Here is a 72089-nt window from a genome sequence, read left to right on the forward strand (position 1 = left end):
GAGAACTGGAGCACAACAATATCTGGAGGATCAGAACCCCAACATCCATAGGACCACAGGGATTACAGAACCCTATTCAAAGCCTTTCAAAACATTTTCAAACCCAAGCATGTCTGAAGTTATCTTTACAGAACTGTAGTTTTGACAGTGAAAATGTTAACATGGCATGCTGAATCACTCCACAACTGTAGCATTTGCTTGTAATCCTGGGTAATGTCAAAAAACAGGCTTCTACTTTAATTTGTATTGTTAAAAATCAGGGTCAGTCAACCCAATGCCTTCAGGATGCAAGTTAATAGCTGAAGCTAACATGGTTCATCAAGAAGAGGAACTGATCATTGAAACTAAACAGGGTCAGCTATGGTTAATATTTTGATGAGAGACAGCCAAGGAATAAAGGCACCCTTTTTTGATGATTTAAAAAAATGTTTTGCTGTTTTAATTATCTAAATTATTGGCATGTTCTGCTCTTTTTACTTCTACTCTTTTGACCAATGTGGCTGCTTTTTTGGAACACTGGGGTTTTCCTCACATCAACTCAACACCATTTAGTGTTTAGTCTTGCATTTGCAGGATAAAAACAACTGGATTCCACTTTTCAACCAATACCATTTTCTGATAGCGGTTCAGTCCCTAACCCATCAGAAAAAAGTATGGACTACAAGTGCTGTAGGCTGTATTTCATAGGAAAAATTGGAAAGCCATCTCTGATGTATTCCTTGCCCATGAAAACCCAAATAAATGTATGGGTGGCCATAAGTCTAAAGCACATACAGGCACATAAAGAAGCAATTCATTGTTAGACTTTGGTACTACCTCCTGAGGTCTGCACCCTCTTATCCCCCTAGTGACACCATTGTTTGGGAGCTGTAGTCCAAAAGAGTAACTATTTCCAATATTTCACACTGATCCCCTTTCCAATAGGCCTATGCAGTGACAGTGCTTTTCTGACCGGCACTGATGAATGAGCAACTATTTTAGTTTTTATGTTGTTTGAATGTCGGAGCAGAGCAGTGCCACTGAACAGCCAGAGAAAACGACTGCACATGTAGATATTGACACTCTCCATGCACACTTTTTCACTTGCAATAACATCCTTTCAAAATTATTGCAATTGTTGAAATCAAACTCCAGTTATAGTCCAATACTCAAGAGGCATTGTGAGAAATGTGAAGGAAATATGAAGGAGCAGTGCTCACTACCAAAAAAAAAAAAGAAGATCTATTTTGAAAGATGGTCAGGGCAGATTGATTTCTAGGGCACTGCCTATCAGTTCCCGGTCCCAATTCAAGGTGCAGGTGATTACCTATAAAGTCCTAAATGGCTCAGGACTTGCCTATCTTCGTGAACACATCTTCCCCTTTGAACCCACATGGGCTCTAAGATCTGAAAACGTGGAAGTTCACAGGTGCCTTCTCGTAACTGATACTTAATTGTCCATGTGCTTTACTTAGACCTTGGCCATTCCATGCACTTTATTATCTTTAGTCGTCCTCATCCCTAGTCACCGAAGAATATGCATTTTCAGATTTCTATTCCCCTTAAAATGGCCCATGGCCTATGGTGCTTGACTATGGATTGGGATTACTGTCTACATTTTAATTTATTTTAACTTTTGTAATATGTGTTATTATATTGTGATTTTATTGTGTTACTGTTTTTATTGATGTAATACTGTTTTGGGCTTGTCCCAGTGTAAGCCACCCCGAGTCCTTCGGGAGATGGAGCGGGGTATAAATAAAGTTGTTTATTTTATTATGACACAGCAAACAAGATAGATATGCTGGATTTCATATCACAAAATCACAAGTCGAACACTTCCCAAGTGTCTAGGACTGTGTGATGTATTTTCGGATGATGGGCACAGATCCCAGCAGGGTGGCCTTTTGCAGTATTATTATTATTATTATTATTATTATTATTATTATTATTATTATTATTATTAGAAACACAACAAGATGAGTCCACAGCAGACACTCTTCTGGCTGTTGTATTGGATCACATGTCAGACACTACCCAAGTGTCTAGGACTATGTGATGTATCAGCAAATAATGCGTGCAGATTCCAACAAGGTGGACTTCTGCAGCTGGCAGATAGTAATTTTGTCAGCGCCAATTATGTTTAAGTGCAGGCCAAGGTCTTTAGGCACTGCACCTAGTGTGCCGATCACCACTGGGACCACCTTGACTGGCTTGTGCCAGAGTCTTTGTATTATTATTATTATTATTATTATTATTATTATTATTATTATTATTACTTAGGGATGCTGTGTTGTGAGATTTGGACTGGTCTGACCTTGTAATAAGGTATAATTCAGGTTTGATCCTACAGAAGAATGGGACAGACACAGTTCAGTGAATGATTCTAGAATTCTAATATATATTATATCAGTCCACAATAACCTGCTGCATCAAACAGGTAAAGCGCCAATTTTCTATGATCTCTTTTATCTGCAGAAAAAGTTATTCATCAACATAAGAAGTCCACCGTGTCACCAGAAGTGGTCCAACTGGCCTCGGAGAAGCAAATAATCCACTTCCTTCATGAGTTTTTTTGGCCAGACAGGCCATAAACGAGCTAGCAGGGGAACTCTAGGCTGAAGAAAAGAGTTTTTTTTCCTCCTCTCCTTGATCAGCCCCGTTGGAGAAATGGAGAGTAAGTCCAGTAGGTTTACACAGGCCCATTGGCCTGCTGTCTGTTTGAGTGCACCAGGGCTTGGTAAACAAGAGAGCGGAGGAATCGGGGGTACGAGTCCTTCTCCATCAGGCCAAAGATGCGCCTCTGGGCCTGTTCGAAGCAAGAGCGGGTGGGCAGCAAAATGTTCCGGTTGGTGATATCTCGGGTTTGGGAATCGAGGTTTACCTGCAAGAGGGGATACAACAAATGATTAGGTATGTTACAAAAAGGGAAGACTTTCTGCTATAATTTGTACAAAACCTGGAAATGTCTTTTCTTGTCATTCACTGCCCTGAATGGTGTGGAAGTTATGAGAGCTTCTGGGCTCCTTTGGAAAACTGATGTTGTTAATGTCCCTTCAAGCTAACTCTGACTGATGGTGAAATCATGAGGTTTTCTTGGGAAGGTTTATTCAGAGGAGTGTTTGCCACTGCCTTATTCTAGGCTGAGAGAGTGTGACTTGCCCAAAATTACCAAGGGCTCAAGGCCTCCAAGGCCCTTTCTAAACTGCCATATAACCCAGATTATCAAAGCAAATAATAATAATAATAATAATAATAATAATAATAATAATACACTTAATTTATATTCAACCTTTCTCCTCTAGGGGACTCAGAGCAGATTACAGCATTTACATAGATAGGCAAACATTTGATGCCTTTACAATCACATACATACAAACACAAACAAAGGCAAATGCTTCTCCTTTCATTTTGGAGGCGGTGCTCATTTCTGGCTTTGGGAGATGCTCTTTCTCCGTTTTCAAGCCAAGGAGCCAGCGATGTTACCTCCTGGCCATGTGGCCAGCAAGATTGCCTTTTTTCCACCAAAGCGGTACCTATTTAACTACTTACATTTGCAATGTTTTTGAATTGCTAGGTTGGCAAGGAGCTAGGGCTGACAGACAGGAGCTCATCCGCATCTCGCAGATTTGAACTGTTAACCTTCAGGTCAGCAGATTCAGCGGCACCATGGCCCCTCAGATAATAATAATCCACATCATTATCTAAATCTACACTGACATGTAATTCAGTTCAAAGCAGCTAATCTGGATGTATATGGCAGTGTAGGAGGAGCCAAAAATACATTTCAGAAGGCAGAACAACACTGATTTATGATCCTCCTCTCATTTAAATCCTCGATTATATTTTTTCAAATAAAGCTAATGGGATAATATGATATTTCGAAGTTATCATTTTCCCATTCTTTTCAGAAAAATATGGTTAAGATAAAATGTGAACAACATGGACAGCTTTTGGTGAATGCTTATAAAAGCATTCATTCAACGTGATGACTAATCAGGCTATCTGAATATGACCACTGCTAAACTCTCATAAATGCTTTATTCTCTGTCCACCACAATGACCAGATAAGAATAGATTTTATACAAAGCAACGGTAAGCCTAATGAGCTAATAAAATGAGCTTTTCTGGTTTTTTAATCTGAAAAAATTCTAATAACACGAGCACAATCAATTTCTCAGACAATGCTTGATTCAATACACAATCTTGCTAAATCGAGATTGGGACATGGCAGACTCTAAAAGCTTTTCTTATTGACTTGAGGTTGCTAAACGATTTTTCTGCTGAAGCTGGAATTGTCAACATTTTCAAATTAACAGTTACATTTGGGAATATCTCACCAAGTTTGCAGTCAGTCATTACATTTAGCAACTCCAAAGGTTTCCACTCTGGTTTTCTAAAATGTACTTTATATACACTCATGGTAACTCTTGCTTTTCTGTTGCATAATCTTCATCAATGAGGTCAATAGGTTATTACTGTGCTAATCCTTTCTCTTTTCTTTTTCTAGTTGACTTCCAGACACTGTGGGATACTTCTCCAGAGATCATTTTTTTCAACTAATTGTTTAACAGTAAACTCAGGGAACCGGAACTGCACGACTACAAAATGACATATAGATTTTTTTAACATGTCAGAAGCAACTTGAGAACATATTGCAAGTTGCTTCTGGTGTAGGAGAATTGGCCATCCACAGAGATGTTGCGCAGGGGACACCCGGGTGTGTTAGCATCCTGCTGGCCTGGGCTGTGGCACAGGCGGGAGAGCAAGCCAGCTGCAACCAGCTGCAATGAATCACTCTGACCAGGAGGTGATGAGTTTGAGGCCCGCTTGGAGCCTATGTTTGTCTTGTCTTTGTTCTATGTTAAAAGGCATTGAATGTTTGCCTATATGTGTAATGTGATCCACCCTGAGTCCCCTTCGGGGTGAGAAGGGTGGAATATAAATGCTGTAAATAAATAAATAAATAAATTCTCTCATGTCCCCACAAGCTAGAGCTGACAGACGGAAGCTCACCCCGTCTCGTGGATTTGAACCGGCAACCTTCATGTCAGCAACTCAACCTTTAGGTTAGCAGTTCAGCTGGCACAATGGTTTAACCCACTGCACTACTGCGGCTCCTGATGAACTGACGTACTGTACTGATGAAGACACGAAATGATAGATTCTCACAATAATGGCCAAATAGCAGAACAGCACAATTTTTCCAATTAAAAAAAAAGAGAGAAATGGGTTACGCGCGGCAAAGCATGGGTAAGGAGGAGCGAATGATCCCAGAGTTGAAAACAGAGAAACATTTCCAAAGCTCAGTCATCCAAACTGGAACAGAAGAAAATCTGTTTGGAAAGCCCTTTCCTTTGGGCCACTGTTTTAAGAGTCAAGCTGTGGGAAGTCAATAAGCAACTATTAAATCCAGATTAATAAATAACGGAACTATGATTATATAGAACGTGGATTTTAAAAAATGAGGAAAATGTAGCCTAGATCTGGCTGGACAAGCTCCACTTAACTCAGTCCCTTCCATCAGCCTCATTGGCTGAAGGCCAGCATTAGTTTAATTAGAGAGATGAAATCAGTATTAAATAGACATCACTGCATGTGGGGTATTACACTAATCTTACAGTGGTCTCTGCTATACAAGTCTGGTAGGATTTGTATTACCTACTGGGGAAAATACCTGCAGAACCTGTTTGATCAAAGGATACAACAAAACCAGATATACACACAGAGAGAATGACTAATAGTTTCTGTTGAATCACTTTCAATCCTCACCTATTCACTCTCTCTGCAAGAATTTTAAGTAAGAAAGCAAACTGTCAGAAATACAGTGCAACCTCCTATCTACATCCATCAAGACATGTCTTTGTCTGTGTCTGTCTGTCTGTCTAATGGCATTGAATGTTTGGCATGTATATGTACATTGTGATCCACTCTGAATCCCCTTCAGGGTGAGAAGGGCGGAATATAAATACTGTAAATAAATAAATAAAATAAATATGCCTCCTCTAGAAATAGATTAGGTCCCCCAAGCCATTCTATGTATGGCAAGCTTCTGCCCGAAGTTCCTATAGAATCATCCTGAAATACCTGACAAATTTCTACAGAGGATACCTCTCTATGAATTTTCTAGGTCCTCCAGGTCATTCTAGGCCAGGCCTGTAGCCAAGGGGAAGGGAGTTCGGGGGTTCAATCACCCCAAACATTTTCAGGTAAAAAAACCTGGTTTACTCCTGAATTTTAACTGGTTAACCAAATCCCCATGCCAAGTCTATGCGAAGCAAAAATTAGTATCCCTACAGAACTGCAAGCACTATCTCAACCAAATTTTGATTATTCACACTATCATTACCTACTTTTCTACCAATGTACATTGCAATAGCAGAAATAGCTGGCATAGTGGAAGCGACCAAGTTGGTCTACCTGCAGCCCGTAGGCAAAGCCTAAGGGGTGGGAAGGAGTGGAATTTTGCAGGTCAGAACTCAGAAAATTGTGGAACCTGAGGTGTCTGGTTCATATAATCCACTGGTCCCAACCTTTTTTTTTACCAGGGCCCACATGACTATGGACCACTTTGACCAAGGACTATTCTTCAACATTAGTTCCAAAATGGTTACAAATAAGTTTTTGGTCAGCTTTAGATTCAGTTTGGTTATTTGGGATGCTGATTCAGAAAATTGCATTGGATAGACCACAACAGCTGTAGTTTCTGATACAGAACATATGCCATCCAGTAGTTGTCGTCTGCTCGTCCATAGAAAACCATATTTAATAATCTAGAGCTGATGCGGTCTATCCAATGCAATGGTCAGCTCTGCAGAAATAAAATGAACAAAATAAATAAATAAATAAAGAGGAAGGAGGTTCACGGAAGGATTTTCATTCAGTAAGCATGGTACACAGGTTGAAAACCACTGATATAATCCAAGCCTTGCCAAAGGTCTGGAGAACAAGCCCTATGAGGAGTGGCTTAATGAACTGGGCATGTTTAGCCTGCAGAAGAGAAGGCTGAGAGGAGACATGATAGCCATGTACAAATATGTGAGGGGTAGTCAGAGGGAGGAGGGAGCAAGCTTGTTTTCTGCTGCCCCGGAGACTACGACGAGGAACAATGGCTTCAAACTACAGGAAAGGAGATTCCACCTGAACATTAGGAAGAACTTCTTCACAGTGAGGGCTGTTCGGCAGTGGAACTCTCTCCCCCGGGCTGTGGTGGAGGCTCCTTCTTTGGAGGCTTTTAAGCAGAGGCTGGATGGCTATCTGTCGGGGGTGCTTTGAATGCAATTTCCTGCTTCTTGGCAGGGGGTTGGACTGGATGGCCCATGAGGCCTCTTCCAACTCTACTATTCTATGATTCTATGAAATAAAGCATGGAACAGGAGCAAAGACAAGAAGCGGTGTCATTCTTAGTTATTGGATTCTATATGAACAAGACTGTTTCTGATGACCAAGTGAAAGCTCAGTTAGTGCAAAATCCACAGACTCCATTGCCAGGATATGTATTTCCTGTGGATAAAAAGAGACATCTAAATTGTTGACCCAAATGGTTCAGCAGATTTCCCTGGTTGGCCTACTCATTTCATGTACAAGATGCACTCTGTAAGTATGGTGTGGTGTTTGGAGCAGAAGTTGGGGGCAAAGGTGCATTGGTGCATTGGTTACTAAACCATTTGTGTGATGGAAAAATGCAATAGAAGTCTTCAATAGATACAAAAAAAACACTACCATCAGAACAATTTGTGCTTGGCTGAAAACTTCTTGCTGATTCACAGTGGAAAACATCCTGATATAACCTGTCGTCATGATAAAGGAAATAAGAAGAAAGCAGAAATAGAAAGAAACTCCTGCGAATTGTGGAAACTATTTGTCCTCTATGGCCAACAAGATCTGGCTGAAAGAGGGAACTATGATTCAGGACCTGTTACCTGTGAAGAACCTTAGCACAATGATGCTAATGTTGAGATCTCGTGCCAGATCAGGAGACACTGGCCTGAAAAGTCATCCTGGGGGAAAAAATGTTTCAACCCTTCCTGATTTTTTTTCTGGCTACAGGCCTGCTCTAGGGTAACATCCAGCTTGTTCATTTCAATAGTGTCCACTGTTTTCATGGTAAGTTCAGCAATGTGATTGGACATGGGGGGTCTTACCTTACCCACAAATATTCAAAGATTTCCATCCCACATCAAGAGAGACAGGATGAAATGTTTTAGAGTTTTCCAGCTCAGTTAGGCATCAGTATCCTGTTCGTGTCAGGAGAATGAAGCATCCCTCGGCCAGGCAATGTAGTTACGGGAAGGAACATGCAAAATGAGACCACTGCCTCTCTAAATAAGAATTCTGCCCCCTCAGTTGATTTTTGTTATGTCCCCATATATCTAGCATTGCTGAGACAACATACTGAAAATCAGGCACTTCTAGAACCCTTCTATTCCTAATATTTATATTTCCTTGTTCACTTTGCCTGCCGCTTTTCTTTGCAAGTCCAAACTACAGTACAATTCATATCTGTGCGGAAATTTTTTTGGACACATAGAAATGTTAAGTTGCAAATAGTGAACCTTGTGTTGTCGAAGGCTTTCATGGCCGGGATCACCGGGTTGTTGTTTGTTTTCTGGGCTGTATGGCCATGTTCCAGAAGTATCTCTCCTGACGTTTCGCCCACATCTATGGCAGGCATCCTCAGAGGTTGTGAGGTATGGACCTCTGAGGATGCCTGCCATGGATGTGGGTGAAACGTCAGGAGAAAATACAGCCCGAAAAACATACAACAACCCAAATAGTGAACCCTTTTGAAATGAATGGCTTCCAGAAGCAGCACACCATAGAATTGCATTGGAGGGCTTAGAAAATCCCTAGAGAGAACACCTCTCAATATTTCTAGATTCTTCATTGCCACTGGGGATCATGAAAATGCCTAGAGAGAATATATGTTTCCAGACATAGATAAGGGAAATCACAGGTCTTGTGGATATGGGGATTGCACTGCCTACGTATATCGTCAACTGATACTTTAAATAATTACAGTTCTACTTTATTGTACCCCTGCTAGTCCAATAGATACCCTCCAGTCTTTGCTCTTTTTGGACCAATGGGGTTAAAGTTTCCTTAAAAAAACATTTAGTCAGTTTTCCACTTTGTAAGGTCAGGAACATTTCTAAAACTTATTTCAGAAGTGAAGTGGAAAATTAAATTACTCTAGGAAATTCTCTGTATGTGTAGAAATTTCTAACATAGAAGCATGTACATCAGGCATGGGCAAACTTCAGCCCTCCAGATGTTTTGGACGTCAACTCCCTACCGGCTGTTAGAAATTGTGGGAGTTGAAGTACAAAACACCTGAAGGGCCAAAGTTTGCCCATGCCTGATTTACATGTTAAGTACCTTATGATATTACACGTATTTAAAACTTGCATCTCATGTTTGATTTTTTCCCTGTGTATTTTAATACTAATTTGGTAGAAATATGTTTTAGTATGTGTATTTTGTAGAACTTTTTAGATGATTTGTGTGTTTTTAATGATATTGTAACCCACCTTGAGCCACGAGGGGAAACAACAACAACAACAACAATAATAATAATAATAATAATAATAATAATAATAATAATAATAATAATAATAATATGTAAGTGGGCATGCACACATACACATGTACACACAACAGGGATGGGGAACATGTGACTCATAGCCCTCAACTGCTATCCCAAAAACTGGTCAGCTGAAATTTGGGGTCTATGGGACAAGCAGAAAAGATATGGAGCATTGACGAGTGTTCAGAAACTTCAGCTGGTCCAGAGAGTTGTGCCAGATTGTTAAGTGGGGTTGGGAACAGGAATCAAACAACTCCCATGTTGTTTCAGCTCCACTGGGTGCCAGTTTGTTTCTGGGCACAATTCAAAGTGTTGATGATTATAAAGCTCATGTGGCTCAGATCCAGGCTATTTAGCAAATTGTGTCTCCTTGTACCAACTTGCCTGAGCCCTAAGATCCTCAGGGGAAGCCCTTCTCTCAGTTCCATCTACATCGTAAGCTGAGTCGGTGGAGATGCAAGAAAGGACTCTTTTGGTGGCTGCCCAGGGCTCTTTGCAGGGAAGCCATTAATGTCTCCTTCCTTGTTGTCCTTCCGATGGCAAGCCAAGACCTTTTTTTTTTATCATCACAGGCTTTTAAAACACAAAGTGCTGCATCGTGCTGTGAACTGTCTTTAAGAGCTGTTCTGAAAACTTATTCATTTATCCATAACTGAATTGTTTTAATTATATTTAATTCTATGTTTAATACCTTTCTTTCATAGAATCACTAGCTGTGCCCGGCCACGCGTTGCTGTGGCATTGTCTGGTGGTGTTGGTGAGAAATTGTTGAGGTAGTGGTGGTATTGAATGTCTGTTGTATGGTTGTCTTTATGTTTAGTATGCACACTGAAGTGGATTATATGGCAGTGTGGAGTCAAGATAATCCAGTTCAAAGCAGATAATATAAGATTCTAAATGGGTTATATAGCTGTGTGGAAGGGCCTTGAGTCTACACTGCCATATAATCCAGTTCAAATCTGATAATCTGTGGAAGAGGCCTAAGTGAGGCCTAACTGTGCCTGTCCTCTGGGCTGAGTAGGTTGCTAGGAGACCAAGTGGGTGGAGCTTAGCCTTCAAACTGGCAGCAATTGGATAAAAGCTATTATTCCTCTCCCTGTAATTAGGACTTTATTTTTCTTTTCTTTTTGTTGTATCAACCTAGAGCTGTGAATGATGGGTTGTGTTGTCAAATTTCGAGGTTGGGGGGCCTGTAGTTTTGTTGTTTTGTCCGCTGCCCTGATGCCATCACTCTTTTATATATATAGATAGAGTTGGAAGAGACCTAACGGGCCATCCAGTCCAACCCCATGCTAAGAAGCAGGAAAATCACATTCAAAGCACCCCTGACAGATGGCCATCCAGCCTCTGCTTAAAAGCCTCCTCCACACTCCGGGACAGAGAGTTCCACTGCTGAACAGCTCTCACAATTAGGAAGCTCTTCCTAAGGTTCAGGTGGAATCTCTTTTCCTGAAGTTTGAAGCCATTGTTTTGCATCCTAGTCTCAAGGGCAGCAGAAAACAAGCTTGCTCCCTCCTCTCTATGACTTCCCCTCACATATTTATACATGGCTATCATGTCTCCTCTCAGCCTTCTCTTCTGCAGGCTAAACATGTCCAGCTCTTTAAGCCGCTCCTCATAGGGCTTGTTCTCCAGACGCTTGATCATTTTAGTTGCCCTCCTCTGGACACTTTCCAGCTTGTCAACATCTCTCTTTAATGTTTTTAATGGTATGTTTTTTAAAGTTGTGAGCTGCTTTGGATCACAGTCCTCTGGGGGAGGGGGATGAATAAATATAATAATAATCATAATGAATAATTGATGGGAAAGGAAAAGGATTTGTAATGTTGGCCTTAATATCTTTTAGTGTTTCGTTGCCAACATCTGGCAGCAGATTGGCAGGCTTCCAGAATGGTTCAGGGAGACAGATTGGCCCTTGGCATATATGTACATATACACAAAAAACTTTTTCAGGGACTCAGCAATGCCTACTTTATGTTTGAATAACTCCAACATGTTAAACACACTGAGCTTTTAATAAGTGCTATTCTGCTGGATAAATCACACTTCTTAGCCTGTAAGAAATGAGGCACTTTAGCATTTAAATTGCTGGCATGAATTAGGATTTTTAAAAAGGAGTTCTTGATTGATTATTTCTCTCATTTCACTGGTTTCCTTTTAGGCTCATCTATCATAAGCACCACTCATCGTCATCATAGGAGATCACCACTAAAACGTGAAAAGCCTCATTAATATCCCAGATTATTTGCCAGACAAAGAAGAGTCCATTTCTCTGGCCCTCTGGCAGATTATATTATTGCAATATGATATTAATGGTTGTATTCCCTTGTGCATCATTTCTCAATGCTTGGGAAAACTCATTGTTGTTGTTTTTGTTGACTATACAGTTCCCAGAAATTTCATGCCTGCGTGACTAGGGGCTGATTCCAGAAACTTCAGTGCTAAAGAGGGAATTTTCCAATGCTGTTTGATTCCTACTTTACAACTATTTGCATACTATTTGCAGCACCAGCAGAGACTGATGGCTCCCATGTCAGTGGAATGGTGGATCCACTTTGGGTTTTTGATCCAATAACAACTTAACTTATTTGGTGCACAGGGTGGAGCATGTTGGATATCTCATTTAAAATTCAGACTAAAATTCAGAACAGATTAACTACTACATCACTCTCCCCTCAACATGGAAGCCATTCAGGATGGTGTAACAGTTTGAGTGTTGGATGAGGACTCTGGAAGCTCCACTCAGTCATGGGATCCCACTGGTTGAGATTGGGCAAGTCACATTCCCTAGAATCAATCACAGAATTGGAAGAGACCTTGTGGGCCAAGGTCCAACCTTGGCAGTCCAACCCCCTGCCAAGAAGCAGAAAAACTGCATTCGAAGCACCCCGACAGATGGCCATCCAGCCTTTGCTTAAAAGCCTCCAAAGAAGGAGCCTCCACCACAGTCCGGGGCAGAGAATTCCACCCTATTGCATGGATCCACTTTAAATCCAGTTTGACCACAGCTTAAGAAGAAGGCAAAGGCAAACTCCCCCTGAAGAAATCATGCCAAAAAAACCCTGGGATAGGGCTGCCACAAACTAGAAATGATTTGGAAGCATTATGCTCTGGAATGGCCCAGAATGACCACAATAGTGGCCAGATGCACTTGGCTGAACCTGCTGTGGTGCTGCATTGAAGTTTAGTGTGTCCATTTGGGCTGAGACTACAGGCAGTCCCTGAGATATGAACAAGACAGGTTCTCTAGCTTATATATGGTTTTCACTATTGTATAACATAGGAAAGGGTTAACACCTCTATAAATAAGGTATATTATATAAAGCAAAGTATATTATTATTATAATTTATTTTGCTGCCTGTGCCCCTGTTCAGAAGATTTCCCTTCACTTTGGCTTTTTGTGGAAACAAGGAGTGGTGATAAAGCTACAGTGGAGAAGCCTTTTTTCCATGATAATAACTCTTCCAGGATTGTATTTCCCTTTGGATGGTAGATTTCTCTCATTTCCTGTTGTCTCACCCCGTTTCTTAACTATGAGTCATTTGTAAGTCGGATGTTTGTAACTTAGGGACTGCTTGTACATCCATGAAAATTGACAGTAAGCTCGTCTTTCGTGTCACCACTGTTGGTCCCTACCAGCTATAGAGGTCCATGTGATGTTGCTATGGGGCATTCGTGTGTGACTAGCAAAGAGATCAATGTCCACTACAATATTTTCTGTATAGGTAACAGAATGTTATTTTTAAAATTATTTTAGCAAAATATTGTTTTCTGCATGGTAAATGATTTCTCTGCATCAAAACCATGTGCAGAATCCTGAACTGTGAATCGTCTTCAAAAACTGCAGAGTTTTTGCTCCCTTAGAGAACAAGATTGGGAAGAATACACACTTGCATTTATGAAATATTCCTAAACCAAGGATGGGAAACTCCAGCTATTATTGGACTCCAGTCCTATTAATCTGGCTTATATAAGAGAAGATGGGAGGTGGAGTCTAGATATATTTCAAGGAGCACAGTTTTGACTCCTTTATCATAAAGAATCAGTCCATCTCAGAAACAAAAACATTGAATCCGGAAGACAAAAACAGAGTTTGGATACCACTATAAGCATTTACTACCTCTTTAGGGGCTTGGATTGTGACATATTCATCATATATCTTCCGCGCGTTTTCTTGGAGCTTCTCACATCCTCGGAGCTTCCGGTATTCTTCACATGCCATCCAAAAATCCAGGTTCTCTTCGCTGAATTCTGACTCCAAGAAAGCGTGAAAGGAAGCTCGGCCATCTAGAGACAGAGGAAATCAAGGAATCAAAACATTTACTGTGCTTCTTTATGTTACTCCTGAAATTTAATGAGTTTTGTTAAAATAAACAAAGAAGCAAACCAAAAGCACCACAAACTGCATCCAAACTATAGACATGGAATAAATGATCACACTCTTGTATTTTTTCTTTTCCTGCTAGCAGTTTAGACTATTACCCTTAGGATGTTTGGGCAAAGAAGAGGAGAAGGGAAAGTAAATCAAATCTCTTCTCCCGGGAACAATCCAAGGACAGACCCAGATGGATTCCCCATTGACTACTGTTTTCAGAATTCATTCCTAATGCATTCAATGGCATTCACTCCATACAAAAGTGTGCCTAAAATTGGAGATAAACCCAGCATCTCGTAAGTGTGGTAAACACATGCAGGCCTGTAGCCAGAGGCTTTTTTAAGGGTTCAACCCCCCCCCCCCCACCCATTTTTCAGGTTAAAAAAAAACCTGGTTTACTCATGAATTTTAACTAGTTAACCAAATCCCCATGCTAAGTCTATGAGATGCAAAAAATTTAAGTCTCTCCAGATCTGCAAGCACTATCTCAAGCAAATATTGATATACATGTGTTCTGGTTATGGCCCTGAACACATGTATGTTTTTTTTTTTTGGACTAGGGCATAGAAGGCCTTGTGTGCTATTGAAGGGACACAAGGGACTGATTTAATTTGTTTTAATCTGATTCATAAATAGCAATGATATTAATAATAGTTGATTAAATAGTCTTTTTAAGTGTTAGAAGAGAGCAATAAGGGTTTGCCACAAACGCTATTGAATAGCAGCAATAAACAAGCCCATGGCCTTCCTTGGGAATGCAAAAGAAATCTATTGACCAGGAACTCACACATACAGGCAGGGCAATAAAACCTCAGGAACCTTAGATGTGAGGATCAGAGATGGTGTTTTGTTTCAGTTTGATTTTGATAGCTGGACATTTGTTGTTTGTTGTTTTGATAAATGTCTGACCAAATGGTGCCATGTGCAGGATGGAATAAGATGAAAGAAGGAGAGGGTGTCAGAACAAGGATGTTTGTGAAATGAATTGCACCTGCAAAAATATTATAAAAACCCTATGTGAAATCTCAGTCAGTGTGCCACCTTCCTTTCAGGATGGTCACCCACAGCTCTATTTGCAAATAAATCTGTGTATTTCTGTCTCCTCTGCCTTCTAGTTCCTTTATTGAAAAACCGGGACTAGGGGTTTTTACAAGGTTTGCCTTCTCAAAAAGGAGTATCGCATCCAAAAACCTTCCATGCACAGAAGTGACCAATCCTGGAAGGGGCTAAAATGTAGTTGTCACCTCTCTTTCCTTTCCTCAAACAGTGGCCCATCTTCAACAGTTTTGTACCAGGCATGCTGGAAATAGCTTTCCTAATGAAAGTGGGTCAATGCAAATGAGGGAGAGTTTCATTTCATCTCTCATAAAAAAAGCCGGCACATGCTTTTATCTTTAGAATGGACCAAAGTTAAGATTTAGAAAAAAATCAAATGGAATTGAAAGAAAATGGAGAGATGCTTTTGTCCCTGGTCAAACAAAAGGCAGTCTGAAGAAGGGATGGGTGGAAAAACATTTGAAGCCAATTGAAGTTTCTCAGGCCTGGCCATCAGATTCTCACTTGTTCAGGTTCCCTATGCAGAGCTGTGCAGAAAAGGACACTTTTAAGATGGCTGGTGAACAACACACACTTACATGGATGAAGTAACAGCTTTTCCAAAGAGTCAGACCATTCCTGGGCCTCCTCTGGAGTCGGCCTGAAAGGAAAAAAACACATCAAAATCAGCTAAGAGATCTAAAACAGCTGCGGCTTGTGAAGTATCCTCTCTAATGCTGGGAGCCTTTGTTTGTTGTACACTTTACGGATTTCACTTTTGTGGATTTGATTATTTATGGTTTAAATTAATATGTTTATCTTGATTCTCCAATGCATCTTTGTGGTTAACATACGGCCCGCAAAAGGTCTTTTTTTAGCCACATAAAATGATTAGAAGTGCAAGTACTGGTTTTAAAAGAAATTACTTATGTGGGAACAATGTGTTGAGAATAGCCCAACAATCTTAGAGGGCCATGGGGTTGCCCCTGGGGTCACATTTTCCCTGCTCCTCTATTAAGGTCTCCCAATTTCCCCAAACAATGAACATTTCCATGGACAGAGCACTTGAAAGGGAAAATGCCAAATATTTATTTGTGTATTTATTTCCAACTTTAAACTGCTCTTGTGTGCGTGCTTTCTCTTGATTTCTGCTCGCTCTGCTATCAGTTGTCCACTCAGGGAGACTGAACAATCCTTAAAGGAGCATTAGCACACATCCGTCGAGTCCCCAACTCTAATGAGTTAATCACAACTCTCATGCCATCCCCAGTAAACAGGCAAAAAGCCTATGCACCATCAACTCCTTACAAAGATGTTTTGGCCCAGGACCAGATTTAAATGGCGGGCAGCTCTTCCTGGAAGACCAGGATAAATGGACAGGATAACAAAGAGGATTAAAAATTTAAAACACATCAAGATCCATTTTGTCCATTCATTACAAGCATATTTTGGCCTCACAACTCCATGTTTTCTTCCTCTATGATAAAAAATACCTTCCCCCTTTGCATTTTGTTATTCAGATCATCAGTAACTGCAACCTGAAAATACGATGATTGCATTTTCATGTCACGCTAAGCAATGGTTTGTTGCTTTTGTCGCAAATTTTTCCACGCTACAAAATGAACCAGCCTTCTTTCCTCATTCTGGTCTGTTTCTCTCTCACCCTTTTGCCAGCTTGTTTTTCATGATGGGCAGCTCAGGCAATAAGGAAGGAGACACAACAACTTCTGAACTCTAGCTTGTTTAAATCATGGAGATTATCACAAAAATCAGGCAAGTTGCAGTAACAGCAAGACAACAGTGGGACGGATCACACAGAACATGGTAGGTTCTGTAGGTTTGTTGTTGCTGAATTTGTATGTAAATGGAAACAGGTACATTCACTTTAAAAATGTACCTGTAACTCCAGCATCTATCTATCTATCTATCTATCTATCTATCTATCTATCTATCTATCTATCTATCTATCTATCTATTATTTTTAGCTTTGGAAAGCATAGGGTTAACACCCCTGTGGTGTTTGTTTTGCTTTCTGTGCCCCTGTTCAAAAGATTTCTTTTCACTTTCCATCCATGTGACAATTGGATTTTGAAAAATGTGGAAACAAGGATTGGTGAGAAAGCTTCAATGGAGGCACCTTTTCCCCATGATAAGTCTTCCAGGAATTAATTTCCCTTCCAAGAGGTAGATTCCACTCACTTCCTGTTGTCTTACCCCTATATTACCCATATAATAATATAATAATATAGTAATAATATAAGCAGGTGAATATAGCACTGAATGAGACATGTAGAATAATCACAGGGTGTCTTAAACCTACACCTGTTGATAGATTCTGTAAGCTAGCTAGCATTGCCCCCTCCCTGATGTGCGATGGGAAGTTGCTGCCAAGTGCAAAAGAAATAAGGTTGAACACTGTGAAAGCCACCCACTGTATGGCTATCAGCCTCCTCCCAATCAAAGATAGGTTTCATGACAACCGCCACTCCTCTAAATGTTCCTCAACTGCCTCATCACACCACTGAATCATAGAATCATAGAATAGTAGAGTTGGAAGAGGCTTCATGGGCCATCCAGTCCAACCCCCTGCCAAGTAGCAGGAAATCGCGTTCAAAGCACCCCCGACAGATGGCCATCCAGCCTCTGCTTAAAAGCCTCCAAAGAAGGAGCCTCCACCACAGCCCGGGGCAGAGAATTCCACCCTATTGCATGGATCCACTTTAAATCCAGTTTCTGCCTCCTGCCGAATTCTGGGGTTAGTAGTTTAGTGAGGCACAAGACCTGTCTGGCTATGCCCTTTAACCCCCCCCCCCCAAAGTAGATTTAAAGTGGATTTAAAGTGGATCCAAATTCTAGTGTGATATGGTCCCAGCAACAGCAAGAATACCACTGTAGGCAGCAAAATCAGGCCATCCCAACTGGATGGCCCCCCACGAGGGTCTTCCTCCAGAGGCAAACCAAGAATGGGCCATTTGGAAGTTCCCAAACAGACTCAGAAGCGGAGTTGGCAGATCTAAAGACAACCTGGCAAAATGGCACTACCGAGAGGAATCCTCCACCTTGTGCGACTGTGGGTCTGAACAACTCAGCATCTGTAAGCTTGCCCACAATGCCCTGCCTCATGCACAGAGGAAGAACTGTTTAAAGCTACAGACAATGAAGTTGCTGTTGCCCATTTTTGGTCTATGTGATCCCTTTATTTTATCAGGTTTTAAACTTATCTATTTGTGCAATGCGTTTGACACGAAATAATAATAATAATAATAATAATAATAATAATAATAATAATAATAATAATCTAATTTTATTTCTTACCCACTTCTCCCCATGGCTTAAGTAGGAGTCATTTGTAAGTCAGATGTTTGTAACTTGTGGACTGCCATACTTTCAAGGGCACACACTATCAAAAGGTATGGTTGAGATCTACAGGCTACACTGTATCCAACTCACATCCAAAATAATTCTGGCTGACTTCCTCTTTCATCTCTTTCTCACACACTAGCTGCCAAATACTTGTCTCAGGCTCCTCCACTTCTACTTACAAGTGACCTATCCCTTAAGTGGTTCGTTCACATCCATTACAGGGTGATTAATGTTGTTTCCCATAGTCAGGCAGACTTGATCAGGTAATGCATTTAGGCTAAAGCAAGCAACTTAAGAACAGATCTGCTTTACAATAATCAGCAGGCTCTCAAAATATAAAGGCAAGGCATGCTCCTACATACCCTCTCACACCATAGCTTTGGTCCTGAAATTATCCAGATTCTGATTGCTGGGCAAAACTTGAAGGAGTAACATTTTTGTGTGGTTGTAAATCTATGGGGAGGCAACAACAATGAAAGCTTTGCTTTTTCAAAGGCAAATTCTGCCACCCCCAAGAAACTTTCCTCTAGTCTCCAAATTACTAGGATTGCAACTTTGGCTTAGCTTTTAGAGATATAGTTTAGGCATCTAAAAGAAAGGAGCACACAATGTTGCTGAAGGAAATCAAGCACACAAGTAAAAGAGTTCTAGGTACAGAATAGGGGTTTTTTGTGTCTTGCATTGCTTGCAATGCTAGCTATTAGAGAATGGAAGAATTTCATGATAGGGAAGATTTCATAATTGGAAAAACAATGCCGTCATTAACCCTCCCAAATAGTTACACTTCCATCTGATGGCATCTTAATGGCTAATAAAGTCATTGAACATAGTGTATTTGATTAGATGCATGGATTCACTGAACATAAGCAAACAGAATGGCTATTAAGTTTGATTTATTATCCAAGACCTGGATTGCCCCATAAAATCAACAAGCTTTCAAATCTTCATAGAATCATGGTAAGTCCCTTTTGTGCATCGACTTGGTTGCTACAGAGTTACACTTATCTTCAAAGGAGTTCTTCAAGTCGCATAGGAGCTTGAGGATACCAAATGTCTTTACTGTTCGGAATACGTGAATCATGCTCTACGGCCCATATATATAGGGCTTAACCTCTATATATTTCCTGTCCGGTTTATCCCTGTTCCCGTTTGTCCATATGCTGTGAGCCTGCATTGGGGATGTCATAATTAAATAACATGATTGTGACAATCATTAAGCTGGAAGGGTCACATGGACCACTGAAACTAACCCAGGCATGGGCAAACTCTGGCCTTCCAGGTATTTTGGACTTCAACTCCCACAATTCCTAACAGCCTACCAGCTGTTAGGAATTGCGGGAGTTGAAATCCAAAACACCTGGAAGGCCAGAGTTTGCCCATGCCTGGTCTAACCCCATGCTTAATGCAGGATCAGGTCTGCCTCACTTCTGTATGACAACAATCAATCTTCTCTTCACCAAGCTGCGAATGTTCAGCTCCTTCACCATCTCCTTATATATTTGTTCTCAATACCTTATCATTCCTGTTAGCTATTTCTGAACCTGCTCCAACTCGTCTACATCTTCTTTAAAAGAGATGCCAAGAACTGAATGCTGTACTCCAAACAAGCCCTGATCGTTGCAGAATATGGTGGGGATATCATTTTCCTTGATTTGGAAACAATGCTTCTATTTGTTGTCAAAGGCTTTCATGGCCGGAATCACTGGGTTGCTATGAGTTTTCAGGGCTGTATGGCCATGTTACAGAAGCATTCTCTCCTGACGTTTTGCCCACATCTATGGCAGGCATCCGTAGAGGTTGTGAGGTCTGTTGGAAATTAATTCAACCAGAGAAGTCAGCCATAGCAGAGCATTTGATGAACCAACCTGGACACAACATATTATTTGAGAACACAGAAATGCTGGACCACTCTAACAACCACCATGTTAGACTACACAGAGAAGCCATTGAAATCCACAAGCATGTGGACAATTTCAACAAAGAGAAGAAACCTTGAAAATCAACAAAATCTGGCTACCAGTATTTAAAAAACTCAAAAATCAGGACAGTAAATAAAGAACAATACTCAGAAAACAAGGGAGTTCCAGACAAGAAACAATCAGAGGGTTGTTGTATGTTTTCCGGGCTGTATGGCCATGTTCTAGAGGTATTCTCTCCTGACGTCAGGCATCCTCAGAGGTATGTGAGGTATGGAGAAACTCAGCATGGAAGGTTTATATATATCTGTGGGAAGTCCTGGGTGAGGGAAGAACAACCTCACAACCTCTGAGGATGCCTGCCATAGATGTGGGCAATACGTCAGGAGAGAATACTTCTAGAAAATGGCCATACAGCCCGGAAAACATACAACACCCCTGTGATCCCGGCCATGAAAGCCTTCGACAACACAAGAAACAATCAGTTAACACTTCCCAACAAAGGATTCTCTCAGGCAAGAAGCAGCCAGGCTTTGAATCTGCAAGGCCATTAAATGCTAATCAAGGTGACCAATTGCAACATTCACACTTACTTCAACAGACAAGAGTTCTTTCTCCCAAACTGGACTTTCCACAGATATATAAACCCCACTTGCCTAGTTTCCAACAGACCTCACAAACTCTGAGGATGCCTGCCATAAATGTGAGCGAAACGTCAGGAGAGAATGCTTCTGGAACATGGCCATACAGATCTGAAAACTCACAGCAACTCAATGCTTCTATTAATGCAGGCTAAAATAATATGCACCTTCTTTGCTGCAGGGAGTTATAGATTCACGAGAACCAAAAATCAAGCCTCCTTGTAGCAGCACTGTGTATATTTCTCAAGTTTGATAGATGCATTTCCCTCCTGTATCCATAGACACTGGGATGGGAGTGTATGTGTATAATCTTGATGAATTTTCTAATTAACCTGGGACCCCTGGACACTGTTATTCAAGCGGGCTCCCCCTTCTTTCCTATTAGGCTGTCCCTGTTTACAAAAGCAGGGCTAGAAGTTAGGCAGACTACTGAAGCACCCTTTTCGTTTTCCATCACAATATCCGGAGGCCTTTCTAGATAACATTAAAGTGAATGCACGCAATGTCATGCTTGATAGCAGAAGCATTAGAGGCCAATTACCTTAGAGAGTGCATGTCCTGGCTTCCTGAGCTCCATAGTCGTAGGAAGTTTTTTTTATTCCTCTTTCTGTAATGATAATAGGGAAAATCATAATCATAATGATGTCAAGAGGCAGCTGAGGCCAAAAGGCACAGCAGAACGTGTAAATGATGACTTAAGCGGGAGGAGAGAGGAAAGGTTTGAAATGGAAAAAGAAAAAGAAAAACAGCAGGCTGGGGAAAAATGAGCCTCTAGCTAGAATCATGGAATAGGAAGAGCTCTCCAGTCCAACCCCATTTTGCCAGGCAGGAGGGCACAATCAAAGCACTCCCAACAGATGGCAATCCAGCCTCTGTTTAAAAACATCCAGAGAAGAAGACTCCATCACACTCCAAGGGAGAATATTCCCATTTTGCTGACAGATGTGCATCTTAATGTTTAGGTGGAATCTCTACCTGTAGTTTGAAACCACTGCTACATGACCTAGACCAGGGGTCCCCAAACTTTTTAAACAGGGGCCAGTTCACGATCCCTCAGTCCGCTGGAGAGCCGGACTATAGTTGGCCACCAAGCAATAATAATAATAATAATAATAATAATAATAATAATAATAATAATAATAATGAGGAGGAGACCTGGCTATGGCTCACGAATGGGACCCTGAAGAAGGAGACAGAAGGCCTGATCCTTGCAGCCCAGGAGCAAGCCATCAGAACAAATGCAATTAAGGCCAAGATCGAAAAATCAGCTGATGACCCAAAATGCAGACTGTGCAAGGAAACCGACGAAACCATTGATCATATCCTCAGCTCCTGTAAGAAAATCGCACAGACAGACTACAAACAGAGGCACAACTATGTGGCCTAAATGATTCATTGGAACTTATGCCTCAAGTACCACCTCCCAGCAGTAAAGAACTGGTGGGATCACAAACCTGCAAAAGTATTGGAAAATGAACACACAAAGATACTGTGGGACTGACAAAATTCTGGAACACAACACACCAGACATCACAGTTGTGGAAAAGAAAAAGGTTTGGATCATTGATGCTGCCATCCCAGGGGACAGTCACATTGACGAAAAACAATAGGAAAAACTCAGCCGCTATCAGGACCTCAAGATTGAACTGCAAAGACTCTGGCAGAAACCAATGCAGGTGGTCCCAGTGGTGATGGGTGCATTGGGTGCCGTGCCAAAAGATCTCAGCTGGCATTTGGAAACAATGGACATTGACAAAATTACGATCTGCCAACTGCAAAAGGCCATCCTACTGGGACCTGCGCACATCATCTGAAAATACATCACACAGTCCTAGACAATTGGAAAGTGTTCGACTTGTGATTTTGTGATACGAAATCCAGCATATCTATCTTGTTTACTGTGTCATAAAATAAAATAATAATAGTATTTAGCCCAACCCTCTTCTGCCTTTGTGCACCAAAAGCACAAGCAAAGCACCCATGACAGATGACTACCCAGCCTCAATGTTAATAAATAATAATAATAATAATAATAATAATAATAATAATAATAATAATAATAAAGAGGGTTGGGAGAAACCCCTTGGGCCATTTAGTCCAACCCCCTTCTGCCTTTGTGCCGTGGGGGCCAGATAAATGGCTTCGATGGGCCGCATGTGGCCCGTGGGCTGTAGTTTGGGGACCCCTGCCCTAGACTATGAAGCAGCAGAAAACTAAGTGGTTCCCTCTTCAATGTGACATCCTTACGAACGTTTAAACATGGCTAGCATGTTTAACTTTCCCTTCTCCACGCTAAACATACCTAGCTCCCTAAGCCACCTGCCATAGGGCTTGGCGTCCAGACCTTTGACCATCTCACTTGATCTCCTCTGGACTCTCTCCAGCTGGTCCATATCCTTCTTGCACTATCATGCCCAGGACCGGACATGGCATTCCAAGTAAGGTCTGACCAACACAGAACAGAGTGGGACTATTACTTTTCTCAATCTAGACACTATGTTCCTATTGATGCAGCCTAGAATCGCATTGGCAATTCTCTTTTCTCTAAACCCTTCTCCACTTGGGTCTGTCTAAGCACACTTTGGCAGAGAAGGCTAAAGATCCCTGGATTCCACAGCATTGAAACAGAACAATTAACATTTGCACGGCATTAATTTGACAGTGTGAATGCACCTGAAGTAGAAAATGTCACAATGGCTCTCTCTCTCCATTTCCCTGCCAGTAAAATGCAGCAGCAATAACAATAACAACAACAACGATGATGATGCATTAGTGGCAATCACTTTGATGGCCAAATTTGCTATCCCGATGTACCTACCTCACTCTGCCTTATGGTAGGGTCAGGCTTATACTGTATAACCTTACACTATAGACCCACTAAGCTTCATAGCCTCACTCACCGTCGGGTTTTCTGTCTCTGTCGTGTCTGTTGAGTGCTGTCACAATCCGATCCCAAATCTGACTCCAAACTCGAGGCCAGGGACTGAAATATAGAAAGAAAAGGGCCCAAATCTTGTAACACTCCGGGTTTACCAATTGCCAAAGTAAATCAAGTAGCAGGTGGACTCAAATTATTTACAATCTTTCAGGTTTCTGTGGGAGGGATGGGCAAAGGGCATCCTACAGGATCCCTGTCGATCCCCAAACCTAGTTTTTATGCTCTTTGGTATTCCCAAGAATGTTTACTTGACTTTGGGCAAAGCAAAGAATTTGATGAATGTATTCTCTCTAGACATTTCTACATGCTCCAATGCCACTCTATGGTTAATTTCTGATGGAGGTTAACCTTAGCATGGAGGATCTAGAGATTTCTTCAGAACATACTTCTCTAGGATGTGTTAGTCATCCAGTGCAATTCAGTGGTCAACCTCCAGCAAGCACTGACCACATAACTGTACTGGAGGATCTACAGATTCATAGAGGAGTGTTATCTTAGATTATATTCATAACTTTTGCCAACTTGACTGCACTCTGATATTGCTTGGCTACAAGTGTCTCCGTTTTCATCTCTGAAATGCTTGAGGATATGAGAACAAGAACGTATCATGCTTAAGGATATATAGTTGGGGAGGTGGGAATTGGTGGTTTCAAGAACCTTGTAGAAATAATCTATTTCATACATACAGGGTCTTTCAGAGAGATAAAGTGCACCTTCTCTAAAAGATTTGCAGTTTCCAGGCATGTGTAATAAAATCATAAACACTTTTAAATACAAATATTCCAAAATGTATATTGTTTAAAAATATGAAATACATAAAGTGAGCACAAATGCACTTTAGTCGCTGTATAAAATGTATACTTGGGGAAAAGTTGCAAAAACAAATTTACATTTTGCATCTTTCCAAGCAGAAGTGCATAGGCAACCCCAAGACTGATCAGAACAAGATATCATTTGACTGACCCACTGTACTATAACTCTAAACAAAAAATAAAGGAAAACATGAAAAAGTAGCAAAGGATATCTTTGGTTCTGATAAATCTAAAATTTAAAAAACCATATCCACTTTTTTATCATGCCAGAAGCAACTTGAGAATACACTGCAAGTCGCTTCTGGTGTGAAAGAATTGCCCATCTACAGAGACATAGTCCAGGGGATGCCCGGATGTGTTACCATCCTGCTGGGAAGCTTCTCTCATGTTCCCGCAAACTATAGATGACAGATGGGAGCTCACCACATTTTGCGGATTCGAACCAGCAACTTTCAGGTTAGTAACCCAACCTTTAGGTCAGCAGTCCAGCCAGCACAAGGGTTTAACCCATTGCACCACCACGGCACTAAAAGGTGGGGATAAAGTGGAGCCAGGAACTGCTAGAAAACACTCTGGGATGACAGAAACATCAATTGGATGTGTAAAATAAAAACTGAGAACACAGCAATAAATATCACAACCTCACAACATATTTGCTCTATACAGAGGAACCCTAGCCATGGACACTTCTGACGTCATTGACTATTCTCAGACAACATCAACATATGAAGTCAGGGAACTATCTGAATCCTGACAAGAGTAATTTACACACTGCTCAATTTTATAGTGGGAATAGCTAAACAAACCACAGGCTCGTGGTTGTTTATTATGATATCCAAAGAATCTTTTCCCCTCTCTGTTTTTTTCTTTGGAAAAATCAGAGAAGCAAGGAAAATCCAAACAAACTTTGGGACTATTGGGAGTGAAATAAACAAGGGAGCAAAATGAGAAATCAATGCTAACAATGCTTTGTGGGTTGTTTAGCAGATCCTTCCATAAGAGGAACAATCAGGCAGGCAGCATGGTACTGATAACCCATCAATTATAGACTTTATTCCATCAGCCTGATATCTTGTTGCAACTGTGTTAAGAGGGATACATATCATCATTGGAACAATCGTTTTCATGTCTTGCTACAATTGTGCAATTATAGCACTGACTTGATGCAAATTCCTGCAACCAACCATTCTTACTACACATATTTAACCTCCCTGGCACGTGTGCTATTCTCCTCTCCACCCCACCATATTTCCCTTCCCTGCCTATTTCCGTTCCTTCTTCTGCACCACAATGTCGAGACTGCAACAGAGTGACATTATTGCATAAGGAAGAGTGGCAGTTGAACAAAATATTGGTTATGTTAACAGTTTTTTTTCCTGTCATTGAGAAGGTACAATCCAAGCACATTGCAATTATAGGAGAAACATGAGGTTGTGTAGTAAGCTTCCTCCAAAGGTACTTCCATCCTGCTGTAATTGTACAACTTCTGTCTTGTGTGATAAAGTCCCAGAATTGTTGTGGTTCTCTGGCATATTGCATGATCTGACCAAGCCCTATGGAAATCATTCTGTAAATCAACCAACAGATCCTGATCTACCTTGAAAATACAGACAGTTCCAAGCTACAAACATTCAACTTACAAATGACAATCACAATTAAGAAATCTAACCCTAGGAAGAGAAATTCACTCCTGGAAGAGTTATTGTGGGTAAAAGGTGTCTCCACTGAAGCTTTATCACCAATCCTTGCTTTTACAACAAGCCAAAAAATACTCAAAAACTAATTATGTATCACAGTAAAAGAAAGTGAGGTGGAATCTTCTGAACGGGGCACAGATAGCAAAATAAACACGACAGGGGTGTTAACCTTTCTCTATGCTATCCAACGCTAATAATAATATGTTACACTTAATAATGTACTTATTCTGACTTACATACAAATTCATTTTGAAAACAAACCTACAGAACCTATCTTGTTTGTAACCTGGAGATTGTAGAAAATCCCTTACTTGAAAAAAATGAGTAAAAAACATTTCTTAGATGCTTTACCAAGCTGTAAATACAACCCTTAAGAAACCATTATTTAAATTTAAATTAAAGCTGCTTCTATTCAAATTATGACTGAAATAGATCTCTAGGCAAGCCACAGGAATTGGGGACCTGAATTGAGAACAATTACAATGATGGTCTCTCAAATTCCGCAAGGCTGCACTGTTATGGCCTCTCTTGAGGTCCTCATCTTGTCACAAAACTTGGGAAAGTTTTCCAGGCTTGGGAAGGCCTGCCAAGTTCTGATTTCCCAAATACCTCTGGGTCTCATAAACAGCACTCTGTTCCAAAAACCCTAATAGCTGAAGTTCCCACTATGACCCCCAACTCAGAAATCCCAGCCTCTTCTTATCCAAAGAATTCAAGCCCAGTTTCTCACCCATTGCCCTTAGCCATTGGGGAACTTATGCCTGTGAAATCAAAAACCAAAATGATATCTCACTACATATTTAAAAAACTGAACATTGGGGACAAGGGGACAACAGGCACATTAAAAGGTTTCATGTTTGACATCTGTAAAGATTGCAGCTGATATGGTACTCATGTTCCGCACCTGAGGCCTTCATTTAAGAAGTCACAGTTTCTAGAATGCATGATGTTCTAGGTCAGGCATTACATGGACTATGTGGCCATTCTAGTAGGTATTTTTTATTGCGGCTCCCATCATCTCTTGTCATGGTGACTGCTGGGTTGGTGGGAGCTTCAGGCCAACTCAATCCAGAGAACAATGTGTCCCCAACCTTTATCTATGCTGTGATTGCAGTGGCCATACGACTCGGAAGAGTGGCTCCAAAATGTAACTTTCCCAAACTCTGGCTTAGAATAACAAGTCAGGCTGACTAACTGGACACCCTTCTGTTATTTTACCTCACAGATTTCCAGAGAATTGGGGAGTTTCTTCTCCCATGCTCTCTGCCATAACCCTTCCTTGATCATCAGCTTTCTACTTAGCCTTGGGATACATTTTTTGCTGCAGGAAATTCCAGAGATTAAAACCATTGGGAACAAAGACACTAAAATATTTATATGAGCAAGCTGGAAAAGGAAAGGAAAAAACGATTGGGCTTGTGCTTCTCATGAAAGCCAGAGGGTTGGGGGAGAAGATAATAAGTGATCAAAGGGATGAGCGTAGGAGGCCAGAAGACAAGAGAGATCCACTAACTTTACTCGAGCTTCCAAAGAGGCTCTTCAAGTGCTCCTTTGCCGCTGCGACTTTCCCTCGCAGACGCCGCTCTTTCCTCAGGGACTTCGGAGAGGGCAAACTCCACCCGCTGCCGGTTTTCTCCTCCTCGGTTTCTCTGCTTTGACAGGGCACCCCATTTTGGTCCAAGCGCCCCTCGCTCCGAGAACGCCACACCCCTCTGGGGTCTTGGAGCAAATGGGGAGAGCAGTCTGTCACATCTGGGACCTCCAAGCGGATGCTGGGTGGCCGAGGAGTCTCCCTGTCCTGCCTCTCACTGCTGTCTTCGGGCGCTGACCCCTCACAGCTTTGTTGCCGCTGGTGAAGGCTGCTCCGGTGCCAGGGTAAAAAGTCACAATCTACCAGGCAGCCTTCAGAGCCACACTTCTGTAGGGGGCTCAGCATCTGCATGGGGAAAAGAAGAAGAAATGTATCAATTGGGTCACTAAGGAGGTCAGAGGGTGTGGACTGCTCTGATACTATCAGAAAAGACACTGAAATGAGTGCCCGTAATTTTTGTGCAGAAAATTATTTTTAATGAAAACATTCCTCCAGGTAGATATAACCACAACATTAATAGAGTAATACAGGGGTCATCCAGTCCAACCCTGTGCCATGCAGGAAAAGCACAATCAAAGCACCCTAGACAGATGGCCATCCAGTCTTTGTTTAAAAACCTCCAAAGAAGGAACTTTCACTGCACTCTGAGGCAGAGAATTCCACTGTTGAACAGCTCAACAGATCTATAAAGCTGAAATTCTATGTTATTTTACTTTTTGAACCATCTCATGTGCAATTGTTCCAGTAACAGCTGTCATTATTATCCAGTTACAGTAGAGTCTCACTTATCCGAGCTAAACAGGCCAGCAGAAGCTTGGATAAGCGAATATCTTGGATAATAAGGAGGGATTAAGGAAACGCCTATTAAACATCAAATTAGGTTATGATTTTACAAATTAAGCACCAAAACCTCATGTTATACAACAAATTTGACAGAAAAAGTAGTTCAATACACAGTAATGTTATGTTGTAATTACTGTATTTACGAATTTAGCACCAAAATATCATGATATATTGAAAACATTGACTATAAAAATGGCTTGGATAATCCAGAAGCTTGGATAAGCGAAGCTTGGATAAGTGAGACTCTACTGTATTATGCTTCCAATCATGTGGTTTTGTCTCCACGCGTTACAAGCATGTGCTGTTGTTTTTGATGCTACTAGATTTTTGAGTGACCAATTTTGCCAAATATTCTGGTGTTTTAGCTACAATCTCAGCCAAGGACCCCAAATAAGAATGGCCACCCATTAAAGCATTCATGTTATTCAATTCGAATGGAAATCAAAACAAGTTGTAAAGGCTAGAATCACTTGACTGAAAATGTTTCAGGCAAAATAAGTAAGCAATACTGATTCCCTACAGACATACACCTTGGCATTTCATAAATGAAAGCCAGATCATGTTTGGCTAAGCAACATCATAATGCAGTTAAGAAAGTAAAAGTAAGAACAAAAAAAGTTAGGTTGTGGTATCTAAAAGATATTCTTTTTATTCTAAAGGGGAAAAAAGACTCCTGTTTACTGGTTGTATTAAGACAGGTACAAGTTGCTTGTAAAATGCAAAATAAAAACAATGTTAAAAAAAGGTTAGGAGATACTTCAGCAGTTTGCTTTTGCCTGAACCTACTGGGAAGAGCATAACTCCACCTTCTCCCTTCTGGTCAGCTAGCTGAACACAATCTAACTCAATTTACAGTAATAGAAATAAGATGAGAACTAAGTAGGGGAACAAAGGAGTAGAAAGAACCTAGGATATCTGAAAGGCAGGTGAAAAAGTAGGATAAGTGAGAATTAATTAGGGTTATCTATACTAGCTGCTTCAGCTGAAGGATCTGTAAACAAGAACCAAAGGCGGAGGATTGGGTTACTAAGGTTAGGATTATCCAAGGCTCTGAGACTTCAAGATCACAACCTGAGATCTAGGGAAGACCCCCTTCTGATGTCAAAGGGGACATTCTCTGGTGATACCATTAAGCATGATGCCTGTGCACAGAGTATGCCATTCAAATAAAAAAGACCAGGAGCACAACAAAGAGTAAAGGAGGAAACACACATACACATATACTTCTAAGGCATTGCACTCACCCTGAAATTCCTTCTCTTACCTTTACATCCAGAGAAAGTGGTCTAGCCCCTCAGACACAGGGTCAGTATAAAGATTGAGAAACCCTAGGCAAAAGGATGGGAAGCCAGACTGAAATGGAGCCTTCGTGTGAAAAAAGCAATGCTGTCTCTGTTGTTTTTGTGCTACAAGATTTTCCTGGCAGTAAATATTCTGATCAGCTGAACTTTCCTTGCATCACTGAATGACAGACCGGAGAGAATAATAGAATCCTAGTTAGAAGAGACCACAGAGGTCATCCAGCCCAACTCTCTGCCAAATGACATTCAGATTTGCAGACATGTGACCTTGAAGACAAAAATAAATCAAAAAAGGGGCATGGTATTGGAAGAAGGATGGAAGGCAATTGCACCTGGGAAAAGGGCACCTAAAGGTAAATTGTTCCATACTGTTCTAAAAATAACATCTTGTTTGAACTGAGATTTTTATATATCAAGGACAGAGACAGTTTGACTTTCAAATGTTTTGAACAATTTTCACAGTCCTTTATTGCTGGCCACTCTTGACGCAGCCAGTCAAGTGATGCTGGCCAAAATACCTGGAAGAGGAAAACTTCCTCTCTGCTGTCATAAACTAAAAATAAATTCTGTTCAGCCTTTCCACATCTTCCACCATCTCACAGATGAAAACTAGGATTCAACTGGCCAGGACATATCAGAGTTGGGTCAAAATGCCAAAAGCTGTGAAGAAGAACATAGGCTACTGTAGTAGAGGCTATTAGCTTTTGCCTGGGTCTGTTGGAAAGGACATTATTATATGTGTTGTCGAAGGCTTTCATGGTCGGGATCACAGGGTTGTTGTATATATTCCAGGCTGTATGGCCATGTTCCAGAAATATTTCTGGAGCATGGCCATACAGTCCGGAATACATACAACAACCCTGACATTATTATACCTGAGTTGAGTACAAACTACAGGTGGCCCTCTGTATCCATAGAGTCTGTATCGCAATTCAACCAGCCAAGGCTTGGAAAATATTCTCACTAAAGGACCTGCCCATTGGACTTTTGTGCTATCAGCTCAGGCCCCTTCGACACAGCCACATAATCCAGATTATCAAAGCAAATAACCCACATTATCTGCTTTGAACTGGATTAAGTGAGTCTACACTGCCATATAATCCAGTTCAAATCAGATAATCTGGATTTTATATGTCAACGTAGAAGAAGCCTTTGCAGCAACTGAAATAACCTGAGGACAAAGGAAGAGAGGAAGAGAGGAATAGGGACAGTTTAAAAGAAATTGAAAAAGGTAAGGTGGCACAGAATTAAGTGAGGCCCCTTCCACACAGCCGAATAAAATCCCACATTATCTGCTTTGAACTGGGATATATGGTAGTGTGGACTCAGATAACCCAGTTCAAAGCAGATATTGTGGGATTATCTGCCTTGATATTCTGGGTTATATGGCTGTGTGGAAGGGCCCTGAGACTATCCTTGCTAAATCAGGGCAGCTGGCAAAAATAGCATGAAGATCCATTCCTCTCCTTTTATTTTGGTAAGCTCGACCTGACATATTTGCTCCATCTGGAGAAGCCATCTGTTTACTGACCCCTTTGGGCTGGCATTTATTGGCTGTAGGAAAACCAGAGGAAGATGTTTAAAAGAAGAAAGAAAGAGAGGAAAGTACTATTTTTTTGAAGAATAAGTTTTCTATTTCAGTTCCCTTTCCCCTTCAAAAATGCAGCAAAGGAGAAAAAGTTTGAATTCTCTCTCCACGCCTAAACACATCTCTGCCAGCTAATAGAATTTGCATTTTTTTTAAAAAAAAATGTATTAAAAGGGAGTGTACATTATGACCCCTAGATTTCTGACTTTGAATGGATACACGAAACCATAGATAATAGCAACTCTACTGAAATGAAGGACATCCGACTGAAGAATATCAAACCATCCTGAAAACACCTACGTAGTTCTTTGGCTGTGGAAATATGAAACCGTGGTTATATAGGTTGTACATTCCAAAAGGGTTCGTTCTTTTGACTTGGTCTCTGTTTAAATCCTTCATCATTCTTTGTTTGTTTGCCCCAAATATGATAATATATGGATGAAATACAAGAATTCCATTTTTTCACAGTGTTCCCAATTGCAAGGGTGTTATAAAATTCCATTATCTCTGAACAACTCTGATGCATTCTTTTATGAAACTGTTGCACATTTTATCCTTGAGATTAGTAACTTTTAAGTATGTTTTCTTTTTATCTGTGATTGCGTCTTGTTGTATATACAGTAGAGTCTCACTTATCCAACATAAACGGGCCGGCAGAATGTTGGATAAGCGAATATGTTGGATAATAAGGAGGGATTAAGGAAAAGCATATTAAACATCAAATTAGGTTATGATTTTACAAATTAAGCACCAAAACATCATGTTATACAACAAATTTGACAGAAAAAGCAGTTCAATAAGCAGTAATGCTATGTAGTAATTACTGTATTTACGAATTTAGCACCAAAATATCATGATGTATTGAAAACATTGACTACAAAAATGGCTTGGATTATCCAGAACGTTGGATAAGCGAGTGTTGGATAAGTGAGACTCTACTGTACCAGTGTTCTATGCCAATTTTGTTGTTGCTGTATGCCAATAAAGGCTATGTGTGGCTTATACAGTATCTATCTATCTATCTATCTATCTATCTATCTATCTATCTATCTATCTATCTATCTATCTATCCACAAGTATGTATGTCCAAGAATGTTTGCTGGTTTGTTCCATAAAGGCTTCTGCCTGGCTTGATGGATCTTGACCAAACTTGGCACACATACCATTCATTATACAACTTAAAATAATTGAGAGGTTTGAACTGAAAAACCTCCACCATTTTTTTTGCCCAGAGAAGAGGAAATGAAAAGGAACAGAGATTGTCTGTGGCTAGATGAAGGATTGGCTCTTGCTAGGTGAAGTGGCCCTCTGTGATGTCACTGGGAAAAAAATGAAGCACCTTAGCTGCTGTTAGGTGAGGTATGTATGTATGAGAGGAAAGGAAGGAAGGAAGGGAAAAAAGAGGGATGGAGGAGGTGTATGAGGGAAACTTTGGAAGAAAAGAAACTCACAAAGAGAGCCTGCCCACCATTTGCCAGAGTGTTGACATGGAGACATTGTGAGGTAGGCCTTTTCAGAGCTGGAGAAGGGAGAACGTAAGTAGGCAGTGGTCCTAACAACACCCTGGTGACACCAGGTACATATGCTAGTTTGGTGTAAAAGATGGGTTTATTATCATGTCACTGTTATCTTCAGAAGTGTAAATGGGTGAGCTGAAGAAATAAAACAGCTGCTTCTCTCGCCTATGGTGACGTTTTCCCTCTGCTTTTGTGGAAAATGGGGAAAATGGGGGAAAGTGAGATTAATAACTCTGTTGCTTAAACTAGAATCAGATGCAAATGCAAAGTCCAGTATGACTGGAATCTACATTCCTTCTCCTATGTCTTTCAGTTTGCAATAATTATATTTGTATCTGGAACAAAGACCAGGCTTGAGGGTCAAGGACACTTTTTCAAGCATGAGGATCTACCCTGCAAAATCAGGACGTCGGTGGGCATATTAGAGCTGTACTTCTTTTCCCAGATGACTCTAGGGCTGACATGGGCAAACTTCGGCCTTCTGTGTATTTTGGACTTTAACTCCCACAATTCCTAACAGCCTAATGGTTTGCCCATACCTGCTCTAGGAATAGGGACATTATTGCATGGAGCTGCTATTCAGTAGTGTTTATGCAACCAATGACCCCAAGTACTTAATAGGATAGCCACTTTCCTTTTGCCTGGGGACATTTTCAGTACAGGAAGGTGGCACACCAGCAATGGATACCACACAACATAATGAGATGGGAACATCACTAAAAATGATGGTCCTGCTTCTGTGGTGGTTTGGCATCACCATGCAATAAAGTCCTAAAAGCTTGGGTTGAACCCTGTCAGGTTGGAAAGTTGGGAGAACAGTTCAAACCCCCTCCCACTCAGGCTCTCACCTCCCTCTCCTGCTGGTTCAGACACTGCTCTTTGCATCTTCTGGTCTTTTACAATCTTGTCCTTTTGCTTTCAAATCCTGGGATTCTATCCAAGGTGACAAATATTTCAGGGAAACCCGTTACAAAACGATTTGGCCAAGACTTGGCAACGAAGAGAAGGAGGCATATAGAGAGGACCTGCATCTAGCCATCATCACATAGACACTTAAGGCTGAATATAATTGACTTCCAAGGGTAGAGTCTTCATGGTGGATCCATAAGTGAATACGGAGACCTATTCTGGGTCCAAGTGATCTTTCACTTGAAGACATAGATTTCCCAGTGGAAGGCAGTCACAACAAGGGTTTACTTGACACACCTTCCTCTTGACATGTTTCTTTCTTTCACTCTGTATCCATGTCTCTCCAAAATCCTTAATACGATTGGTAACAGATGACATCCACTTAGAACATTTGAGGGCTTCCCATTTCTGAATCTATCATTCATCTAAACATTACTAATATTATTTTCCTTGTCTGTAATACTTTCCAGGATAGCTCATAATTTGTAACCAGCCAGAGGAAGGTTGTTTTGGAAAAAGGCTCATGGCTAAAGAGTGGGTGGGGAAGTTATGTAACTGAGCATATAAAAAAGCATGACATCTCATGATATGGCCTAAGGTGCAATAGTCTCAAAAAGGTACAATAGCCTCACTTTGGTCATTCTGACCTTCAGGCATGGTTTGATCTAGACTCCATATAAAGGTTGAGCACCATGTACCCAGAATTACAAAACCTTACATTATCCAAAATCCAACACTGAGACAGTGAAACCTTTGTTTTCTGATGGTTCAATACATATAAACCTTGCTCCATGCACATTATTAAAAATATTGCATAACATGAACTTCAAACGATGTGTATAAGGTTGTCCCTCTACAACTGTGATTTTGACTTTTGCAGATTTCGTCATTCAGTGATTTGATTTAAAATGTTCTCCATTGGAAACTACTCTAGGTCCTCCAGTATGATACTGTGGTCAATGTTCTCCAGTCATGCTGGAGGACCTACAGATTTATAGAGAGAAAGCCTCTCTAGGAACCTCTTGGTCCTCCAGTGTGATTCTATATTCAGCCTCTAGCAGCAATTGACCATAGATAAAATCATGCTGGAAGACCTAGAAATCTCCAGGTTTCTCATGAAAAAAAAAATGCATCTAACCGCTGTGAATGTGGAAGGCTGACTGTAAATGAAAAATAACTTAATATAATGTTAAGATTTGGATCCTATTTCCAGTATATCTCATTATATACACATATGCAGTATTCCAACCCCCCCCCCCCCCGAAATATCCAAAACCCTTCTGGTCCCAATAATTTTGAATAAGGGCCCTCAACCTATATTGGTTACTTGGCAGTCTATGGAGTCTCCAGAACTCTCCTTCAGCATCATAAAGCAAATGAACAGGTTTTCTTTTAATCAACTTTCTTTACTGTCCAACTTTCACAACTACATGGGAAAAAATCAGAACTACTATGGACTGGATGATACTAATTTTGGTATTTGATGACATCTGTTTACATGTAAGGATCTTACCTAGAACTTTTATAGCTATCCTACCAAATTTTTTTGTCTTGTTCTGATTTCTGTAATCTCCACTTTGATTAAGTATGGAGTCAAAGCAATCCTTAAAAAGGAAATCAAAATCTAAAATGGTGTGTGGATTCTCAAAGTAGCTAATGAGGACAGAACGTGCTTGATGATCTAACAGTAGAGATGTAAATATTTTCTCCCTGCTGTAGTTTGTGTGCAGCTTTGCTCATTATGTGTACAGGAGATTATTCTGTACAGAAAGACATGTGGGCTTTTGCATGGAAATTGTGGGAGCACATTTATCATAGAAAAACATTATAGGGTTTCCTGCACAGCGATTGCATGTTAGGAGTCTGCGGCATAAAAAAGGAATTTTTCATCAAAATATTGTCTCTAGGAATGGGGTTTAAAAAAAATCCCTGAGAAGTGCACATAAAGCTATGCTTTTCATACAGTACTGCAATGTTCTATGTCTGAAATGAATTACAGTAGAGTCTCATTTATCCAACATTCGCTTATCCAATGTTCTGGATTACCCAATTCAGTCTGCCTTTTAGTAGTCAATGTTTTTGTAATCAATCTTTTCAATACATTGTGATGTTTTGGTGCATAATTCGTAAATTTGCTGTGTATTGAACTGCTTTTTTCTGTTAAATTTGTTGTAAAACATGATGTTTTGGTGCTTAATTTGTAAAATCATAATGTAATTTGATGTTTAATAGGCTTTTCCTTAATCCCTCCTTATTATCCAACATATTTGCTTATCCAACCTTCTGCTGGCCTGTTTATGTTGGATAAGTGAGACTCTACTGTACTTCTTGAAACACTCAATACCAGGCAAGAGCTGGTAAAGGGAACTAATGCTGATGTTCAGCAGAGAGCAGATTAGAGCTCTATGGTGCAGAATTCCAAGGACCTCACTAAACTACAAGTCCCAGAATTCCAGAAGATTGAGCCATGGGAGTGGAAGTATTATCAAGACATTGCAGCTGTACAGACTAGACTTCTCTTCCCCACCTTTGTCTTTATGTTAGCTATTGATTTAAATCTTTTGACCTTCTTAGCTGCTCAAAGGGCATCTGAAGGAGCTTACATACCATCAGTAAAAGCAAGACAAGCACAAGCGACCACGAGTGAACAAACAAAGCACTAACCAGTTACTCAGGAAGTAAGATTCTAAATTCCTTTTACCATGAAAGAGTCTTAATTATACTTGTATTATTTAAATCCCCACCATGGTACAAGGAGAGCTGGCAACAGTGTGAGCAGAGAGCAATGGACCAAAACTTTGACTGAGATAAGGCAGCTTCCTTTGTTGAGATTTTGGTATGAGGTTGTTGTGTATTTTGTGGCTGTATGGCCATGTTCCAGAAGCATTCTCTCCTGACATTTTACCCACATCTATGGCAGGCATCCATAGAGGCTCTTTGATTTATTTATTTATATATTTACAGTATTTATATTCCGCCCTTCTCACCCCGAAGGGGACTCAGGGCGGATTACAATGAACACATATATGGCAAACATTCAATGCCAACAGACAAACAACATACAGTATAGACAGACACAGAGGCATTTAACATTTTTCCAGCTTCACAATTCCGACCACAGGGGGAGCTGTTGCTTCACCGTCCACTAGTGGCTGTACTTCCTCATTCCTTTCCTCATGTTTTGCTGGCAGTTTTATGGTGTTGTAAATTAGTTAAATTAGCCTCCCGCATAAAGCGTACCTAAATTTCCCTACTTGACAGATGCAACTGTCTTTCGGGGCTGCATAGGTCAACAGCAAGCTGGGCTATTTAATGGTCGGGGGCTTAACCCAACCCAGGCTTTGAACTCATGACCTCTCGGTCAGTAGTGATTTATTGCAGCTGGTTACTAGCCAGCTGCGCCACACCCCGGTCCTCTGAGGATGCCTGCCATAGATGTGGGTGAAATGTCAGAAGAGAATACTTCTGGAACATGGCCATACTGCCTGGAAAACACACAACCACCCTGTGATCAAGGCCATGAAAGCTTTTGACAACATGATTTTGGTATAGGTTGAGCATTCTTTATTCAAATGGTCTACTGACATTACAAAGTGTGATTCCACTGTCATGGTATCATGGAATCATTTTCTGTGGTTTCGTTTTCTGGAATCCTGGGGTTTGTAGTTTGAGGAGGCACTTGAGTTCTCTGGCAGAGATTTTCAAATGCCCCTATCTTAATGACAAATCCCAGGATTCCATAGGATTTTTTTTTATCATGTCAGAAGAGACTTGAGAACATACTGCAAGTCACTTCTGGTGTGAGAGAATTGGCCATCTACAGAGATGTTGCCCAAGGGACACCCGGATGTGTTACCATCCTGCTGAGAGTCTTCTCTCACGTCGCTAAAAGCTAGAGCTGACAAGCAGGAGCTCACCCTGTCCCGCAGATTCTAATTGGCAGCCTACAGGTCAGCAACCTAACTTTCAGTCCAGTCCAGTCGGCATAAGGGTTTAACTCACTGTGCCACCGCGGCTCATTCCACTGCAATTATAAAGTATGAATGGGCTCCCTGTGTGGGATCTTGAGACGTCATAATGGGAAGGGTTGTTATAACATCACAATACTATGTGGTTATTGTGCTGTTGTTGTGTGCTTTCAAGTCAATTTTGTTTTATGGCAACCTAAAGTGAACCTATCACAAGGTTTTCTTGGCAAGATCTCCTCAGAGAGAATTTGCCTTTGCCTTCCTCTAAGAATGAGAGAGTATGACTCGCCCAAGTTCACCCAGTGAGTTTCCATGGCTGAGACAGGATTCGAATCCTGTTCTCTAGAGTCATAGTCCAATGCCCAAACTTTCCACGTGAAAGATAATGTATATTTCCATCACTAATTCATAAACAAACAGCTGAAATCCCATTATAGTTCTAACTAGAGCACACCCATTGAATCAATGGGATTTGCACTAGTGTTGATTCAGCTTTCAAGAATGAACGAGTCTCTTCTAGTTAAGTCGAACTAAAAGAATACATGCTGTTATGTACAACATACAGATGGCCAAAGGGTCCTTTGTAAGGTTATATTATTAATACTAGAATTATAGAGTTGAGAGGGTTTTCAGAGACCTTCTAGCCCAACCCTTTGCTTTTTAGATTAAGTACTTCTGAGAGATGGGCATCCAAACAATGTTTAATACAAGAACATTAAATCTACTGCACAAAGCTATATATTCAATATATAGTTGTCACTCCAATGGATTTGATTATTCACAGATTTAATTAAAAATGTGTAAGAATTCTAGCAAGAACATCTCTCTAGCAATCTATAGGTTCTCCAATGCAATTCTATGACCGAATTCCAGAAAAGATTAACCACAGAGTCATGTTCAAAGACCAAGAATTTCCTAGAAAATTGTTTTCTCGAGTGGGAAAAGAACAATTTTTTAGTTCATGGTTTTTTACTTTCTGGGGAGTTTTGTGCCTCCAACCCCAGCCAATGAAGAAGGGTGACTGACTAATATAACACATTCCTCACAACATTATTCACAAATAAAAACTGGAACAAATGCAAGGCAACACAAAGTACAGTCAAAAAGGCAAAAGTAATGATAAAAAACACACAATATAGGAAAGGCTGCACAGTTTTGGGGAATTACTGCACCCACTTTCTGGGGCAATAACTTTTTGCAATTAAATGGCAATCACAATCTTATTGAAAAGGGAAAAAATGATGTCACATCTGTTTGGTAAATGTGACTCTCCATGAACATGTGGAGACCACCTATTGAAAACCACTAATCAATAAAAGCATGACCTTGTTAGAAGTCAACTCTTTGAACAAGTGATATTCACAAGTGTTCATATAGTGGCACACAGGTAACTCAGCTGTTAAACTGAAGGGCCATGTCTGTGAACTGCCAAGGATGAAGACCTGCCACTACAAAAATATATTTGGTTAGCAGAGGATGGTTGTTTCTTTAAAGTTGATATTGCAGTTGCAATTGCCCAAACAAAACATACACTCCCTTTAAAAACCTTTTAGGTTAAAATATGCACTCAAAGATAAAAAAAAGTGTTCTTTGAGAAATAACATATCTTGTTTACTCACAAACACCTTGTATTAATTCACCATACAGGCACATTTCTTAATAAAGTTCAACTATGGATAAGATACAGATTCTCTCTGAGTTGAGTACACAGGGTATCATTCTTAATCAACAGTCCATAGTCTTTAAATATAGTTGTACTCCATAAGCATACTTCTCTATTGAAGTCTCTAAACAGCAACATGCATCCACCTCCACTGAGGTCTGATGTAAACTTACTCTATTAAAGACCAAACAGCAACATGCATCCACCTCCACCAAGGTCTGATGCAAAACTGAACAGAAAATGGAGTCCTGAGTCTGAACATGCTCAGTACAATCACATGTCTATAACCCTTCCCACACCAAAGAGGTGCAGTCAAACTGGCAAATTAATGTACATAGAATATAAGTTAGCAAATATATAAAGATAAAGGTAAGGGTTTCCCCGATGTTAAGTCTAGTTGTGTCCGACTCTGGGGGTTGGTGCTCATCTCCATTTCTAAGCTGAAGAGCTGGTGTTGTCTGTAGACACATACAAAGTCATGTGGCCGGCATGACTGCATGGAGCACTGTTACCTTCCTGAAGGAGCAGAACCCATTGATCTACTTAAATGTGCATGTTTTCGAACGGCTAGGTTGGCATAAGCTGGGGCTAACAGCGGGTGCTCACCCTGCTCCCCAGAATCGAATTGCCAATCTTTCAGTCAGCAAGTTCAGCAGCTCAGTGGTTTAACCCGCTGTGCCTCCAGGGGCTCCCAGCAAATATATACATTAGCAAAAATAGTGATAGGCTTGGGAGGTTGTCATTTCCATCACAGTTAACTTTTGCTTGAGCTTCATGGGAAGAACAAGGCTGGCCTCTTCTTTCCCCTGCTGAGGTATTTCATTACAAAGTACCTTCACACTTTGCAGGAATGGAAGTAAGCTGAGGACAATGGGGGCATTAAGGAGAGAGAGAAAAGGGGATGATTTTAAAAGCAGCTGAACAAGTGGGACAAGGGGGGATTAACTGAGACCGTCCCTGCCCAATTGGGACAGTTAGTGGTTATGGTATAATTGTTTCCTATGTACCGTCTGTTCAAAAATAGCTTAGACACCACCTGCTCAAACTAGTATTGCACCTATTATTTGGCATCACTCATAAATGTGACAAAACAGTTCATTGTTGAAACTGGTGATGACCAGAGATCCATTCTGAAGTCTCACATGTTGAAACACTGGCACTCAGCTTCCTTGCCTTGCTTCAAGTGGCACGGCCGGAATTCCCTTCCGCTGCCCTTGCTTCTCTCAACATTAGAATAATAGAACTATAGTGTTGGAAGGGACCCCATGGGCCAGCCAGTCCAACCCCCTGCCATGGAGGAAAAGCACCATCAAGCACCTCCAACAGATGACTATCCATCATTGTTTAAAAGCCTCCAAGGATTTGAAAGGAGCTTCAAACATACTCAGAGGCAGAGAGTTCCACTGCTGAACAGCTCTCGCAGTCAGGAAGTTCTTCCTAGTACTTAAGTAGAATCTTTTTTCCCCCTGCAATTTGAATCCATTGCTCCGTGTCACACTCTCCAGAGCAGTTGTTCTCAACCTTCCTAATGCCGCGACCCCTTAATACAGTTCCTCATGTTGTGGTGACTCTCAACCATAACGTTATTTTCGTTGCTACTTCATAACTGTCATTTTGCCACTGTTATGAATCATAATGTAAATATGTGGCATGCAGATGTGTTTTCATTCACTGGACCAAATTTGGCACAAATACCCAGGGGAATGATTTTGCCATTTGGGAGTTGTAGTTGCTAGAATTTATAGTTCACCTACAATCAAAGAGCATTCTGAACTCCACCAACAATGGAACTGAACCAAGCTTGGCACACAGAACTCCAAAAGAATATATTGGAAGGGTTTGGTGGGCACTGACCTTGAGCTTGGGAGTTGTAGTTCACCTAGATCCAGAGAGCACTGTGGATTCCAAACAAGGATGAATCTGGACCAAACTTGGCACAAATACTCAATATGCCCAAATGTGGACACTGGTGAAGTTTGGGGAAAATAGACCTGGACATTTGGGAGTTGTAGTTGCTGGGATTTATAGTTCACCTACAATCAAAGAGCATTCTGAACTCCACCAACAATGGAACTGAACCAAACTTGGCACACAGAACTCCAAAAGAATATATTGGAAGGGTTTGGTGGGCAATGACCTTGAGTTTGGGAGTTGTGGTTCACCTACATCCAGAGAGCACTGTGGATTCCAAACAAGGATGAATCTGGACCAAACTTGGCACAAATACTCAATATGCCCAAATGTGAACACTGGTGAAGTTTGGGGAAAATAGACCTTGACATTTGGGAGTCGTAGTTGCTGGGATTTATAGTTCACCTACAATCAAAGAGCATTCAGAACTCCACCAACAATGGAACTGAACTTGGCACACAGAACCCCCATGACCAACAGAAAATACTGGTCTTTGGTGACCCCTCTGAATCCCCTCATGATCTCCCCCCCAGGGGTCTCGACCCCCAGGTTGAGAAACACTGCTCCAGAGCATCAGAAAACAAACTTTCCTCCTCATCAATGTGATTCCATATAATCCAACACCTCATAGGGGAAAATCAGGATAAATGTGGCCATGCAACATCACAGAACAACCAACATGAGGATGAACAGATAAGCTAGAAAAAGACTCGCAGCAGTTTGCTTTTGCCTGAGTCTATTGGGAAGGACCTTCCCCTTTACTTCCCAATGCTGAATTAGTGAAGTCCAAGCTGCTGCTCTACTTTGAATTCTGTCTGCAGCAAGTGAAGTGCGTTGAGGATGAAAACAGAAGCAAGAGAGAGAAACTAGGGCATTTCAAAAGCAACTAAAACAGTGGGATGGTAGTTTAATTTGGACTATCGATGTGAAATTGGAACGATTGGGATGTATGACATTTTTATAAACAACCTCTGGGCTGAACCACCTTGGAGACAACTTAGGTAATGGGCAACTCACAAACAAAACAAAAAACAACAGATTTCCTCCCCTCCAGCAATGTTTGGGAATTTTAATAAACAGCCTAGACATCTGGAAAAGAAGGGCAATTTTTAGAGGCTTCAGCTGGTATCTTGATACCTGGCAACTCTAACTGTAGCCAATTGGGGACAGGAATGTTTTATGCCTCCCTCGCAGGTACACTGGGGACAAGAAGTTTTTGGTCACCTAGCAGCAGCCGTTCTGCCTGAACATGTTTGTATCCCAATGGGGCATTACAATGGAATCCCTTTAGCCACTGCTGCTTTTCTGTTTTCCTTTTTAACTCTCTCTTGCTCTGATTTCTCTTTTCCCCTTCTTGAGTCCTGTATTTTAAAACAGAAGCCTGCGGGCAAGGAACGTCTTGATTTAGTTTGCTTGTTTGTTTTCAAGGTTGATCAGTCAGACGTTCATTCGGGGAGTCATCGGAGCTGAACGGAAAAGGGTATGATCCACAATGGGTAGAGTGTGGCTCATATTTGTGGCTCATGAAAGCATACCATTCTTCAGATGTATTCCTAGAAAATGTCCCAAATGTTTCAAAACACACCATCTCACCAGAGCCCCCGGCGGCGCAATGGGTTAAACTCTTGTGCCGGCATGACTGCTGATCAAAAGGTCAGTGGTTCGAATCTGAGGAGCGGGGTGAGCTCCCATCTGTCAGCTCCAGCTTCCCATGCAGGGACAAGAGAGAAGCCTCCCACAGGATGGTAAAACATCCGGGCGTCTCCTGGGCAACATCCTTGTAGACAGCCAATTCTCTCCCACCAGAAGCAACTTGCAGTTTCTCAAGTTGCTCCTGACACACACACACACACAAAAACCATCTCACGCAGGCAAACCCACTACTAGAAATATTAATTCAATGCAATAAACCTCACTGAAATCTCCCTTCACTTGGAACTAATCACCTAGGCAAACCCTACTATGTCGTAATTCCTCTCTGTTAAGTTCCTCCTTCTGACTTTAAGACTGCTTCTACAGGGTTGAATTTATAAGGTCCTCATCACTTATGTATAGTAACTTATTACATTATTCCTATTTTGCTGCTGCAGTTCCTCCACTTATGCACACGACAGAGCTGTACCTGGTTGATTGATATTTTAATTGTTGTAAACTCTTGTTTTTATTGTATTACTGTTTTATCTTTTGTATATTGAATTGTATTTTGTGGCTTTTTGCTCAATTGTATTGTTTGGGCCTTGCCCCATGTGAGCCACCCGAGTCCCCCCGGGGAGATGGTGGCGGGGTATAAATGAAGTATTATTATTATTATTATTATTATTATTATTATTATTATTATTATTATTGAATTAATGCAGTTTGACGCCATTTTACCTACCTTGGCTCAATGCTTTTGGAATCCTAGGAGATATAGTTGCGGGAGGCACCAGCACTTTTTGGCAGAGAAAGCTAAATAACTTGAAAAACTACAATTCCTAGGATTCCATGGTACTGAGCCATAGCAGTTAAAGCAGTGTTATACAGCATTAATTCCACAATGTAGATGGACCCTAAAACTGCTTGTTTACAGTAGCAGACCCTTTGAAATTAAACAGCCCACACGGTTCTGGATGACTAGATTTCAAAATCATTGGTGATGCTATCTATTGTAATAAGCAAACCAAAATAAAGAGAACTAGTGCCTGGGATCATGTGGGATTATTAAAGGATGCCAGACAGAAGGGGATTTGTATTGATCTAAGATGTTCAATTTTTCTGCATGCTTATCTGAGAAAAACAAATTGTAAAGGATATGGGGAAAGGGTTATCTTATGGTGGAATTTTAGAGGGAGCAGCACATTTCCGTTATAGAAATAAGGAGTTATAATAGCTTATTGATGCTTCGACCACATGCCATTTGCATACAAAATAAATGCATCCAATATGAAAGTGCTACAATATAAAAGTGCAACATAACATTGCCATATAGATCCTGTATATTAAAAATACAATACCATTAAAGTAAATGTTACACATAAACCACACTATTAAAATTGAGAATCAATAAAGATGAGAAAAGAGCATCCCCAGAGCAACCCACTAAAATACCAGCAGTAAATGTTGCCTGGGTTTTCATTCCTGCCAAGATGAAAAAGGAAACCTCGGGAGTTACTAAAAATTAAATCTTTTTCTCCTTGCACACATTGCTTGGGTAATTGGACCATCTGCTTGGCAACAAACCCAATTCTTGCAACAACTATTCCCAAAGTATTACAGTATGTTGTCCCTCTCAAAATGGACACATGAAATACCAAAGTATTTGAACTTGATGGGAGACTTGGAAGCTGGCCCCTGTGCTGATGCACTTGCTGTACTCTAGTTCAGTACTTCTCAACCTGTGGTTCTCCAGGTGTTTTGGCCTAAAACTCCCAGAAATCTCAGCCAGTTTCCCAGCTGTTAAGATTTCTGGGAATTGAAGGCCAGAACATTTGGGAATTCACAGGTTGAGAACCACTGCCAAAGAAGTCTAATCCAGATGTTTGTTTTACTTCCTTCCTAAATGAGAAGAAACAGCAACTAGCTCAAGACTGTTACTGAGATGAACCTCCAAAATACATATATTACACACATGCAAAGCCCTGCAACTTTCCATTCTGGGTAGAAAATTCATGTGGTAAAAGTTTTGCTCAGGAGAGAAGGTGCTATGTGCCCCTTCTGGCATGTGTGCCACAGATTCACCACCACTGTTTTATACCATATATACGCATGTATATATTAGCCGAGAGCATGTTTTGAGGCCACAGTTGTGAATTTTGGTATGACCCATAGATAAGTCAAAGTTTTTTAAAATCGTATCAGAAGCAAATTGAAAACATAATGCAAGTCGCTTCTGGTGTGAGAGAATTGGCCATCTACAAAGGCGTTGCCCAAGGCACGGCTGGATGTGTTACCATCCTGTATGAGGCTTCTCTCATGTCCCTGCATGGGAAGCTGGGGCTGACAGACAGGAGCTCACCCCGTCTCGTGGATTCGAACTGCCAACATTCAGGTCTGCAGTTCAGTCGGCAAAAGGGTTTAACCTATTGTGCCACCGCAGAGGTGAGTCGAGGGTCATTCATCAGAAAGGGGGAAACACCAATGCCAACTCAGGGGATCAAACACTCCCAGGCATCAAAAAAGCACAGTGACAGAGAATTTTATTTTTGTGTGTGTCAGGAGCGACTTGAGAAACTGCAAGTCGCTTCTGGTGTGAGAGAATTGGCAGTCTGCAGGGACATTGCCCAGGGGATGCCCAGATGTTTTGATGTTTTTACCATCCTTGTGGGAGGCTTCTCTTACGTTTTTAGACAAATCGATCTAATTTACATATGTTTTAAGTTTTACAATGTATTTTAATGATATATTATTATAGTTTTAATTGATGATATGTACTGTTTTTGTTTTATTATTATGTTCTTGGCATTAAATGTTGCCAACTGTTGTAAGCCGCCCTGAGTCCTCCCGGGTGAGAAGGGCAGGGTATAAATGCTGGAAATAAATAAATAAATAATTTCCCCTCATGGAGCTGGAGCTGATAGAGGGAGCTCATCTGCAATCTCCTCGAGTTGGATTCGAACCGGCAACCTTCAGGTCAGCAACCCAACCTTCAAGTCAGCAGTCCTACCAGCACAAGGGTTTAACCCACTGCACCATCAGGGCCAACACAGATAAGAAAGATAGTCAGTGATTCTCATTTGGTTCACTTGGGCAGGCTCAACTCATTCCTTTCTGCTCAGAGAAGGGAGTGGCTCCTTTTTTATAAATATAAGAGTTTCAGTACATTGCTTCTTAAACTATGGCTCCCGACCTCAAAATGGGGTCACATAAAAGCAAACAGGGTCACGAATAAACTGGCAACAGTAATGGGGGTTACTAAAAGTCACTCAGAGCTTGTTTCAGATATTTACATGGATCTGTTACCAACAACATGCAGTGTTTACAGTGGGCTCTACAGAAAATTCTTCAGCTGCAGTGCATAAAAAGGAAAAAAAAGTCTGTTTTGTAAGCCTCGCAAATGCTGATTTATTATCAGTAAATGTTTAATTCTTATACCTATCTTATATACTCTTATATACCCGGGATTGTGTAAAAATTTCTCAGGTAAAAAGGGGTCATGAGTGGAAAAAGTTTAAGAAGCCCTGTGTTGTACAACACTTACACTGATTCATGGATAAGTCGGCTCAGATTTTTTGGGTTGACTAAAGTCCCAGAGTTACGAATATCTGTAGCGAGCCTTCCCTCTCCATGGATGGTGCACTGGGTTAAACCCTTGTGCCGGCTGAGCTGCTGACCTGAAGGTTGTGTTGCTGACCTGAAGGTTGGCGGTTCAAATCCGCAAAACAGGATGAGCTCCCATCTGTCAGCTCTAGCTTGCAGGGAAATGCGAGAAGCCTTCCAACAGGATAGTAACACATCTGGACATCCCCCGAGCAACGTCTCTATAGATGGCCAATTCGCTCATACCAGAAGTGACTTGCAGTATGTTCTCAAGTTGCTTCTGACATGATAATAATAATAATTTTAAAAATCCATGGATTTTGTTTCCACAGATTCAGCCATGAATGGCTTGAAAATACTTTTCACCCAAGAAATAAACCTTGATTTTGCCATTTTATAAAAGGGACATCAGCCAAGCCCCAAAAGATACCAAGGGCCCACTGTATTTACTCAGCTCCAAAATTAATCCTTGGGGGATGTTTGTGGCCCATGATCTACCCTCTGTCCATTCTGGCTATATGATTTAAGGTAGCCAAACTTATGTAATGTAAGAACAACATACAATTAACGTCAGATGTTTGAAAGCCGTGAGACGTAAACAAATATTACATAAACCCTGTTATCATTGCATGCCCATTTGTTACATAATAAGCATTAAGAAATATGTATAGCAATATTATTTATGCAAGTATGTTGTTTTTAAACTGTTAATTTGTATTTGTTTCAACAATCACAAAGGACACTACACATACAGGTCTACAAAATGTTTCCAAAATCCTGATGAAGTAGTGTTTGAACTAAATTGAGAGTATTTAATATAGAATGAACTGTGGAAACATCTAAGAAAAAGATGTAGACTTTCATTTCCTTCATGTTAAACGCAATTGCCAAATAAGAGAGTTAAAAACAAATATCATATTTCTTTGAGTCTAAGACATCATTGATTGCACACTAATTTCAGTACCACAAGCATATATACACACACATACACACACACAAACACACACATATACAGTAGAGTCTCACTTATCCAACATAAATGGGCCGGCAGAATGTTGGATAAGCGAATATGTTGGATAATAAGGAGGGGTTAAGGAAAAACCTATTAAACATCAAATTAGGTTATGATTTTACAAATTAAGTACCAAAACATCATGTTATACAACAAATTTGACAGAAAAAGTAGTTCAATACGCAGTAAAGCTATGTAGTAATTACTGTATTTACGAATTTAGCACCAAAATATCACGATGTATTGAAAACATTGACTACAAAAATGCGTTAGATAATCCAGAATGTTGGATAAGCGAGTGTTGGATAAGTGATACTCTACGGTATATATAGAAAGCATTTGCGATTCTAAAATGCACCCAATTTTAAAAGATGTTTATATGGGGAAATGTGCATCTTAGAATTGAAGAAATAGGATGTTTCAGTGATATTTATTTGTCTTAGTAAATACGTAGTCAAAACATGGAGAAAAATAAGCAAAGCAATAGCAATCCTGTTATGTGACTGTATATATCTACAACTCTTATGTATGTATCTACAAGATGACATGGCCATCGCATGAATTTCATAGGTTTTTCTCAAGGAAAGATCCTCAGAGGCTTTTCTGTTTGCCTTTTCCCCACCTCTGAAATATAACCTACAGCACTTGATATTCATTGGTGGACTCCTATCAAAGTACTAACCAGAGCTGACTCTCCTTAGCTTTCAAGAACAGATAGGATCTGGTGCCTTTAAGGTATTTAGGTTTTGGTAATCCAAAATGTCTTTAATGCCTCACTGGAAGCTAGCATTAAAATTAGGATTTAAATTTTGAAATATGTTTTCTTACCACGAACATTAAACATAACCAGTAAATAATTGCAAAGTTTGGAAAAAATATATTTGATATGAACTGTAATGGAACAAAAGGAGCCCAGCCAACATATTTCCATGTGTTGCACATTACAGTATATGTTAAAGAGTTGTATATGGCTTGCAAGTTGCATTTTGGCCACTCCTGCCATAGTGGAAGCATGGAAGAAGTCTCCAAGTAATACCTGATGGGTTAAAGCTGGTGGAGAGACCAAATATCTTCCGTGCATATAGAGGAAGCAGACTAAAAAGGCCAACTAAAATCAATGATAAAAAACACACAAGTTCCTGTTCCCTCACAATGAGGAAGGACAGAGTTCAGTGTGAGAGACCAACATTTTACAAAAAACAATTGAGACACTTGTGGTCAAACAACATTAGAGTGAGGCCAAGTTGGCCAACCTTATTGATGAGGAAGAATACCCAAGTTAATGCAGTTTACTTTTTGCCTGAGTCTACAAGGAAGAGCACAGTTCTGCATCCCACCGTTCATTGCATGCAAACAATTTTGCAGTTCAGACTAAATTTGCTGTAACTAAAATAAGCTGAGCATGAAGAGGAAGGTACAGAGAGAAACAGGGGAATTTTAAAATTAGCAGAGAGAGTGGGATGACAAAAATACTCTGCCAAAACATTGGAGGATATGAAAGAACATTATCCACGAAACTCCATTGCACAAAAGAGCTCACAATAACCCTTCAAGGTAGGTTAGGACAAGCGATGAGCCTATGGTCATTTTTTTTTGCTTCAGTGAGACAACATGAATCTCCCCATTTCTCAATGTGCCAGCTGGACCTGAGTGTCCCCAGTTCAAACCAAACATTTTCTGTAATAAAGCACAATGTAGAATTAAATGGAGTTTGACAGCACTTTGACTACTATGGCTCATTGCTATGATAGGCGAGAAGCTCTAGTTTTACAAGGTCTGGAGCCTTCTCTGACAAGGAGTGCTAGTGCCTCTCCAAACTACAACTTCCACAGTATTGAGCCACAGCAGTTAAATTGGTGCCAAACTGAATTAGTTCAACAGTGTAGATGCACCCTGGCTGTCATATGTTTTTAAAATAGAAGATTATAGGTTCAGTTCCACCCCTCTCCAGTTAAAGCCATCTAAAGTAGTGGTTCTCAACCACTGTGGATCCCCAGGTGTTTTGGCCTACAACTCCCAGAAATCTCAGCCAGTTTACCAGTTGTTAGGATTTCTGGGAGTTGAAGGCCAAAACATCTGGGGACCCACAGGTTGAGAGCTACTGATCTAAAGGAATAAGGTTATGAAAGAGAAAGGCCGGAGACTTTTGAGATATGTGAGTGATATAGGGCCATTTTCTACACATACAGTAGAGTCTCACTTATCCAACACTCGCTTATCCAACGTTCTGGATTATCCAACGCATTTTTGTAGTCAATGTTTTCAATACATCATGATATTTTGGTGCTAAATTCGTAAATACAGTAATTACTATGTAGAATTACTGCATATTGAACTACTTTTTCTGTCAAATTTGTTGTGTAACATGATGTTTTGGTGCTTAATTTGTAAAATCATAACCTCATTTGATGTTTAATAGGCTTCTCCTTAATCTCTCCTCATTATCCAACATATTCACTTATCCAACGTTCTGCCGGCCCGTTTATGTTGGATAAGTGAGACTCTACTGTATAAGAAAATAAAGTTTCCTAGAGAAGCAATAAGGTGTTGGAAAGAGCTAACAATTCCCTGCAGTATGAAACTTGACCCACTTGCTTGGGTCCTCAGGATGTCTAAACCTTTTCCACTCATGACCTCTTTTGGTCCTAGAAATGTTTACATGACCCTGGGTATATAAAATAGGTATAAAATGCAAGGCTTGCTAAACAGGCTGGTTTGTCTTTTTATGAAATACAGCTGAAGCATCTCCTGTAGAATCCATTGCGAAACAGATTCATGTAAATATCTAAAATGGCCACTAGGTGACATTCAGAAACCTTATAATGTTGCCAAATTTTTGGGACCCCAACACTGAGCTAACTGTAGGTTGAAACCTACAGTTTAAGAAGCAGTGTTCTGGAATAGTGATCCATAACCTCCTATATTACACAGATGAAAACTGTGGTACATGTGGCAATGAAGATTAGATTTAGAAAAAAGTATTAATAAGGAGGAACACACAAGATCAGAAAGGCTGCAGCAGTTTGCTTTTTCCTCTACTTACTAAGAAGGGCCTGTTTCTTCCCCCTTCTGTTCTCTTTCCCTGCAAATGTTTTTTGAACATCAAACTCAGTTTGCAAAAGTTAAGGTATGCTGACGACAAAGGAGGAAAGTGAGATGAAGGGAGAGAAATTGGGACATTGTAAAAACAGTTGAAAAAGTAGGGCATGAATTCGGACGACCCCTTTCACATCAGAGCAGGTGGAGAGTACAATCGGCTCTGGGGCTATCTCTCTGTTAGCTGCCTATGGCTATTGCTGCATTCACACACTTCCAAACTAAACTGCATCAGTAGGACCTCCAATTACAGGATGGCCCTAAGTAAAAAAAAAAATCCTGATATAGATGACATGAGAGATAACACCAAGAGAGATCCTTTGAGAGGCCAAAAAGTCCGGTTTATTATTTTCAGCTGAGTCTCTGGAAGTGGAATCTCTTCCAAATGCAAACCAGAGCCCCAATCAAGGCATTGACATTGCCTTTTATACATTTTCAGACAAAGAACATGCTTCTACATACATCTCGTCATTAGTACGTCACTTCACATGCTTACATACATGGGCATAAATATGCACAATCAGCATTTTCCTATCTAAGCACTCTTAAAAGCCTGTAGCAAGTTACAGACACCAAAAGAGAGATCCATCAAGAGGCCACTCTTGACCTGTCAAAAGTCTGCTCTCCCTCTAATGGAATGTATAGATAACAGGTCCCCCCTCTCCCAGCTTGCACATTTACACAGACCCCTGCACTTCTTTGTGTCTGTGTCTGAGTGCCTGGTACAGAGACAGTATGATTTTTCTACATTCCAGTGCTTCTGATGTGCATACAATATATATCTAAAAATCTATATTTTTCAGTTCCTCATCAATCCCTCCAATGAAAAGAAGGTTCTGATAGGGAGACAGGCTGGGGGCCCACAGGTTGAGAACCACTGACCTAGAGCTTTGGAGAGCTTCTGTTCAACCCTTTCAAAGCTCAGTGCTTGAGCGGTGATGGTACGATTGTCCGCATAGATGAAACTCTCTGTCCATTCTGGCAGAGGCTGGCCATTTATGTAAATGCTGAACATTCATGGAGCAAGCTCGCTCCACTGGAGCAGGCCTTTCTTCTGTTTATTTATTAGTATGAGAGTTGATAGGGAAGCATAGGCAGTCTCCAAGTTATGAACGTCTGACTTACAAATGACACATAGTTAAGAACAGGGTTGGACAACAGGAAGTGAGAGAGGTCTACCTCTTGGAAGGGAATTTCATCCTTGAAAGAGTCATCTTAGGAAAAAGGTGTTTCACCTGAAGCTTATCACCATTCCTTGTTTCAAAATGCAGAGACAGAAAGCAAGGTGAAATCTTCTTAACAGGGAACAGACAGCAAAACAGACACCGCAGGGTTGTCAACCCTTCCCTGTATTAGTTGGCTAGGGTTAAAGTTTTAAAATGTTCCTGTTCGGACTTACAACTTAAAAACAAACTACATAACCTATCTTGCATTGTCGAAGGCTGTCATGGCTGGAATCATTGGGTGCTGTGAGTCTTTCAGGCTGTATGGCCATGTTCCAGAAGCTTTCTCTTCTGGAAAAAGAAGAAAACATCAGGAGAGAAAGCTTCTGGACCATGGCCATACAGCCCAAAAGACTTACAGCAACCTAATAACCAATCTTGTTTGTAACATGGGGGGTGCCTTTAGTTTGTAAATGGCTATAACTCAGGGAGAGGAGAGAAGGAGGGCGAGATATAACCATGCTTTCAAATTATGATTTATGGCTGCTCTGTAATATTGTATGTATCATGGCAAATTAATAAGATTAAAAGAAAAATCTATTTCTATACTCCTAGCCTGTTGGCAACCACAGAGCGAAACATGTCAAGATCTTTCCAACGAGTAGCTCAAAAATAACAATCTCCAGCAATAACCTTATGCATTTATGGCCAGTTTTGGAGGCTCTGTGGCGCCAGCAAAGTTTCCTCGTCCCTTTAGGACTCTGTCCTAAGCTTTTCTTGGGCTTAGTTTGCCCTCCTGAGTTGACTTGTTGCCTTCAAAACTTTCCTATTCCTCAGGGCCAGGGGGAAAGAAGAGTTAATTCTTCTCCAAATAGTGTTTCACACCCCATGAGAGAGTAAAAGGTCAAGGATGGAGTTTCTGGCTTATGTCTCTGAGGGAGATGTAAATCATGTGCCTGCAGAAAGGGAAAACAGGGAAGAGAGAAGCTGGGCTCTTGACCCACGAGGCTGTGTTATTATCGGCCACTTCTGGCTCGGTCCGGATTTATCCTATACAAACATGTCTATATACATAAAAGATATGAGCCCTCCCACCAGGCAAAGGATGGGAGCAAAACAGAGATGGATTTTTCTTCCAGGAGCCTCCAATATAGCTTTCAACTCATTCATCCTGAAGACTGGGGAATGCTCAGAATATAAAAACGACTAGCAAGGGGGCCCTTGGGGAGAAACAGAGCAGGATTTGTTGTCAAAGGATTTCAAGGCCAGAATCACTGGGTTGCTGTGAGTTTTCCCGAGCTGTATGGCCATGTTCCAGAAGCATTCTCTCCTGATGTTTCACCCACATCTGTGGCAGGCATCCTCAGAGGTTGTGAGGTCTGTTGGAAACTAGGCAAGTGAGGTTTATATATCTGTGGAAGGTCCAGTGTGGGAGAAAGAAACAACCAGGACCAGCTAATCACCTCCCAACAAAGGATTCCCCCATGCAGGAAGCAGTCAAGCTTTGAAGCTGAAAGGCCATTCATTATGCTAATCAGACTGGCCAATTGCAACATCCACACTTGCCTCCAACAGACAAGTGTTCTTTCTCCCACCCTGGACATTCCACAGATATCTAAACCCCACTTGCCTAGTTCCCAACAAACCTCACAACCTCTGAGGATGCTTGCTATAGATGTGGGTGAAATGTCAGGAGAGAATGTTTCTGGAACATGGCCATACAGCCTTGAAAACTCTCAGCACCTCAGAGCAGGATTTGCTACTTAGGCTGGATCTACACTGCCATGTAAAATCCAGATTATCTGCTTTGAACTGGATTATATGGACTATATAAGAAAATAATCCAAATTATATGGCAGTGTAGATCCAGCCTTAGTAAGGAGACGTTGTTTATGTGGGGGGACTACAATTCCCAGAATCCCCAACCCATGGATACAATGGAGAAATCAAGGTTTGGTTTTTGAGGAAAACACTGAATATTTTCATGCTGTGGATGGTGGAATAAATGCATACAGAATCCATGGATGCATAAGACAAACTGTACCTAATATACTTCTGGGTCCATCCTAGGATATCCTGGAATTGGTAGTTTAGCGAGGGATTTTGACTTCTCTGCTAGAGTGTTCTACTTCTGTAGTTCATGGAAATGCAGGAGAGAAATCAAAACTCCTCAACACAAACTGCACATCCCAGGAATCTGTAGCATGGAACAATGGAAGTTAATGTGAAGCCAAAGTGCTCTAACAATGTGAAGCCAAAGTGCTCTGATGCCTAAGCTGGGGAGAGGATGCCTACAAAGAGGTTTGGATAAAGTTATAGGTGCCAATTTGTAGGGAAACCAAAAGACTGCACCAGAGTACATGCCTAAGGAGTAAACATGATGATGTTGTGGTTTCGGCACCGGTCCCTGGAGATTAGGGTTCAAATCCTTGCTTGGCTATGGAAACCCTTGTCAAGTCTCTCTCTCTCAGCCTCAGAGGAAGGCAAAGGCAATCCTTGCCCCTGAACAAATCCTGCCAAGAAAACCTCATGATAGTTTGGTCGCCTTAGGGTATCCATAAGTTGGAAACAACTTGAAGGCATTCTACAACAATGAACATGCTTAAGATTGTCCTAAGAGGGAGTCAAGAGAATAGGCGAAAAGAAGCAGGCATTGGAAGCTGGTCTGCGATTCATGTTTGATGCAAAAAGTGCTTAGCCTTAGATGCCAAGTCTATGATTCCAGCATATAGAACCCTGGGCTATTTAGTTTGATGAGGGTTTTAGACATCACTGTTGCACTTTCCTGTAGGATTAGAGTTCTCTGGCAAAGAGGTCTCAGTGCCTTAAAGTAAATTTAAAGGTTTCCCCTTGATATTAAGTCTAGTCGTGTCCGACTCTGGGAGTTGGTGCTCATCTCCATTTCTAAGCCGAAGAGCCGGTGTTGTGCGTAGATGCCTCCAAGGTCATATGGCCGGCATGACTGCATGGAGCTCTGTTACTTTCCTGCCAGAGCAGTACCTATTGATCTACTCACATTTGCATGTTTTCGAACTGCTAGGTTGGCAGAAGCTGGGGTTAACAACGGGAACTCACCCCACTCCCCGGATTCAAACCGGCTACCTTTTGGCCAGCAAGTTCAGCAGCTTAGGTGGTGCTCATCTCTATTTCTAAGCCAAAGAGCTGGTGTTGTCTGTAGATGCCTCCAAGGTCATGTGGCTGGCATGACTGCATGGAGAGCTGTTACTTTCCTGCCAGAGCAGTACCTATTGATCTACTCAGATTTGCACGTTTTCAAACAGCTAGGTTGGCAGAAGCTGGGGCTGACAGCAGGAGCTCACCCCGCTCCTCGGATTCAAACCACCAACCTTTTGGTCAGCAAGTTCAGCAGCTCAGAGGTTTAATCCGCTGCACCACCGGCGGCTCACAAAATGTTTGCTTACAAAACTACAAATCCCAGGAATCCATAGCATGGAGTCATGGCATTTACTAAACAAATATTAATAAGGAACTAACTTAGATAAGGAGATAGGGAGGTGTGAAGACATGTAGACTGACAAACAAGACAGAACATGAAAGGGTGTCAGGGGCATGGTTAGGAATAAATCAGGAGCAAGGGAAGAATAAAAGAATGAGGGACATCATTAAAGGCCCTCTAAGTTAGGTGCTGTTTTATCATTTACAGTCTGCTTCTCCTCCAGTGATCTTTGCGTGATATTCACTTCCCACTTTATCCTCCCTCACAACAACCCTGTCAGGAAGGTCTGTGTGAGAACAAAGTGACATGCAAAAACTTCCTTCATTTTAGTAGTAAAAAAAGGAGGGAAGAGTGCAATTTTTGCTAGACAGTTGGAAAAAAATAGTTGCTGATTCCCTGATCTTCATCAGTAGGTAAAGGTTTTCCCCTGACATTAAGTCTAGTTGTTTTTATTCATCTCTATTTCAAAGCTGAAGAATCGGTGTTGTCTTCCAAGGTCATGTGGCCGGCATGACTGCATGGAGCAACGTTACCTTGCTGCTGGAGCAGTACCTATTGATCTACTCACATTTGCATGTTTTCAGACTGCTAGGTTGGCAAAATCTGGGGCTAAAAGCAGAAGCTCACCCTGCTCTTTGGATTTAAACTGACAACCTTTCAGTCAGCAAATTCAGCAGCTTAGCTATTTAACCTGCTGCACCACCGGAACCTCTATTTATCAGTACCATAGACCAAAATATACCTTCATCCCTTGCCTGACTTAAGAGACTCATTCTCTTTGGAGTTTTTAAAATCTGGCATCACCTTAAAGACTAATAGCTGCACTTTGTCTCAATTTCATGCTACAATAAACCTGTTAATTTATTAAAACGGCAGAAGATTTCTTTTCATATCTATTAAAGGGGTCAGGAAGGGATAAGCACTGCACTGAATAAATGCTAGGGTAATATACCGTATATACTCAAGTATAAGCTGACCCGAATATAAGCCGAGGCACCTAATTTTACCACAAAAAAAAAACTGGGAAAACATTGACTCTTGTATAAGCCGAGGGTGGTAAATTTCAGAAATAAAAATAGATACCAATAAAATTACATTAATTGAGACATCAGTAGGTTAAATGTTTTTGAATATTTACATAAAGCTCAAATTTAAGATATGAATGTCCAACTCTGATCAAATCATTATTCTCATCTTCTTCAATGTAAATGTGCTTATGTATCCTTTTAATAATAGAGTAAAATAATACATGTAATAATAATAATAATAATAAATACAGGAAATAATACAAGTAATAATAAATAGAGTAAAATAATTAATGCAATAATAATAATAAGATCAGAGTGAAATAATAAATGGATTATTGATAATAATAATAATAATAATAATAATAATAATAGAGTAAACTAAATGTAATAGTAGCAACAATAATAGAGTAAAATAATAAATGTAATAATACCAATAATAATAGAGAAAAATAATAAATGTACCATATATTCTCGAGTATAAGCTGGCCCAAATATAAGCCAGCCAGGACCCTCACCCAAGTATAAGCTGAGGGGGCCTTTTTCAGTCTTAAAAAAAGGACTGAAAAACTAGGCTTATACTCGAGTGTATACAGTACTTTTCTGTTAGGCAGCTTACATTACAAGAAAAAGGCATGCATCTTAATATGATCAAAGAGTAATAGCAGGAGAGTATCGGAAATTCAAAAAGAACTTGAAGTGAGATTTGCAACTCTGGGCTTCGACAAAGTTGCACAGGGACTGTACGGATACCTGATACAAAAGGATTATAGACTTCTTAACTTTGAATCAATTTAGTCTTTAAAATCAATGTATTTACTTTGTCTTCAACTAATTACCATATTCGCTGTTAAATGGTGCATTTTTAAAGGGGCCGGTATGGGGATTGTTGAAGGCCGGAATCACTGAGTTGCTGCGAGTTTTCCGGGCTGTATGGTCATGTTCCTGAAGCATTCTCTCCTGACATTTTGCCCACATATGGCAGGCATCCTCAGAGGTTGTGAGATATGGGGATTGTCTTTGCCTGCAACCATTCACTATAGCTACTATTACCTGTTAAAGGTAATACCTGTTAGATAAATGATTTGAGTATGATGTACAGATAACAGTGTTCACTTCAACTTCAATTAATCATTCAGTCTTCATTTCTATTACCTATCAAAGGGTGCATATATACATATATATACTAGAACCTTGTACAGATAAAGGGACTTCTCTCCTTCAACTAATCACCATAGGTACTATTATATGTTAAAGAATGTGCATGTGTGTATGAATATATAACAATAATAATAATAACAACAACAACCTTTTTCTTATATCCAGCCCCATCTCCCTGAAAGGACTTGGAGAATCAAGCCCGGTAATGCAATAAAATACAAGAACAAAAGATACCTTCAGTAACAATGAATTAATACATAAAAACATATAAAAATCATAAAAGCATAAACTCAACAACAACCAATAACCAATATCTGGGCACAATGTGCAAATACAAAATTGGGAGGCAAAGCAGTAAATTATACATGTGCAATATATTGTGAGGTCACTAATAAGATGGGCCAGTAATAAAGTGCAGTGGCTGGGTATAGGTGGAGGTAAAAGGATTCCACCTACGTAATAGAAATTTTCTTTGCCTTCAACCACTTATATGTATTATTATCTGTTTAAGGATATATATATATAGCTTTGAGCCACCCTGAGTCCCTTTGGGGAGAGAGGGCGGGTTAAAAATAAAATTGTTGTTGTTGTTGTTGTTGAGGTAAATGTAAAGGTTTTCCCCTGGCATTGTCCATAGACACCTCCAAGGTCATGTGACCGGCATGATTGCATGGAGCATCGTTACCTTCCCGCCAGAGCAGTACCTATCGATCTACTCACATTTGCATGTTTTCGAACTGTTAGGTTGGCAGAAGCTGGGACTAACAACGGGAGCTCACTCCCTCCCCAGATATGAACCAGTGACCTTTCGGTCAGCAAGTTAAGCAGCTCAGCGGTTTAACTCACTGCACCACTGGGGGACTGCATGGGGACATCTACATGGAAGAAATAATGCAGTTTGATGCCACTTTTAATACCATGGCCCAAGTTCAGCAGCCCAGTGGTTTAACCTGCTGTGCCATCTGAGCTCCATTTTTATTATACATTATTATTATTATCATCATTATTATTATATACATATCTTTAAGGACATTATACAGTTACCACAATTTTCTTTGCCTTCAACTATCACTATAGGTACTATCACCTGTTAAAATGTGTGTGTGTGTGTATGTATGGGGAAGTTGTTCAGATAAGACTTTCTTCCTCTTCTCTCCAACAATGCAGCAAACGTGTTGTCAAGGGCTTTCATGGCCGGGATCACAGGGTTGTTGTATGTTTTCAGGGCTGTATGGCCATGTTCCAGAAGTATTCTCTCCTGATTTGTATCAGACAGTGAGAATATCTATCATCGAAGGCTTTCATGGCTGGGATCACAGGGTTGTTGTATGTTTTCCAGGCTGTCTGGCCATGTTCCAGAAGTATTCTCTCCTGACGTTTCGCCCACATCTATGGCAGGCATCCTCAGAGGTTGTGAGGTATGGAGAAACACCTTCCCTTTTCAGAATCAATGCAGTTTGGCCCCACGTTAACTGCCCTGGCTCTTGACTCATGGGAGTTGTAGATTTGCAAGGTCTTTAGCCTTCTCTGCCAAGAAGAGTGCTGGTGCCACCCCCAAACAATCCCTGCTAGGACTCCATAGTATTGAGCTGTGGCAGTTACAAGTAGTGCCAAACTGAATACACTCTCCAGTGGAGATGCAGCAAAAGAAAGCCAGGAAGAAACATCAAATCAGGCAAAGTTTAATTTGTAAGCAGGCAGAGAAAGGAAGAAGAGGAGGACATATAAAACTGGTGCATTTGGGCTCACCTTTCTTGGGCTGCTGTGCAAAGAGACTTTCCGGCCGGAGTGCCTCTTCTGTGCGCCTCTCTGGAGCTGTGGCTTTGGAGCTCTGAACAGCAGCAGCAGCAGCAACCAAGCTGATCCCTCCCTCCTTCTCTCTCCGCCTGTCTCTCTCTTTCCCTTCCTTCCTTCCTTGCTTTTTCTCTTTCTCTCTTTCCCTGCCTCCTTGCAGGGAGTGGCAGGCCAGTGCCCTTCAGGGTGTAGAGAGGGAGGGATTTGGGCATGTGGGTGGCCTTGGATTGCGCACCAAGGAAGGGACAGCACAGGGCTGCTGTTTGTGACACATCGGAAATGTGTGTCTGCAACTCTGCATCATCTCCTACACATTTGTTGTTAAGTTTTTTCCTTTCCAGTATCAGAAGACTTCACTGCGTAATTAGGAAACTTAGTGATTGTGTCAAACACTGCTTTATATCCATCGAACATGAAAAGGAGAAGCGTTATCATCCTTTCTAGTAAGTCATGTCTTCTCATGATATGGGCAAAGTACAACAGCTTCAGTTTAGACGTACAGTAGAGTCTCGCTTATCCAACATAAACGGGCCAGCAGAACGTTGGATAAGCAAAAATGTTGGATAATAAGGAGGGTTTAAGGAAAAGCCTATTAAACGTCAAATTACATTATGATTTTACAAATTAAGCACCAAAACATGTTTTACAACAAATTGGCAGAAGAAGCAGTTTGATATAAGGTAACGTTATGTAGTAATTACTGTATTTATGAATTTAGCACCAAAACATCACAATGTATTGAAAATATTGATTACAAAAACATTGACTATTAAAAGGCAGACTGCGTTGGATAATACAGAATGTTGGATAAGCCAAGGTTAGATAAGCAAGACTCCACTGTATTGGCTTCTAGTGAAAGGTTAGGTTTTGTGTGTGTATTTTTTTTTAAATTCTTCTTTCACTTTCATGAATGTCTGTTATAAGTTCTAAAATAATTTTAAAAAAATTAAAAAAAGATTTTGTGTGTTGTCACTGGGTTGCTGGCCGTGTTCCTGAAGCATTCTCTCCTGATATTTTGCCCACATCTATGGCAGGCATCCTCAGAGGTTCTTTCTCCCACCCTAGAGCTTCCACAGATATATAAAACTCACTGACCTAGTTTCCAAAAGGAGCCCCCGGTGGCGTAGTGGATTAAAGCCTTGTGACTTGAAGGTTGGGTTGCTGACCTAAAGGCTGCCAGGTTTGAATCCAACCTGGGGAGAGCACAGATGAGCTCCCTCTATCAGCTCCAGCTCCATGCGGGGACATGAGAGAATCCTCCCACAAGGATGGTAAAAACATCAAAACATCCAGACGTCCCCTGGGCAACGTCCTTGCAGATGACCAATTCTCTCACACCAGAAGTGACTTGCAGTTTCTCAAGTCGCTCCTGACACACACAAAAAAACCTAGTTTCCAACAGACCTCACAAACTCTGATGATGCCTGCCATAGATGTGGGCAAAACGTCAGGAGAGAATGCTTCTGGAACATGACCATACAGCCCGGAAAACTCACAGCAACCCAGGTTAGGTTTTATTTACTCTTGGACCCATTTATTGGTCTTTTTCAAAGTTCATGATGTCCACTGAAATCTCCTCCAGCACTATATCCCTAATGAGTGGGCTTTCTTTATCTATCACCTTTCTTCATAGGTAATCCTAACTTTAGTTTTCAATGACATGTCTTTATACTTCAGGATCTTGTCTACTTCCTTCATAGCAGCTCCTCCTCGTTCTCATCTTCTGATTTCTTATTTGCAGCCTCCATTCTGATTAAGTAAGTCAAGGTAAGAAAAAATTGATGACTTCATCAAGTGCTTTAAAATGATGTAAATCATCTGTGGTCATTGTATGAAGGGAGTGCTAAGGGGTTTTTGGGTTAAAGGGCCCTTAGGTGAGAGAAAGAAACATGTGCAGACCGCAAACATGCAAATATGAATAGATCAATAGGTACCACCCTTGTGGGAAGGTAACAGCGCTCCACGCAGTCAATGCCGGCCACATGGCCTAGGAGATGTCTATGGACAATGCCAGCTTTTTGGCTCAGAAATGGAGGTGAGCACCACTCCCCAGAGTCGGATGTGATAAGACTTAATGTCAAGGGGAAACCTATACCTTTACTTTTAACAATAACAAAGAAAGTACTTTTGCTTTTAATAACTATATACATTTATAATATTTCCTCTTTTAAAGTATTGATCAAACTCTGGACATGTAAAGTTATTGTTTTCTACTTTTAATCCTGCTCTTTGAATTCCTCGCAGTGGCAGCAAGGCAGAGGAAGCAACTAACCTCTGATAGGGATATCACTTGAAACCATGTAGATGCATCTTGTACAGTGAACTTCTCCTGAGATGGGAGAATTCAAAATGATTGTTTGTTTTCTGATGTTGTTGTTGTGGGATAGATAAGGCAATCATGCATCATTTCAGACAATAAAGAACTGCAACTCCTGTCATCCCCTACTATGGCGTTCAGGGCTCAAAGAAAGAACCTGAGCAACCTATGTAGTACAAGAGGCAGGTGTGAATTCCAGTGCTGAGCAATGCATGACTCAGAAGGATGTGATATAATCCAAAATATATATGATATGATGATCAGAAGGTGTGGAGACATGCCCCAGAAAGCAATACTCTCTCTTGCCTGCCAGTTCTCTCAATGCGTCAGACTAATAAAACTAAAGCAAGGCTTTGTTGTTTTGGAATCTTTGGACATATTTGCAGGACAACGTATAGCCTTGTATGACCCTTCCCAGATCCTGACATGATCAGGAGAACATCTTGTTTTAGTCCCATCCCTTTCACTAGGATGGTTGGTGGTTAGATGAGATAGGATCTTCACAGTGGCTGCCCCGTAAGGGTGCATCTACACCAGGCATGGGCAAACTTTGGCCCTCCAGGTGTTTTGGATTTCAACTCCCATAATTCCTAACACCTGGTAGACTACTAGGAATTGTGGGAGTTGAAGTCCAAAACACCTGGAGGGCCCAAGTTTGCCCATGCCTGATCTACACTATGGAAATAGGAGATTATCATACCACATATTAAAATCCTGTTATTCCATTTGAACCCTATTTATAATTTACTGATGTCAAGGACCTATCTGGCTGAGAATTTTGAAAGCCTCTCCCTAAACTACAAATCTCAGGATTTCACAGGAGGCAGCCATAGGATTTAAAGTGGAACAACAGCATTTTAATCGCATAGTGCCATAATCTCCTAATTGAGCCATGGTAGTAAAAGTGGTGTCAAACTGTATTATTTCTTCTGTGTAGATGTCCGCATGGAGCCTCCGGTGGTGTAGTGAGTTAAACCGCTGAGCTGCTGAACTTGCTGAACAAAAGGTCACTGGTTTGAATCTGGGGAGCAGAGTGAGCTCCCGTTGTTAGTCCCAGCTTCTGCCAACCTAGCAGTTTGAAAAAATGCAAATGTGAGTAGACCAATAGGTATCACTCCAGTGGGAAGGTAACAGTGCTCCATGCAGTCATGTTGGCCACATTTATTTATTTATTTATTTATTTATTACATCACTTCTACCCCGCCCTTCTCACCCATCAGGGGACTCAGGGCGGCTTACAATATAAACATATACATCAGAAAAACAGTTTACATCAGATTTAAAAGTCTTTCAAAATTAAAAAATTACAATAAAAATTAAAATATACATTAAAAACCTGCATAAACCTGCATGACCTTGGAGGTGTCTACAGACAATGCCGGTTCTTTGGCTTAGAAATGGAGATGAGCACCAACCCCAGAGTCGGACACGACTGGACTTAATGTCAGGGGAAAACCTTTGCCTTTACTAGATGCCCCATAGAGAGGCTGCTGCGGTTTGTTTTTGTTTGAAACTACTGGAAAAGACTATACTTTGCCCTTTCTTGTCCATCCCTAATTGAGGGCCCTTCCACACAGCCATATAAACCAGATTATCAAGGCAGGAAATCCCACAATATCTGCTTTGAATTGATTTATCTGAGTCTACACTGCCATATATTCCAGTTCAAAGCAGATAATGTGAGATTTTATTAAGCTGCGTAGAAGGAGCCAGAGTTAACTGCTTGCAGACTCCTTTTGCTCCTTGAAAGCTATTTGAAGCATCTGAAGTAAGTTGAGGATGGAAGGGGAGGCAAAAGATGGGACATTAAAGCAGCTAATAAAGTGGAATGACAGGATTAATTGGGACAGTCCTTGCAATATTGGGATATTTGGAGGGTATGTATTTACATATGCAAGCCTCATAGGGAGTTCTGGGGGCCCTTCCACACAGCCTAATATCCCAGAATATCAAGGCAGAAAATCCCACAATATCTGCTTTGAACTGGGTTATCTGAATCCACACTCAGATAATGTGGGATTTTTTTGCCTTAATATTCTGGGATATAGAGCTGTGTGGAAGGGCCCTGGGTTCCAGGCCCTGGACTGCAATTCCTATCATTCCAATCCAGTATGCCATGTTGGCCATACTTGTGGGAGATGACAAGAGCTATCAACCTAAACATGTTAGAAAGCAGAGCCTGGAAAAGTTATTTCTTTGGGTTAGAATTGCTAACCCCTCTCAGCATTGGCTTTGGTTATTGAACCTTCAAAACATCAGGAAGAATAAAGGTCACCCCTACCCTTGGGCAAACTAATTATTCCAGCAAAACATGATGCAAGATTGTTTTCTGTTTCTCTAGAGACTACTAGGTCATGGAGCAATGGATTCAATTGCAGAAGAATAGATTCCATCTAAACATTACCAAGAACCTCCTGGCAATTAGGGCTGTTCAGCAGTGGAATATGTTGCCTGAGTGTGTGGTGGAGTCTCCTTCTCTGGAGCTTTTAAATAGGTATTGGCCATTTGTCAGAAATGCTTGAATTGTGTGTTTTCTTTCACAACAGAATATGGTTGGACAGTCACAAACTCAAACCTTAAGCAAATCTGCAAGATAACAAGACATTATTTTGGATTGCTGTGAGTTTTCCAGGCTGTATGTCCATATTCCAGAAGCATTCTCTCCTGACATTTCACCCACATCTATGGCAGGCATCCTCAGAGGTTGTGAGGTATATTGGAAACTAAGCAAGGGACGTTTATATATCTGTGGAAGGTCCAGGGTGGGAGAAAGAACTCTTGTCTGTTGGAGGCAAGTGTGGATGTTGCAATTAATCACCTTGATTAGCATTGAAAAGACTTGCAGCTTCAAAGCCTGGCTGATTTCTGCCAGGGGGATCCTTTGTTGGGAGGTGTTAGATGGCCCTGATTGTTTCATGTCTGAAACTCCCCTGTCTTCGGAGTGTTGTTCTTTATTCACTGTCCTGATTTTAAAGGTTTTTTTTAATACTGGTAGCCAGATTTTGTTCATTTTCATGGTTTCCTCCTTTCTGTTGAAATTGACCACATGCTTGTAGGTTTTAATGGCTTTTCTGTGTCGTCTGACATGGTGGTTGTGAGAGTGGTCCATCATTTCTGTGTTCTCAAATAATATGCTGTGTCCAGGTTGGTTCATCAAGTGCTCTGCTATGGCTGACTTCTTTTGTCCAGGGAAGAACGTGGTACACCAAGCCAATGATAAATATTCTGAGTTGTTGTATGTTTTCCGGGCTGTCTGGCCATGTTCTAGAAGTATTCTCTTCTGACGTTTCACCCACATCTATGGCAGGCATCCTCAGAGGTTGTGAGGATGCCTGCAATAGATGTGGGCGAAACATCAGGAGAGAATACTTCTAGAACATGGCCAGACAGCCCGGAAAACATACAACAACCCTGCGATCCTGGCCATGAAAGCCTTCGATGATAAATAGTCTCACTGTCTGATACAAATCCGATATTGTATTGTTATCACATCATTGCTACTGTAACTTTAAAGAGCCAGTATATGGAATAGGTTTTGAAATTTATATTGGAAAGTGCTTATTGTACTTTTAAGGTTATATATTATTTAATGTCATGGCATATGGTTGGTACAATAAACAATTCAATTCACTGTCTGAAGGTGAGTACAGAGGTTATGTTTTCACAGTAAGGAAGGTAGGAGAATAAAGCTGTCATTCCTCCCAACACACAAGAGTCCCATTTCTGTCATGGAGCAACTTCTCTGGTTCTACTGGTCCTGCAGGGGATTGCACTCAGCTCCAGGCTATATTCCGAGAAACCCAACACTACTGTCTCCGAGGAGCTCAGCTTTAGATGTGGCCAAGGAGGCGAGTTTAACAGGCTGAAGCTGTCAGTGGTTCTAACTGGATATTTCACACAGCGAAGAGCACAGTCCCCATCCTGTGCGGAGGAGGTTTGGGAGCCCTGTAAAAAGGTTTCGCTCACACAGGAAGCTGCAACAAAATGTCACAGCACAGACCTCCCAGTATATAGCAACCACAAAGAGTACAAGCAGTCCACGAGTTACAAATATACGACTTATGGACCACTCCTAGTTAAGAACGGGGGTGAGACAACAGGAATTGAGAGGAAATCTATACCTCGGAAGGGAAATTCACTCCTCATGGGGGAAATGTGTCTCCACTGAAGCTTCATCACCAATCCTTGTTTCCACAACAAGCCAAATGTTGCAAAATCCAATTCTCACAGGGACAGAGAGTGTGGCGATATCTTCTGAACAGGGGCACAGACGGTAAAAACAAACACTACTGGGCTGTTAACCCTATGCTATCCAAAGCTAATATCTATCTTTGGCTGGACTTACACTTAAGAAATGTACCTGTTTCGACTTGCATACAAATTCAACAAACCTACAGAACATTCTTCATAACTTGGGACTGCCTGTATTGACTTCTAACTGCAGCACTTTTTTCTTCATGTTGCTTCAGAGACTAAAATACCAACAAATGGGGTTCAAAGGATAGGAGGTTCCACCTAAGCATTAGAAAGAATGTTAATTGTGAGTGCTGTTTGACAAAAGAATAGATTACTCCCCACCTTTGAAAGCATTTAAGCAGAGGTTGGATGGGCGTCTTTCAGGAGTGCTTTAGTTATGTATTCCTGCTTGGTGGAAGGTTGAATTAGTTGGCTTTTATGGTCCCTTCTGTGTTTCTATGGCCCCATCTACACTGCCATATAATCCAGTTTGAACTGCATTATATGGTGGTCAGTGTAGACTCAGGCCCAGTCTACACTGACCATGTAATCCAGTTTCAGAATTCAAATGGAGATGAGCACCAACCCCCAGAGTTGGACATGACTAGACTTAACGTCAGGGGAAAACTTTTACCTTTACCTTAGACTGCCAGATAATCCAGTTCAAACCAGGTAATCTGGATTTTATCTGGCAGTGTAGAAGAGGCCTTAGACCAGGGGTCCCCAAACTTTTTAAGCAGAGGGCCGGTCCACAATCTTTCAGACTGTTGAGGGGCCGAATTATCATTTGAAAAAAAAAATACAAACAAATTCCTATGCATACTTCACATGTCTTATTTGTAGTGCAACAACAACAACAACGAAAGAACAATACAATATTTAAAAATGAAAACAATTTTAACCAACATAAATCTATTAGTATTTCAATGGAAAGTGTGGGCCTGCTACTGGCCAATGAGATAGTCAAGTTAAATAGGATTGTTGTTGTTGTTGTTGTGTGCCTTCAAGTCATGTCAGACTTTGGCCAAGCCTAAGTCTAAAATTAATTATTTATTTACTGCATTTATTTACTACATTTATATCCCACCCTTCTCACCCAGAAGGTGACTCAGAGCAGCTGTATGTACGTACAATATATTATATTATTAGCATAACACAATATTAGCATTATATATTACTATATTGAACTATACCACTATACTATTATATAATATGTAATATATAACATATAATTAATATTATTATATGGTATTACTATTAGTATTATATTGTATAACATAAGATTAATATCAATATTATATGTATATACAATATATTATATTATTAAAACTGATATAAAAATATTATATTATAAAACTGAGGGCGGGGGCCAGGTAAATGACCTTGGAGGACCGCATCTGGCCCCCGGGCCTTAGTTTGGGGACCCCTGCCTTAGACAGTCTAGATCAACTAATATGATCCAGTGGAAATTAACCTTAATTAGACTCATGCTGGAGAAACCAGATATTCTTAGAGAGGTGGGCTTTTTAAAGTAAAAAAAATAGCATTTTTTGTGGTTTTTCATCTTTGTGGAGTTCTGGACCCCTAGCCCCAGTGAATGTGGAGGTCTGACTGTAACACAATCTTAAAACACAAGTTAAAATAGCATTGAAATGATATTTTAAATGCACTGAAATGTAAACATGCTGCCACCACTATCTTGTAGGTATGGGCAAACTTGGGCCCTCCAGGTGCTTTGGACTTCAACTCCCACAATTCCTAACAGCCAGTAGGAGGAATTTTGGGAGTTGAAGTACAAAACACCTGGAGGGCCCAAGTTTGCCCATGCTTGCTGTATCTCCCACCACACTCAGCTTCACTGGATAACTTCATTTTCAGAAAACATGATGCAGAGATGGATGGGGAAATTGATGGTAGAGGGAACTGCAATTCCTGGCCCTGACCAGGTTTGTTGGGTGATTTTGTGAACTCAGAAAAATCACTTCTCCAGCCTCCGATTCCAAAAAAAGAAAAGCCCCTCTCTGCCTGCAACACCAAGTAGCAGAAGCCCAGCAATTGTTTAAAATAACGATAACATCATAATTCTTGCAATTATTATTTATATTCTCAGACTGGGCTGCTATGGTTACGTGCGGACATTTGCTTCTGTCGGGAGAAAGAACGGGCACTGCTTTTTCAGTAGCACACTGTATATTGCCGAAAGAAAACAATTTAGGTAGTAAATGCCAAAGGGGTGAGGACTGTTCCCATTATGGCACTACAAAACTGTCTTGTATTTTTTAAACAACAACAAAAAAAGCCTAACCTTCCATCTCACAATGTGCCTTGAATTCACACACTCCACCGACAGTGGAATGAGGAAGTTGGAGGTGGTGTAACAAGACAAGTTGCGGCTTGCTGTGCAAAATACCGACAACTTTAGTGACAAAAGACAGATAATGGGGTTGTTCCTTCCCTCTGCTCTCTGCTCTCATTGTTGCTTTTCTGATGGTTTTGCTATCAGGGGTCTTTTAGCAGCTGTGACAAGTGGGATGCTATGGGGATCCTCGGATTTGGAGTTTGCTGAGCTGCCAGGAGTATAAAACTACAGCTTTAAGGGGTTCATAGTGCAATGTGAAAGCTGATACCACTAGCCAAACTCACCCAGAATGAAGAATTATTGGTTAGCTTGATGTTTTGTACTACAATTCCCACAATCTTTCAGTGTTGGCCTTGGCTGGACGGGCTTCTAAAAGCGGAAGTCATGAACATCTGAAGAACCAGACTGTCACATTTAATACATTACTGACTAAGCCTCACTGGCAGAAGTTCTGAAAAACCGAGAAGCGCATCCCTGAAAAGCATGTAATTTATAACCCAGCCTCTCCATCATAAATCCTACTTGGAAGAGCAGGTTGACTTGTCTGTCTGTTTACTGGCCACCACAATTCTCAATAAAAATTATTTTTTGCAGCAACGAGTGATAAAAAACAAATTCTTTGTTGGGTTGCTGTGAGTTTTCCTGGCTGTATGGCCATGTTCCAGAAGCATTCTCTCTTGACATTTTGCCCACATCTGTGGCAGGCATTCTCAGAGGTTGTGAGGTCTGTTGGAGACTAGGCAAGTGGGGTTTATATATCTGTGGAATGATGTCCAGAGTGGGAGGAAGAACTCTTGACTGTTTGAGGCAAGTGTGCATGTTGCAATTGGCCACTTCGATTAGCACTGAATGGCCTTGCAGCTTCAAAGCCTGGCTGCTTCCTACCTTTCTTTGTTGTTGAACTAATTGCTCGATTCTTTAAAATCAGTTTACTGCTAGGAGCACAGCTCTAGGTAGGGATGAACAGCTGACCACCTAACCCCAAAAGCACATTGGGATTTTCTGATCAGCTGGCAACCTTTTTGCAATTTTAAGCAAAATAAAATGACCCTGCCAGTGTCCATGTTATATTTCTTTCTCTACCCACACATCTCCTGTACAATATATATATAGAAAGCTGACTTGTACTGGACCAAAGCTTTTGTCCATGTGACTCAGTATTTATGCATCTGGCACACAGTGTCTTTGTCTCTTTCTCAAAATTTGTAATTTAATCCTGGGCTGGCCTCTGCATGTAGAGTATGTGCTCTGCAAATAGGATTTCCAGATCTCAGAGTCTCAAATTCTCTACTTTCTTTTCTATTCTTTCTGAGTTAGCTTCATACAAAAGACAAGGGTGAGTGCAAATATATAGTCAGGTCAGAAGCCTTCTCACTGTCTCTGCATTTCTGATGCACTTTGCAAAGGTTGGTTGTGATAAATTACGAATTGCAATATGGAAGGCTACTTTATTTTCAGCCAAGAAAATATCTTCTATCTCTGTGTATATGTACAGTCAGGCCTCCATATTTGTTGAGGATAGGGACACAAGACTCGTGTGAAAGTGAAAAAAGTGAATTAAAAAACCTATTTCTTTGACCTGTGAGACCACCTCTGTAGCAATCTCCAGGTCCTGTAAGATGACTCTATGACCAACTTGCACCTGAAGTTGACCACTGACTTGTGCTGGAGAACCTACAGATTCCTACAGAGGAGTAATTCAGCCTGATACGACGGCCAACTTCCAATCAAAGTGGACTGTGTTGCACTGGAGGATCTAGATCCATGGTTCTCAACCTGTGGGTCCCCAGATGTTTTGGCCTTCAACTCTCAGAAATCCTAACAGCTGGTAAACTGGCTGGAATTTCTGGAAGTTGTAGGCCAAAACACCTGGGGACCCACAGGTTGGGAACCATTGATCTAGAGTTACTTCGAGATAACATTTTAATAAGATCCAAGGATAATCCAATCTACAAACTTTATCCTTGGATCTTATTAAAATGTTATCTCGATAATCCAATCTGCAAACGTAGGAGCCCCTGATGGTGTAGTGGACTAAAGCCTCATGACTTGAAGGTTGAGTTGCTGACCTGAAAGCTGCCAGGTTCGAATCCCACCCAGGGAGAGTGCGGATGAGCTCCCTCTATCAGCTCCAGCTCCATGCGGGGACATGAGAGAAGTCTCCTACAAGGATGGTAAAAACATCAAAACATCCAGGCGTCCCTTGGGCAATGTCCTTGCAGACGGCCAATTCTCTCACTCCAGAAGCGACTCAAGTTGCTCCTGACCCACCCACACACACACAAATCTGCAAACGTGTAACCTGCAAATTACATTATCTATTCTATCACTTTGTCAATTAAGTCTGAGCATGCAAAACTATTCAGGCTGGGACAGCCTGTCTTCTTTGTCTGATTATGTGTGGCAACTCTGACTTTCTGTTCTCCCTGTAGCACCATTCAAGGGATCGGTTTGACTGGAAAAAACCATCTCGTATGTGCGTAGGTGGAGTGATGTTTTGAAGAGACCACGTCTTCCTCTTCCTACCCTGTCACCACTGTCTCTATGGTTGCAACCCTCAGATTGCTGCACACTTTCCCGGAGTAGTAGAGAGAAGTTTTCAAACTACTGCTGTCTCTTTGGCTTCCCTTCACAAGGAGAAAATGAACTGCAGACACATACCCATACCATCATGTTCTGCTTGATTAACTAACACATATATAAAACAGAGGATGAAAGACAAATGTGTGGACATCCAACAACTTCCATCATCCCAACCAGCCAAGGTCAGTGGTGAAGAATGCTGGGTGTTGCTATCCTCCAACATCTTGAGGTCTGCAGGATTGCTGTCCCTGGAACAAAGGAGGCAGACATTCTTATAAGGCTTGTTGGTCTGCCCAAGTAAAATAAGTTCATTTCAACCATATCATTCATGTCGGTCATAAAAAATATCTCAACAGTTATAATAATAATAATATACTTTCCAATTTCTTCACTGCCAAATTTTCACACCCATACAATGGCACAAAGCATCCTAACTTCCCATTCAATGATGTATCTTTCCACTTGAGGATTTTGTCTTGCCACGATGTATCCACCTTCTGTTTCCATGGGAAATCAAATCAATGGGGGAGAGAGACTGATAACCCTGCCTGGAGCTGTCTGGGTGGAATAATCAATGGGAGCAGAGAAGTGATTAGCAGTTGGGCCTCCGTATCCACAAATTCAGCAGCCACAGATTCCACCATCCACAACTGGAAAAAAGTGTATCAATTCCAAAATTTTGCCATTGTATATGCAGGACCCAATTGTACTATTCCATTTTATATAATGGTCCTTGAGCATCCACAGATTTTGGCCCTGGATTCAAAATTCAGTGGATACCAAAGACTCACTGTATCCACTGGGTTTTGGTATCCGCAGGAGTGTCTTGGAGCCAAACCTCAGTTGATATCAAAGATCCACTGTATTTGATTTCCACAGACCAGACTGAGCTGGTGGATCGAGAAAGGACCAAGGGATGCTACCAACTGGGAGGACTAAAATGCCAGAAGGGAAAGGATTGAAAGGAATGACGGCAAAGCCTTCTTTTTTTTCTTTCTTTTCTTTTTTGTTATTTGG

The 72089-nt window shown here is 40.9% G+C and overlaps 1 protein-coding gene across 1 annotated transcript; it reads right to left on the minus strand.

Annotated features, from left to right (window-relative positions):
* Positions 1-2356: 2356 nt before the first annotated feature.
* Positions 2357-59877, minus strand: LOC100560903 (regulator of G-protein signaling 2). The gene is made up of 7 exons (XM_016991839.2): positions 59533-59877; positions 27857-28279; positions 23797-23879; positions 21438-21503; positions 15576-15637; positions 13687-13853; positions 2357-2863 (listed from the first exon to the last, which is right to left on the minus strand). The coding sequence occupies exons 2-7, from the start codon at positions 28277-28279 to the stop codon at positions 2672-2674; spliced, it is 993 nt and encodes a 330-aa protein (XP_016847328.1). The 5' UTR covers positions 59533-59877; the 3' UTR covers positions 2357-2671.
* Positions 59878-72089: the final 12212 nt, after the last annotated feature.

Source organism: Anolis carolinensis, chromosome 2, assembly GCF_035594765.1.
Source record: "Anolis carolinensis isolate JA03-04 chromosome 2, rAnoCar3.1.pri, whole genome shotgun sequence".
NCBI lineage: Eukaryota > Metazoa > Chordata > Lepidosauria > Squamata > Dactyloidae > Anolis > Anolis carolinensis.

Excerpts from the sequence above, each read along its gene's own strand:
- LOC100560903 (XM_016991839.2), bottom strand. The coding sequence starts at position 28,279 with ATGCTGAGCCCCCTACAGAAGTGTGGCTCTGAAGGCTGCCTGGTAGAT. Across the intron at positions 23,880-27,856 it reads TCTTTGGAAGCTCGAGTAAA|TCCCTGGCCTCGAGTTTGGA; the intron begins GTTAGTGGATCT and ends TCTATATTTCAG. Across the intron at positions 15,638-21,437 it reads CAGGACATGCACTCTCTAAG|GCCGACTCCAGAGGAGGCCC; the intron begins GTAATTGGCCTC and ends TTTTCCTTTCAG.